The sequence below is a fragment of the Lolium perenne genome, chromosome 5, assembly GCF_019359855.2.
Source record: "Lolium perenne isolate Kyuss_39 chromosome 5, Kyuss_2.0, whole genome shotgun sequence".
Taxonomy (NCBI): domain Eukaryota; kingdom Viridiplantae; phylum Streptophyta; class Magnoliopsida; order Poales; family Poaceae; genus Lolium; species Lolium perenne.
In genome coordinates, this window is record NC_067248.2 from 147633847 (window position 1) to 147705935 (window position 72089).

General features: G+C 42.0%; 3 protein-coding genes across 3 annotated transcripts; 2 read left to right on the forward strand and 1 right to left on the reverse strand.

Annotated features, from left to right (window-relative positions):
• Window positions 1-20945: 20945 nt before the first annotated feature.
• Window positions 20946-26247, forward strand: LOC127300194 (phosphoinositide phospholipase C 2). Its single transcript, XM_051330280.2, has 9 exons — window positions 20946-21569; window positions 22256-22452; window positions 23251-23386; window positions 23461-23697; window positions 23795-24018; window positions 24586-24703; window positions 25225-25377; window positions 25453-25539; window positions 25659-26247. Exons 1-9 carry the CDS (start codon window positions 21252-21254, stop codon window positions 25950-25952), a joined length of 1764 nt encoding a protein of 587 aa, XP_051186240.1. The 5' UTR covers window positions 20946-21251; the 3' UTR covers window positions 25953-26247.
• An 886-nt stretch (window positions 26248-27133) lies between these two features.
• On the forward strand, window positions 27134-32243 carry LOC127300192 (uncharacterized). The gene is made up of 7 exons (XM_051330278.2): window positions 27134-28202; window positions 28929-29346; window positions 29496-29640; window positions 30103-30218; window positions 30288-30366; window positions 30714-30947; window positions 31571-32243. The coding sequence occupies exons 1-7, from the start codon at window positions 27389-27391 to the stop codon at window positions 31925-31927; spliced, it is 2163 nt and encodes a 720-aa protein (XP_051186238.1). The 5' UTR covers window positions 27134-27388; the 3' UTR covers window positions 31928-32243.
• A 506-nt stretch (window positions 32244-32749) lies between these two features.
• LOC127300193 (E3 ubiquitin-protein ligase RSL1) lies at window positions 32750-36086 on the reverse strand. Its single transcript, XM_051330279.1, has 3 exons — window positions 35247-36086; window positions 33451-34232; window positions 32750-33307 (listed from the first exon to the last, which is right to left on the reverse strand). The coding sequence occupies exons 1-3, from the start codon at window positions 35988-35990 to the stop codon at window positions 32899-32901; spliced, it is 1935 nt and encodes a 644-aa protein (XP_051186239.1). The 5' UTR covers window positions 35991-36086; the 3' UTR covers window positions 32750-32898.
• Window positions 36087-72089: the final 36003 nt, after the last annotated feature.

Sequence of the window (72089 nt, forward strand, 5' to 3'; positions counted from 1 at the left end):
ATCTCTTGTAGATTATGAAGTTAACTATTGCTATGATGGTATTGATGTGATCTATGCCTCCTTTCGTAGCGTGAAGGTGACAGTGTGCATGCTATGTTAGTACTTGGTTTAGTTGCGTTGATCTGTCATGCACTCTAAGGTTATTTAAACATGAATATCGAATATTGTGGAGCTTGTTAACTCCGGCATTGAGGGTTCGTGTAATCCTACACAGTTAGTGGTGTTCATCATCCAACAAGAGAATGTAGAGTCTAGCATCTATCTATTTATTCTGTTATGTGATCAATGTTGAGAGTGTCCACTAGTGAAAGTATAATCCCTAGGCCTTGTTCCTAAATACTGCTATCGCAGCTTGTTTACTGTTCTACTGCATCTGTACTGTCCGCAATATTACCACCATCAACCACATGCCAGTCCTGGACAACAAAGCACTTTTCTGGCGCTGTTGCTACTGCTCATACTTATTCATACCACCTGTATTTCACTATCTCTTCGTCGAACTAGTGCACCTATTAGGTGTGTTGGGGACACAAGAGACTTCTTGCTTTGTGGTTGCAGGGTTGCATGAGAGGGATATCTTTGACCTCTTCCTCCCTGAGATCGATAAACCTTGGGTGATCCACTTAAGGGAAACTTGCTGTTGTTCTACAAACCTCTGCTCTTGGAGGCCCAACACTGTCTACAAGAATAGAAGCTCCCGTAGACATCATCCACAAATCAATTATTTGATCACAAAGTAAACCATACCTACAAGGTTCAATATGTACTTCGATCTTCATGGCTAAAACACTTTGTAGTCATGGGAGCCATGATCGTCGTAGTCGCTTCCGGAACCAATTCCGATGCTGCGCTACTCTGATCATTATGCTCAGGTTCATAAACCTTATCAAGTTCTATTGTCCTCCCAGTCAAATACTTCGCTAGAAACAATTTCTCGGAAATAAGAAACATTGACAAACACTTTTGTCTTTGTCTCGTGGGAAGAATTCCCAATCAAATCTCTGGGATAACCAACAAAGACATTCATCCGATTTTGGTTGTAAACTTATTTACTTATGCTATGCATACCAAAATTTAAGAAAAGACTATCAGGTTTCATACCCATGCCATAACTTATATGGTGTCATTTCAACGGACCATGATGATGCTCTATTCAGTGTAAAAGCGGTAGTCTCTAAAGCATAATCTACAAAAATATAATGGCATCAATATTTTATCATTGACCCAACAAGGTTTGGATACATCTCTTGGATACTTCATCATCACTATGATACTCCAAGAAACGTGAGTTGTAGAACAATTTCATAACTCTCTTAGATGTTCGCTAAAACTCGTAATTCAAATATTTCTACCATGATCCAATCATAGATATTTGACTTTTCTATTACGATGATTTCCACTTCATGCTAAAATTTATTTGAATCCATTCAAATGTTTCAAACTTCTTCCTTATCGAATATATCCACATATACTCAATTCATTGTTGGAAGTTTTCATGAAGTAGAAGAATCTCCCGCACACAACTAGGCCCAGTGAACCACATATATCATCATGTATGTTTTCACTAAGTTAGTTGCCCGTTCAACTCTTGGCCTATGAACGGTATTTTAGTGATTTTCTTTAGAAAAAGATTTGCAAGCGCCAAACGATTCAAAAATCAAATGACTCCAAAAATCCATTTGCATGGAATTCCTTCATGCGTTCTTTTCTAACATGACCTAAATGGCGGTTCCACAAATAAGTGGAATTCAAATCATTTGCCTTATGGCATTTTAGCGTCATTATTATGTGTGTGTGTTTCACCATTAAGATTTATAATAACTTATCCATCATACATGGAGTAATGTCATAATTTGAACAACTCATTGTTTTCATTTGACCAGAGCAAAATAACAATTATTAAGTTCTTTATTATAAATTCTAAGGGCTAGATAGAATTCCAACGATGAACATAATAACACTTTATTTTTGTTCCAGACGTGCATTCCTATCATATTCCTTGTCAGTCACTTAGGCCATTGTATTCTTGTATTGCGTTGTTTTGTATGACACTTCATACCAACCAATATAGTACTAATACCCAAGAATTGCATAGTGTGACTTAACTAGGAATACAACCATAACATGTATATCATTTATATACACCTGAGCTAGACTTTCTAGTCTTTTCTTTCTTTCTGCCAATAATCTTTTGTAGTTTCTCTTTTAGCTTTCCTCATTATTCAGAAAAACACTTCAACATCAATAACTTCTAGGTTTGTTGGTCAAATACCAATAACCTTGAGGTTCTTTACTTTGAAGTTTGATCATCATATGACAAGTGTTCCGGATTTCACTATTAGTAACCTTGTAATATGATGAACAGTTTCACTCATAATTTTATCCATTGTATCATGATGACTTTCCGAGACCATGTCTGTACATGCTAGGCTCGTAAAGTTTTAACCTCGGTATTCGTATGTGCAAATCTGGCTTGCACCCGTTGTATGCACACGTAGAATCTATAACACCCGATCATCACGTGATGCTTCGAAACGACGAGTCTTAGCAACGGTGCATACTAAGGACGATTACTTCATGGACATGCGAATATCGTTAGTGCACCAATAGTTGGAGGATTGGGACGCCTTGCGTCTTCAACCTTCGTACATTCCCATAAAACTTATGAGTTTATGTAGTCTCACTAGATTATATTCTATCATCTTGCAATAAGGTCTTAGATATCACATATATCTCATACCTTGATTATTTCTGAAAACTAAATTTCCAGCTCCTTACTTTTCAAACATATTTGAACTTCAAGTTTCACGGAGACAAGATAACTTTAGGTACTAATTGAAACCATAGCTCTTTGAATCAACAATGTGAGGTTTACTAAAAGTTTGCAATAGGACTTAATCAATTCTTGATTCTTTAACAATACGGTACCAATCCGTAAAGTTTCTTGTCAGATTTTAACAGTATTTCTATTTCAATTACAAGACTAGCGCATGGTAGAAAACGGATGCCAATACTACAAAATTAATTCAAAATACTACTCAGACTATGTTTATGATAATTAGTTCATGTTTTAATCTAATTACTAATGAACTCCCACTTAATACAACATCCCTCATAGTTGTTAAGTGGTACACGATCCAAATCCACTACACCAAAACCGATCATCACGTGAGATGATGTAGCTTCAATGGTGAACATCAACATGGTTATCATATCATCCATATGACTCGTGTTCAACCTTTCAGTTTCCGTTGTCCCGAGGCCATGTCTGTACATGCTAGGCTCGTCAAGCAAACCCAAGTATTCCGCGTGTGCAACATGGCTTACACCCGTTGTATATGAACGTTGAATCTATCACATCCGATCGTCACGAGATGCTTTGAAACGACGAACTTTGGCAACGGTGCATACGAGGGGAGAACACTTTATTATCTTGATATTAATGTGAGGGATCATCTTATAATGCTACCGCCGCGTTCTAAGCAAAATAAGATGCATAAAGGATTAACATCACATGCAATTCATATGTGATATGATATGGCCCTTTTGTCTTTGCGCCTTCGATCTTCATCTCCAAAGCACGGACATGATCTCCATCATCAACGGGCATGATCTCCATCATCGTCGGCTTAGCGTCAAGGTCCATGGCGCCGTCTTCATTGTTGTTCACCTCATGTAGCAACTATTACAACTACTTTGAAATACTACTCAACATGAAATTTAAAGACAACCATAAGGCTCCTGCCGGTTGCCACAATACAATAATGATCATCTCATACATATTTATTATCACATTATGGCCATATCACATCACCAAACCCTGCAAAAACAAGTTAGACGTCTCTAATTTGGTTTGCATATTTTACGTGGTTTAGGGTTTTCGAGTAAGATCTAATCTACCTACGAACATGAACCACAACGGTGATACTAGTGTTGTCAATAGAAGAGTAAATTGAATCTTCACTATAGTAGGAGAGACAGACACCCGCAAAGCCTCTTATGCAATACAAGTTGCATGTCGAACGAGGAACAAGTCTCATGAACGTGGTCATGTAAAGTTAGTCCGAGCCGCTTCATCCCACTATGCCACAAAGATGCAAAGTACTCAAACTAAACACAACAAGAGCATCAACGCCCACAAAACCATTGTGTTCTACTCGTGCAACCATCTATGCATAGACACGGCTCTGATACCACTGTAGGGATTCGTTGCATAGAAAACAAAAAATTTCCTACCGCGAGAACGCAATCCAAGCCAAGATGCAATCTAGAAGACGGGAGCAACGAGGAGATGATCAAGACTCACCCTTGAAGATTTCCAAAGATTACAAGATGAGGCTCTTGTTGCTGCGGTAGACGATCACTTGCCGCTTGCAAAAGCGCGTAGAAGATCTTGATCACGATGCCACAATAGGGCAGCACCTCCGTACTCGGTCACACGTTCGGTGTTGATGAAGTCGACGTCCACCTCCCCGTTCCAGCGGGCAGCGAAAGTAGAAGTCTCCTCTTGAATCCGGCAGCACGACGGCGTGGTGGCGGTGGTGGTGGAGAACTCCGGCGGAGCTTCGCTAAGCGTGCGGGAGTGTTGGAGGAGAGAGGGTCGGCTAGGGTTTGGGAGGGGGTGGCCGGCCACTAAGGGGTGCGGCCAGGTTGTGGTCTTGGGGTGGCCGGCCCCCTCCCCTTGGCCCCTCATTATATAGGTGGAAGCCCCAAGTGTTGGACTACAAGTCTTTGAATAAGACCCGAACCCAAAACCTTCCATGTGATAGGGAAACCTACCCAAGGTGGGAATCCCACTTGGGGTGGGATTCCCCCCTTCCATGTGGGGGGTTGGCCGGCCACCTTGGTGGAGCCCAAGGTGGACTCCCCCCTCCTAGGGTTGGCCGGCCATGGGAGGTGGAGTCCCTCCGGGACTCCTCCTTCCTTAGTGATTTCTTCCGGACTTTTCTAGAACCTTCTAGAACCTTCCGTAGAAACTACCGGATCATTTTAAATCTTATAAAATGACTTCCTATATATGAATCTTATTCTCCAGACCATTCCAGAACTCCTCGTGATGTCCGGGATCTCATCCGGGACTTCGAACAAATCTTCGAACTCCATTCCATATTCAAGTTCTACCATTTCAACATCAAACCTTAAGTGTGTCACCCTACGGTTCGTGAACTATGCGGACATGGTTGAGTACTCTCTCCGACCAATAACCAATAGCGGGATCTGGAGATCCATAATGGCTCCCACATATTCAACGATGACTTTAGTGATCGAATGAACCATTCACATACGATACCAATTCCCTTTGTCACGCGATATTTTACTTGTCCGAGGTTTGATCATCGGTATCACTCTATACCTTGTTCAACCTCGTCTCCTGACAAGTACTCTTTACTCGTACCGTGGTATGTGGTCTCTTATGAACTTATTCATATGCTTGCAAGACATTAGACGACATTCCACCGAGAGGGCCCAGAGTATATCTACCCGTCATCGGGATGGACAAATCCCACTGTTGATCCATATGCCTCAACTCATACTTTCCGGATACTTAATCCCACCTTTATAACCACCCATTTACGCAGTGGCGTTTGATGTAATCAAAATACCTTTCCGGTATAAGTGATTTACATGATCTCATGGTCATAAGGACTAGGTAACTATGTATCGAAAGCTTATAGCAAATAACTTAATGACGTGATCTTATGCTATGCTTAATTGGGTGTGTCCATTATATAATGATATAACCTTGTTATTAATAACACCCAATGTTCATGATTATGAAACTAATCATCCATTAATCAACAAGCTAGTTAAGAGGCATACTAGGGACTCTTTGTTGTTTACATATCACACATGTACCAATGTTTCGGTTAATACAATTATAGCATGGTATATAAACATTTATCATAAACATAAAGATATATAATAACCACTTTTATTATTGCCTCTTGGGCATATCTCCAACACCTCCAAGAGCAGAGGTTTGTAGAACAGCAACAAGTTTCCCTTAAGTGGATCACCCAAGGTTTATCGAACTCAGGGAGGAAGAGGTCAAAGATATCCCTCTCATGCAACCCTGCAACCACAGAGCAAGAAGTCTCTTGTGTCCCCAACACACCTAATAGGTGCACTAGTTCGGCGAAGAGATAGTGAAATACAGGTGGTATGAATAAGTATGAGCAGTAGTAACGGCGCCAGAAAAGTGCTTTGCTGTCCAGGACTGGCGTGTGGTTGATGGTGGTAATATTGCGGACAGTACAAATGCAGTAAAACAGTAAACAAGCAGCGATGATTGCAGTATTTAGGAACAAGGACTAGGGATCATACTTTCACTAGTGGACACTCTCAACATTGATCACATAACAGAATAAATAGATAAATGCTCTACTCTACACTCTCTTGTTGGATTATGAACACCACTAATTGCGTAGGATTACACGAACCCTCAATGCCGGAGTTAACAAGCTCCACAATATTCGATATTCATGTTTAAATAACCTTAGAGTGCATGATAGATCAACACAACTAAACCAAGTACTAACATAGCATGCACACAGTCACCTTCACGCTACGAAAGGAGGAATAAATCACATCAATACTATCATAGCAATAGTTAACTTCATAATCTACAAGAGATCACAATCATAACCTACGCCAAGTACTACACGATGCACACACTGTCACCATTACACCGTGCAGGAGGAATAGACTACTTTAATAACATCACTAGAGTAGCACACAGATAAATTGTGATACAAAACACATTGCAATCATAAAGAGATATAAATAAGCACTTCACTATGCCATTCATAACAGTGAATAAGTATTTTGTGAAATATAGCCTAAGAGACCCACACGGTGCACACACTGTCACCTTTACACACGTGGGACAAGGAGTCTCCGGAGATCACATAAGTAAAATCCACTTGACTAGCATAATGACATCTAGATTACAAGCATCATCATATGAATCTCAATCATGTAAGGCAGCTCATGAGATTATTGTATTGAAGTACATAGGGAGAGAGATTAACCACATAGCTACCGGTACAGCCCTTAGCCTCGATGGAGAACTACTCCCTCCTCATGGGAGACAACAGCGTTGATGAAGATGGCGGTGGAGATGGCAGCGGTGTCGATGGAGAAGCCTTCCGGGGGCACTTCCCCGTCCCGGCGGCGTGCCGGAACAGAGACTCCTGTCCCCCAGATCTTGGCTTCGCGATGGCGGTGGCTCTGGAAGGTTTCTTGTACCGTGGATTTTCCGTATCGAAGACTTAGGTCAGGGGCTTCTTATAGGCGAAGAGGCGGCGTCAGATGGGGTCTGGGGCCACCAGACACTAGGGCGGCGCGCCCCCCCTGGGCCGCGCCAGCCACATGTGTGGGCCCCCTGTGGCCCCTCTCTGGCGACTCTCGGGTGTTCTGGAAGCTTCATGCAATCCTAAGACTCCGGGCGTTGATTTCGTCCAATTCCGAGAATATTTCCTTACTAGAATTTCTGAAACCAAAAACAGCAGAAAATAGGAACTGGCACTTCGGCATCTTGTCAATAGGTTAGTTCCGGAAATGCATAAATATGACATAAAGTTTGCATAAAACATGTAGATATCATCAATAATGTGGCATGGAACATAAGAAATTATCGATACGTCGGAGACGTATCAACGTCTAACTTGTTTTTGCAGGGGTTTGGTGATGTGATATGGCCATGATGTGATGATGAATATGTATGAGATGATCATTATTGTATTGTGCCAACCGGCAGGAGCCTTATGGTTGTCTTTAAATTTCATGTTGAGTAGTATTTCAAAGTAGTTGTAATAGTTGCTACATGAGGTGAACAACCATGAAGACGGCGCCATGGACCTTGACGCTACGCCGACGATGATGGAGATCATGCCCGTTGATGATGGAGATCATGTTCGTGCTTTGGAGATGAAGATCGAAGGCGCAAAGACTAAAGGGCCATATCATATCACATATGAATTGCATGTGATGTTAATACTTTATGCATCTTATTTTGCTTAGATCGCGACGGTAGCATTATAAGATGATCCCCCACATTAATATCAAGATAATAAAGTGTTCTCCCCTCGTATGCACCGTTGCACAGTTCGTCGTTTCGAAGCATCTCGTGATGATCGGATGTGATAGACTCAACGTTCACATACAACGGGTGTAAGCCATGTTGCACACGCGGAATACTTGGGTTTGCTTGACGAGCCTAGCATGTACAGACATGGCCTCGGGACAACGGAAACCGAAAGGTTGAACACGAGTCATATGGATGATATGATCAACATGTTGATGTTCACCATTGAAGCTACATTATCTCACGTGATGATCGGTTTTGGTGTAGTGGATTTCGATCGTGTACCACTTAACAACTATGAGGGATGTTGTATTAAGTGGGAGTTCATTAGTAATTAGATTAAAACATGAACTAATTATCATGAACATAGTCTGAGTAGTATTTTGAATTAATTTGTAGAATTGGCATCCGTTTTCTACCATGCGCTAGTCTTGTAATTGAGATAGAAATACTGTTAAAATCTGACAAGTAACTTTACGGACTGATACCGTATTGTTAAAGAATCAAGAAATGATTAAGTCCTATTGCAAACTTTTAGTAAACCTCACATTGTTGATTCAAAGAGCTATGGTTTCAATTAGTACCTAAAGTCATCTTGTCTCCATGAAACTTGAAGTTCAAATCTGTTTGAAAAGCAAGGAGCTGAAAATTTAGTTTTTAAGAATAATCAAGGTATGAGATATATGTGATATCTGAGACCTTATTGCAAGATGATAGAATATAATTTGGTGAGACTACATAAACTCATAAGTTTTATGGGAATGTACGAAGGTTGAAGATGCCAGGCGTCCCAATCCTCCAACTATTTGGACACTAACGATATTCGCATATCCATGAAGTAATCATCCTTAGTATGCACCATTGCTAAGACTCGTAGTTTCATAGAATCACGTAATGATCGGGTGTTATAGATTCTACGTGTGCATACAACGGGTGCAAGCCAGTTTCGCACATATGAATACTAAGGTTAAACTTTACGAGCCTAGCATGTACAGACATGGTCTCGAAAAGTCGTCAAGATGGATAAAATTATGAGTGAAATTGTTCCTCATATTACTAATAGTGAAATCTAAAACACTTGTCATATGATGATCAACTTCAAAGAAAGAACCTCAAGGTTATTGGTATTTGACCAACAAACCTAGAAGTTATTAAAGGTGAAGTGTTTTTCTGAGAATGAGGAAAGCTAAAAGAGAAACTACAAAAGATATTTTGGCAGAAAGAAAGAAAAGACTAGAAAGTCTAGCTCAGGTGTATATAAATGATATACATATTATGGATGTATTCCTCATTTGGTCACACAATGAAATTCTTGGGTATTTGTACCATATTGGTTGGTATGAAGTGTCATACAAAACAACACAATACAAGAATACAATGGCCTAAGTGACTGACAATGAATATGATAGGAATGCACGTCTGGAACAAAGATAAAGTGTTATTATGTTCATCGTTGGCATTCTATCTAGCCCTTAGAATTTATAATAAAGAACTTAATAATTGTTATTTTGCTCTGGTCAAATGAAGACAATGAGTTGTTCAAATTATGACATTACTCCATGTACGATGGATAAGTTATTATAAATCTTAATGGTGAAACACACACACATAATACTGACGCTAAAATGCCATAAGACAAATGATTTGAATTCCACTTATTTGTGGAACCGCCATTTAGGTCATGTTAGAAAGGAACACATGAAGGAACTCCATGCAAATGGATTTTTGGAGTCATTTGATTGTTGAATCGTTTGTCGCTTGCAAATCTTTTCTAAAGAGAATGACTAAAATACCGTTCATAGGCCAAGAGTTGAACGGGCAACTAACTTAGTGAAAACATACATAATGATATATGTGGTTCACTGGGCATAGTTGTGTGCGGGAGATACTTCTACTTCATGAAAACTTCCAACAATGAATTGAGTATATATATGTGGATATATTCGATAAGGAAGAAGTTTGAAACATTTGAATGGATTCAAATAAATTTCAGCATGAAGTGGAAATCATCGTAATAGAAAAGTCAAATATCTATGATTGGATCATTGGGAAAATATTTGAATTACGAGTTTTAGCAAACATCTAAGAGAGTTATGAAATTGTTCTACAACTCACATTTCTTGGAGTATCATAGTGATGATATAGTATCCAAGAGATGTATCCAAACCTTGTTGGGTTAATGATGAGATAAAATGATGCCATTATATTTTTGTGGATTATGCTTTAGAGACTACCGCTTTTACACTGAATAGAGTATCATCATGATCCGTTAAAATGACATCATACGAGTTATGGCATGGGTATAAACCCTAATAGTCTTTTCTTTAAATTTTGGTCTAAGAGTTTACAACCAAAATGAATGTCTTTGTTGGTTATCCCAAAGTGTTGATTGGGAATTCTTTCCACTATGGATACAAAGACAAAAGTGTTTGTCGATGTTTCTTATTTATTTCCAAGAAATTGTTTCTAGCGAAGTATTAGAGTGGGAGAACAATAGAATTTGATAAGGTTTATGAACCTGAGCATAATGATCAAAGTAGCGCAGCATCAGAATTGGTTCCAGAAGCGGCCACGACGATCATGGCTCCCATGACTACAAAGTGTTTTAGCCATGGAGATCGAAGTACATATTGAACCTTGTAGGTATGGTTAATTTGTGATCAAATAAATGATTTGTGGACAAAGGATTGATTTTGAACAATGATAAACCAACTACAAACAAAGAAGTTATGATGGGCCCTGACTCCGTTAAAATGGCTATATGCCATGAAATCCAAGATAGATGAATACTTATTGAAAGTAAATGGATCTATAAAATTGATGAAGCTTGACTTGTCGAAAAGTTGTTTACGACAAAGTTCAAAGAGTTGACTACGATAAGATTAGATCTCCCGTAGCAATGCTTATAGTCTATGTGGATTATTCTAGTAATCACTACATATTTCTTTTATGAGATATGCTAGTAGGATGGCAAAATACATTACTTATCAGAAGTGTGTATTAAAGGTGTATACAAGATACAACCAAGAGTTTTGCTGGTCCGTGGAATACTAGATAGGTATACAAACTTCAATTGGATGAAGTGAGTATCGCGAAGTTGGAATCTTCACCGGATGAAATAGTCAAAGAGTTTTTGATTTCATCAGAAACGATGAAGATGCTTGCATTTGCAAGAAATTAAGTGGGAGCGCTGAGACATATTTATAATACTTATGTAGATGACATATAGTTGGTTATAAATGATGTAATTATATACTTGATTAAAAGGTTTCATTGAGAAATTAACTTCAATGAAAGAATATGGACTTAAACATATTTAGTGTCAAGATCTATGAAGATAGATTGGAATACATAATAAGTTTAAGTCAAAGTACATAGAATGGATATTGAAGTAGTTCAATATAGAAATATTAAGAAGGTGTCCTTTTCATGTGAAGGTTTAAACAAGACTTGAGTGTATTTGACACTCGATGAGTAAAAACACATGAGTGATTTTAGATCACGAAGGATATGTACAAAATCAGATGTCATGTGCTCTAAAGAGTTAGGAGCATATACCAGAATGATTCATGTGATGATTACTTGACAAACAGTAGGAATATCCTTGAGTACTTTAGAAGAACCAAAGATATATATATAATTTTGTATGGTGTAATGACAAACAAATCGATGTAATGTGTTGCACCGATATTAGTTTGGTCGCATATAAAAATAAATTTCAATCTCAATTAGGCTAAGTGTTGTTTAAAAGGTAGCACAATGAGCTAGAATAAGTCTATGCTAGATTTAGATGTGTTCTAAATATTGTGACGGATTCTACAGAAGAAGGCAGAGTATGTCATTGTTTTGACAATGATTAAGGATGTTAAGTCGAGAAGTTCTTTGAGAACTTGGTGTAGTTCCGATAGTGTCAGAACTTTGAAGCTATATTGTGTGTGACAATATTAGTGACATATTTCAGACCGCGGGATTAAGGTTCCACCAGAAGACCAAACATATTTAATGCCTACTCATTTGGAAAATGAGTGATGCGTTGAGACGCAAATGAATTGCAAAATACATAAGTTTCTGAGCATGTCAGATCCGTTGACTAAAACCTCTCCCGTCAGCAAAACATGATAAAGCACCAGAAGGCCAAGGTGTTATATCTTTACAAATGTAAACTAGATTATTGACTCTAGTGCAAGTGGGAGACTGTTGGAGATATGCCCAAGAGGCAATAATAAAATGGTTATTATAATATATCTTTGAGTTTGTGATAATGTTTATATACCATGCTATAATTGTATTGACCCAAATATTGATACATGTGTGTTATGTAAACAACAAGGAGTCCCTAGTAAGCCTCTTGTATAACTAGCTTGTTGATTAATAGATGATCATAGTTTCATGATCATGAACATTGGATGTTATTAATAACAAGGTTATGTCATTATGTGAATGATGTAATGGACACACCCATTTAAGCGTAGCATAAGATCACATCATTAAGTTATTTGCTATAAGCTTTCGATACATAGTTACCTAGTCCTTCGATCATGAGATCATGTAAATCACTTATACCGGAAGGGTACTTTGATTACATCAAACGCCACTGCGTAAATGGGTGGTTATAAAGGTGGGATTAAGTATCTGGAAAGTATGAGTTGAGGCATATGGATCAACAGTGAGATTTGTCCATCCCGATGACGGATAGATATACTCTGGGCCCTCTCGGTGGAATGTCGTCTAATTAGCTTGCAAGCATATGAATAGTTCATAAGAGACCACATACCACGGTATGAGTAAAGAGTACTTGTCAGGAGACGAGGTTGAACAAGGTATAGAGATACCGATGATCAAACCTCGGACAAGTAAAATATCGCGTGACAAAGGGAATCGGTATTGTATGTGAATGGTTCATTCGATCACTAAGTCATCGCTGAATATGTGGGAGCCATTATGGATCTCTAGATCCCGCTATTGGTTATTGGTCGGAGAGAAGTCTCAACCATGTCTGCATAGTTCACGAACCGTAGGATGACACACTTAAGGTTTGATATCGTTTAAGTAGATATGGAAATCTGGAATGGAGTTCGAAGTTTTGTTCGGAGTCTCGGATGGGATCCAGGACATCACGAGGAGTTCCGGAATGGTCTGGAGAATAAGATTCATATATAGGAAGTCATATTCCAAGTTTGGAAATGATCCGGTGCATTTATGGCAGGTTCTATAAGGTTCTAGAAAAGTCCGGAAGAAAGGCACTATGAAAGGTGGAGTCCCGGAGGGACTCCACAAGCTTGGCCGGCCAAACCCTAAGGGAGGAGTCCCAGGTGGGCTCCACCTGAGGTGGCCGGCCACCCTCCCTCAAGGAAAGGTGGGAATCCCACCTAGAGTGGGACTCCCATCCTGAGTAGGTTTCCCACCAAAGGTAGGTTTTGGTGTTGGGGTCTTATTCGAACACTTGGGATACAACTCTTGGGGCTTCCACCTATATAATGTGGGGCATAGGGGAGGGGCCGGCCACACCAAGCCCTCCTAGGCCGCAGCCCCTAAGTGGCCGGCGCCCTAGACCCCCTCTCCCAAACCCTAGCGCTCCTCCTCCACCACATCTCCCGCATACGCTTAGCGAAGCTCCGCCGGAGATCTCCATCGACACCGCCACCACGCCGTCGTGCTGCCGGGATTCCGAGGAGGATCTACTACTTCCGCTGCCCGCTGGAACGGGGAGAAGGACGTCGTCTTCATCAACACCGAACGTGTGACCGAGTACGGAGGTGCTGCCCGATTGTGGCACCGTCAAGATCTTCTACGCGCTTTTGAAAGCGGCAAGTGATCGTCTACCGCAGCAACGAGAGCCTCCTCTTGTAGGCTTTGGAAATCTTCAAGGGTTAGTCTCGTTCATCCCCTCGTTGCTCCCATCTTCTAGATTGCATCTTGGCTTGGATTGCGTTCTCGCGGTAGGAATTTTTTTGTTTTCTATGCTACGAATCCCATCAAATTTATCAACCCCTCTATTCGTTATTTAGCAATGGCAAATGTGAAGAGTTATCAACCCGAAAAACTAATTTTATTTAGAATATTTTAGAAACATTTTAGCTCACAATTTATCAACCCCTCTGCCCATTATTTATCAACGCTAAATGTGAAAAATTTTCTACCCCAAAATTTAATTTAATTGAAAGTGATATTTATTTGAGTTGCAAGTGTACTTATTTGAGTTGCAAGTGGTAGCTCATTTGAGTTGCAAGTAGTTCTCCCACCCGTTATTTTTTCCCTCTTAAAAACCACTAGCCCAAAAAAGAGAATTAAAAAATAGTCCAATTAACATGATTTTGTATACAAAAGTAACAACAATATGGGAAAAAATGATACCAAATTTCTAAAAGGGAATTGTACAAAGGGAATTTACAAAAAATTGCATAGCTAGGTTAAATTTGGAATATATTTACGCAATTAAAAAAATGATACAAATGAACTTATCACAAAAGAGAATTCACGAAAAAAATTCTACTTTCACGTTTATGACATGTACATTCGATTGTACAAAAGAAAACTGTCTCTGTTTCTTACAAGAATGGCAAGTGGGTCATCTGGTTAGCTCATTTCGCGCGCGTGGTGCAAGAGGTTGGTGGTTCGAATCTTGCGGAGCGTGCGGTTGACCGTAAGAAAGGGAATTCGAATGATATATCCTATAATGGTGTAAAATCTCAAGAAAAACTGCTTTATATTCTAGGCTACACAAAAATTATAAATTTTGACAAATTTTATAATGAATAGTGCATATTTCAAGACTACAAAATTTGTGAGATTTTGTCATACAAATCAGTTTGCATTGAGATTTTATACCATTGCAGCATACATCGTTGGCTACCTCCCGAATTTTCTTTTTGATTTTTTTTTGAAATTTCAAAAATACAAATTTTGAGTTTTTTTTTAAAAAAGCTACATGTAGCTCAGCCTCGAAAACGGCACACTCGTTTGATATGTCCCTGTAAGTTCTTTTAGATAAAAGGGTTATATGTCCCTAACAAGTGCTACAGTTCTGAGCAGTATGTCCAGTAAGCTGTCATGTCACCATAACAAGTTGATAACTCTTTTCGAATAGAGTACACGGTGTCAAAAATGTCACAACTAGATGAGAAAATATGGCAATATTTTCTTCAGTTGTGAGAGAAGTATTCCGTTTAGAAATTTATGTTTGATATGTCCCTGACAAGCTGTCATGACAATCACCATGTCCATCTTATTACTGTAATAATTCAGACAATGACCTGAAGTCCCTTGTTTGTCCGAATCACGGGGAAGCCGTGGCGTTATTGCGGTCCAAGTAGAAGAAAAAAAAATAGTAGCGTTGTTACGCAAATAAAATTGGTGACGTGAGCAACAAAGATGACGCTAGTGTGAACAACCTAGACTTGGTCAACTGAAACATTAAAAATTCGTTCAGATCGACCACCAACTGCATGCGTGCATGTCACGTGCATGTGTAATTACAGTCCCGAGTCAAGGTCGTTCACATTCTGCCACCCTAGTGGGTCTGCGTATCCGAATCGATTCCATCAGATTGGATTGGTTTGGTTGAAGACGATCTTACATAATTACCGCGCTAATTACTGAGTCTCCGTCTGTGATGATCGAAGAATAAAAATGCATGCCAAGTCTGCTTTAGTTTGGTCTTGCGTGTTGTCTTGCTGGAGGGCACGTTCATAGAATTTGTTTCGTCTTGACTAAGAGTGGTTGCATTTTTGTATATCTTCTCCATTTTTTAAGAATCATAACGAGAGTAGGTTTCTAGGGCTAGGAGGGGTGGCTGTGTGGTGTTGCCTGGACAGATATTCGCACCCTCATTACTGTTCTTGTATATTTATTGCTTCTCTTCTATAAAGTTATGGCATGTTTTTCGCGTCCTCGCGAAAAAAGTCAATTAGGCTGGTCTTGAGACTTGAGTACTCCCTCCGTTAGCTATTATAATATGATTTAGTTATTTTAATATGAACTAGATATGGACCAAAATAACTGAACGCATACACACAAAAATGTGTCTAGATAAATGCATTTTTGAAAGAAAAACATAACATGTCTTGTACTACCTTCGGACATATCTAATCGACGCACCCACACGCCTAATAACATGTATGGCATGCCTCCCTCCGCGTCGATTAAATCCGAATGGAAGGAGTAGTACTGAAAGGGGGGGGGGGGGGGGGGGTAAAAAGTTTCACGGTACAAAGTAGACACCAAAGTAACTAGCTGCAAGGCATTTGTACAAAGTGTACAAACGAAAGTCATAGCTGCAAGGCATCCCAGTATCCTATCTTTTCATGACCTTCAACCATCCACCATCCGGAAAGGTGTGATGTGGGCTTAGAGCATGTCTAACAGACTCCTTAAAAGGGCCAAACCCGTATAATAACCGCCAAAATAAGGGGTTGGGCGCTACCCGGCCGTCTAGCAGACCCCGTAAAACAGGCCCCCGCGTCGATTTTTTACAGTTTTGGCTACGGGGCGGCTCTTCGCCCCTTACTTGTACGGGGCGGGAGGCTGAATACAAGGCCAACCCCTCATCCCATTTCACTAGGGCGCGCAGACATTTCAGAATTTCCAACCGTTTTCCCCGCGCCGCCGCCATAGCCACCCGCGCGCCGCCGCTGAAAACAGAATATTCCGTAGGTTTCTGTTTTACAGGGTGGGGATACGGGGTCTGCTAGCTCGGACGAGTTTTCAGCCAGCGAAAAGTGAATACAGGGCCCTCTACTCGTGTTTTAAGGGGTAGAAAAATAAGGGGTCTGTTAGACATGCTCTTATAGGGTAGTTAAGATGGGATATAAGTGACATGATGGAAATGACATATCCATAAAATTTTGGGAGGATATTTGGTTTGAAAATTCCCATTTAGCTACTCAATATTGGGATATTATTTATTTTGTTCTAACCAACAAACTCAAAACTAGCTGAGTTGTGGGATGGGAATGAGATTATAGGTAACTTTAGGGGAACTGGACTTACCCAGTGGCAAGAAATCCTTGAAATAGCTAGAACTATTAGCTTTTCTGATGAAAATGATTAGTTGATTTGTGAATACAATTCTTGTGGGGTTTATTCTTCTAGCTCTTTATGTTGTCATTAACTTTCGAGGGATCAAACCAATTTACTTTCCATCTATTTGGGAACTCAAAATTCCACCTAGAATTCAAGTTTATTTATGTTTTTTTCTCAAAATAAAATAATGAATAGGGATAATCTCAGGCTAGAGGGTATTCCTAAACCAATGGAGTGTGAAATGTGTAGTGAATTTGAAACAATTAGGCATCTTTTGTTTGAATGCATTGTTGCTAGAGCCCTCTCGGATGAGGCTGATACTATATTTGATAAATTTTGAATCAGTTGCTACTAGATGGCTTTGCAATAAAAGATTTGCACATTTCAATATAGTTTCTTCTGATGTCCTTTGGGGTTTATGGATAAATAGAAATAATCTTATCTTTAACAAGTTTACTTGGATTAATATCAAACACTGGAGCCTGGTTTACTCCCTTCTTCGTGATTGGAAGAAGCCTTTGAGAGAATTGGAAGGAGGCAAGATCAGCCAATTCATGGACCATCTCCTTGTCAAGCTAAACGATCCAGCTGTTTAAAAACTTTGTTTGGATCGAAATCTGTAGTTTCTTCTTTCCTTTTCAGATACAAGAATTCTGTAAGGCTTCTCTTCTTATGAAATGGAGTTGGGAAGAGATCCCTTTTCATCTAAAATAATAGGTGCAAGGCATTTGCACGTTCGTCATGTAGAATAGTATCTTGGTGATGAATTGCCTTGTTGATTGGTGGTGGAAGATGCCTTGAGTGGCCGAGAGCAGCTGCTCTACAAATAGATGCTCCACTGTTTGAGTGGGTTTTTACCTTCTTCTTTCGAGACAATGTGGAAGAGTACTTGCATTAAAGGTAGAATATTGTCTGGTTTTCGGTTTTCTAAAGGAATCATCTATATTAAGGAAATAACTTGTTTGGGAAGGATTAATACTTACCATTTGTTTACTGTCAATTACTCTGTTTCGAAATGACGCGTGGCATTTTACAAGGCGTCAGGTTCTAGCTCTAACTTTTTTTTATGTATGATTTAAAATATATTGTTAGGATGAAATTTGTATCACTAGATTTGTGTGACGTTTTAGATGACTTCATTTTGGCCACTAAACCATGTTGTTTGTTGTGGGACCGGCATCCTTTTATAAACAGAGGGAGTAATAATATTTCGATGGGTCTGTCTGTACTACGTTTCAAATAGTAAAACTTTACGGACCTAAACCTCACTGAAAGATTTGTCTTTTTTTTTTAATGTTGTAGTCAAATGAATATGTTACATATTTGATGTTGTAGGATTCGACGGAAGCTAACATCGAGTGAGTGCGAGAGAGAATATATCTTTGCGGTAATGAACATGAGCTCAATACCAATATGTTCGTTGGACAGAAAAGACAGACGGACAGCCTTTGAACAGCATGCATGCCAGCCGGGCCGCAACTTTGTGGAGCAGCAATCAGCAATGTACGGGACGGTACGCTTCTTTTCCTTCCCTTCAGGCATCCATGGACCATTGTACTCTTCAAACAAAAATAGAGGAGCAAACGCTTTTAGCTGTATGTATCAGTGTATGGTTGCAAGTATGCAACCAGTCGTCAGACAAGATATATATGCCAGCCTACACACGCTTCTGAATTGATTCTTAGTGGAGTACAACTGCACGACGGTTCACGGTTCAGAAGCAACCCAAGTTTCAGAGTTCGCCGCTGACCTAATTGATAATGGAATTTGGACTTCTTCTCTTGTAAAAAAGAATACAGTATATTTTGATTTAACAAAAGCGCAAGTACTGGGTAAATTAAACAGGATCGCCGGGGTTGGTGTATCCGATCTGCTGATTGAAGTACTAGACAGGTGACCACATGTTCATATTAAAGTATCACGTGTTATACATCTCATTCGCAGCTCGAGTCAAGAAATCATACATTGTATGCGTTCCCTCTCTCCAACTAACTCCTTGGTTGTTTCTATCAAACCAAAGAAAAAGAAATGCAAAAAAGTCTTTGCTTTTGCCTTGCTTGCTTCAAGGCGATGGTTTATGCTAGTAACGTCAAATAACATTAATGTTTTGTTTATTTTACATGACTTGGCTTCGATCGCGTCTTCTTCTCTAATAATACTCCAGTCCACTCGTTGGCTTGGAGCTGGAGTACCTGCCTGGGAGAGGAGTCCCCTCCTCCCCCTTCCCCACTTGTTTGTCTAATCGTGATGCTAAGTCTTGGTCAATTCGACTATCTGCTTATATAATCTCGTTTTGCAAAACACCCTCCCATTTGCCAAAATTTACAACCACTTGTTTGTCTATTCATGCAAGTCTTGGTCAATTCGAGTATATATTTTTGTCATTCGCAAAACAAAAAAAAATAGTACATATTTTTGTCTGTCCAAGATTACAAGGTCAAACCCGTACACACACCCAACAGATACGCACGTCTGTTACTGGAAATTGTTGATCCTATAACTTTTTTAGATGAATGCTTGATATTGTAATTTGGTATCTTGCTAGAGCAAGCTAGGAACTTGCATATGATGTGTCCTCAAGGAAGCCTGAGGAGACAACACACGTTTCATCTTAATAAATAGCCATACTAATATGACCGATGTGTCATAAAGGGCAGAGAGAGTTGCGTCTTGCGCAGCGGGAGGAAAGCTTAAAACTGCAAAGATACTTACCAACCATGCAAAGAGACCTAATTAAACCCATACCTGGTGGCGCACTAACACAAAATCCGCAAGGCATTTGTCATGTGGAATAAGTAAGCAACTGAACTAAAGCAGCAAGCGCAGCAAGCTAGCTATAGCTATAGCTTAGCTTGTTGAGGTGCGAATATTGAATATAAGTTCATGTATAAAATAATGAAGCTTTACTTTTGATATATGGATAAATATGACTAAGTGAAAAGATAAAGATATTCATCAATATCTAGTTTTCAAAGAAAGTACCAATCGTCTTTTCTTCGTTCTCTTTCAATCATAGTCTAGAAAGAACAATGTACGAGTTTTTTTTTTGCGAAATTGGGAATTTCAAAAAAAAAAAAATCGTACAAAGACCATTTCTTCTCATCGCTGAGCGAACTCTTAAAGCAAAAAAATAGATCATGCACTTTAAGAGAACACAAAATCTCACAGATTCTCATAGTTCTTCTTTCGCGGGAGGATTTTTTGAGCCCTCCATAATTCTTACTGATATATCCTCCGGTCCAAAGAGGGACCTCACTTTCCATCGATGATTTCGACACTGTGTTCTGTATGGGCTAATTATAGGATAACCAATGGATAAGGGGGGGGGGGGGGGTGCTTACACCCGCACCACGGTTCAAACTCCAAATTTAACACCACCAATATCTTATTAGAGCAGATAATCCTTCCGATGAAAGGCGACATTCTCACCATAGCTATCACCAATGGTGCCTTGTCAATTTTGAAACTCCATAGCTCAGGTTTGCGATGGTGTTACGTCTACAGTTTTTCCAGTGCTTCTCACGAAGAAATATCAACTAGTACCTCGCAATATCTGGAAGAATAAGTGGTTGACTATATATATTTATGAAAAATAAGTACTTCGTCCGTCTCATCAAGATTGTCATAGATTTGTTTAGATGTATGTAGATACTATCTGGTATGTGCATACATCCAAATTTAGACTAAATCTACGAGATCTTGATGGAAGGGATGGAGTAGAAAGGGTAGATAAATAGGCAGAGGATAAATATTTGGAAAAGGAGGGCTGTACGCAAAAAAACATCACCCCCACTAACTTTTGAAACTCCGTCGCGTCGCATGGCATCTTGCCATCTTCTTCCCCACTTCTTCCATCTCGGCCGTGACTCACCATCAAGACTCACTCAGTCGCCTCCTCTCCTCTCCCCTCGTCGTAAAAACAAAGCCTTTGTCTTCTCCTCTCCCCCACGCGAACAAACGCAGACGCGGAAGCGGAGCTCACGCGGAGAAGACGAGCGAGGAATGGCGGCAGTTCCCACGCGCCACTAATACAGTTGCCGAGAGCAGAGCAGAGGCATCTCATTCTCCTCAGCTCCCCGAATCCCACCTAGTCCCGGGAGGAGGAGAAGATTCGGAGCTTTCTTCCTCGACCTCGACCAAGAAAATGGGCAGCTACGCCTACAGGTACTGCATGTGCTTCACCCGCAAGTTCCGGTCCCCGGACGCGCACCCGCCGCCCGACGTCCGCGCCGCCCACGCCGCCGCGGCCCAAGGCGACGACGGCCTCCGCCGCTTCCTCGACGACGTGCAGCGGGAGCGCCCCTCCGACGCCGACCGCATCCTCGCCGTGCTCTCCGGCGGCGGCGCCGCCGGCGGGATCGCCCGCTTCGTCGGCAGGTCCCCCGCCCACGCCGTGCCCTCGCTCGACGACTTCTTCGGCTTCCTCTTCTCCCCGGACCTCAACCCGCCCATCGACAACAAGGTTCGCTACTCCCTTTGCTTCATCCATTGCTACGGCCTACTTGATGTCAAATTGATTGCTCCCCGATCTAGTTGGATTGAACTGCTGCCGATTCCGCTCGGCTTCGATGACCTTCATCGGCTCTGTCTCGCCGTGCAATGCTAGCGGTCAACGGGCTTGATTCAGCTCGTCCCTCTTTTGCGATGGGAAATGGATGAAAACCGGGCGATGTTGACTTAACATCCCGCAGTGGGTTGACCATCGCTTTCACATTACAATCCACCACAAAACACATGAAAAGGGGGGCTATTTTTAGGTGCTACAAAACTACGTACCTCTACCTCTTCTCACCAGAGAAAGCTTTGATTTTGTTTCCTCCCCAGCAACATACCAACTAGCAGGTTGCTCTTTCAGGACAGTCATCGCAGCCATCTGTTACTTCTTGTGAAAAATCATTTTGCATTTCATATGATCCTTTTGCCTTACTGATCCTCATCTGCCAGTTAGACCTGAAGTTTTATGTAATTTTTTTTATCTAAAAGTTAGACCTGAAGGCTCACAAAAGTAGGGCAGTGTTCCACTTATATGTAATAATCTAGGCTGCTGCACAAAATGTGCACCTGTTGTTTCCTATTTCTGCCGGCTTCTATTTTTTGGTTGCTCTATCTCACATTATGTCACATTCTTATTCCAATTTATCTTCTCAGGTTCACCAGGACATGTCAGCCCCAATTTCTCATTATTATGTCTTCACCGGGCATAATTCCTACTTAACTGGGAACCAGCTCAATAGTGACTCCAGTGACATTCCAATCATAGAAGCATTGGACAGAGGCGTGAGAGTGATTGAACTCGACATGTGGCCAAACTCTGCAAAGAACCGTGTTGAGATTCTGCATGGAGGGTACGAATTCTGCTTCCTCAACAAACAATTTTGCTTTTATGAAATATATTTTCTGTATTCATATTCCAGCACAACATTCAGCATGGTTGCATGTAATTTTGGTCACAAAATAAATATCATTTACCATTGATACCCCTCTTTAAAATGCCAATCTGACTTTAGCTCTTTCCCTTGGGTAGATAAGTTGACACTAGTGACTTCTCTACCGAGAAAGGTTAACTACTACATGGTCCTTTTCAGAGGCATCATAGTATATGGTTCTGCTGTACTGCACAGTACTGATACATTTTCACCTAGAGCCTGTGAGTGTATTGACTGCCCTTAGTGTTAAATAGTGTATGCATTCATGCTTTCAGGATATTGAGAATTGAAAGTATTGCTACGTGATAAAGGGAACTATGCCAGTGAAAAAAGAATATTGCTTTATGGATAATGTAGACTATAAGATTACAGGGTAGATAGTTTCTCTCAGTAGAAAAAAAAGATGATGATGTGCTTAGTATTGAACATTGTACATGCTTCAGGGTTTGGAACTTGTAGAGTCAATTAGGTAGAGTTATGGGATAATAGAAATTTTTACTTGTAAAATAATGACGGGGAAGTAACTTTCTCCCTAAACATGTCTCTATACAGGATTTGTCAAATCAAATTTCACCTGACCTGACCTTACCTTTTTCTTTATTAGCTTCTCAATTCAATTTTTGTTTTTTCTGTTGGCCAAGTCATAATCTGTTTCTCAAATCTGCAACCATCCTAATTTTGTGTTTCCTAACTCTTACTTTTTGTGCCATTTGAAAGGACATTGACTGCACCTGTAGATATCATGAGATGTTTAAAGTCCATTAAAGAACACGCCTTCACCGCTTCGACGTATCCTCTTGTAATTACTCTTGAAGATCACCTCACAGCAGATCTCCAAGCCAAAGTAGCTGAGGTAAAATTTAGCTCTATATCTTCCTCTGTACGTGTTATGTGTAGATCCTCAATTCTGACTTCAAATTATTTTAGATGATCAGGGAAACATTTGGGGACCTCCTTTACGTCCCTAGTTCAGACACACTAAATGAGTTTCCTTCTCCAGAAGCTCTAATGAAAAGGATTATCATCTCAACTAAGCCACCAGAAGAATTCAAAGAATTTCTTAAAGCTCAGGGTAATCAGAATGAAAGTGAGAAGGCAGCTAAACTGGCTGAGGAAGTAAGCTTGAAAAGAGCAGATTCAAATGCTGACGATTCTGATGGCAAGGTCTGCAATACTTGTTCCATTTGGAAGCATGCACTCATTAGCAAAAGTAAAAAGGTCATCAAGTAAAGAAATTATATATTTTTATTGTCATGAACAGGATGAGCTGGATGAAGAAGATGACGACATTTCGGAGGAAGAGGATCCCAAATTTCAGCCGGATACTGCATGTGAGTATAGGAAACTCATAACCATCCACGCTGGCAAACCAAAAGGCCATTTGAGGGATGCGCTTAAGGTCGACCCCAACAAATGCAGACGCCTTTCTTTAAGCGAGACGCAGTTGTCTAAAGCAACAATTTCTCATGGTGCTGATATCATTAGGTAATTTAAATACACCAGTAGTTGATTATGTTGGATATTCAGTGCACATGAAACAATGGAAGTTTTTGCGCTTGGGTTTATGACCGTAGGCACATCCATTTATTCCATTATGTTGAAGTTATGCTTTATAGTTTTTAATGCGAGAATAAACTGTTGGCAACAAAAATGTAATGCTAGACCAGTCATGCTCCTACCCTTACATGATGTCATGAATTAAATGTTCCTAAAACACTGCGGCTACTTATGGAAAATAGCAATTGTTAAATTCTCACAGTTTCAATTGGTCACACCATACTAATCTCAAGTGAATTTGATGTCAGATACCCTGGTTGAATATTTGAAAATTGTTTATGTTCCTATTTGTGGCATTCCGATACAAATTTTCTGGGTGTGAACATTACTTTCATCAATTTATTGTCTGCTTTTTGTCAGTCAATATTCTTACCAAAAGGGAAGCTGATGCTGGACCTTGGACAGTTAAAGATCTAATTTAGCTTGCAACTAAAAGTTTGCATTGCTCCTTAAACTTGTGATAAATGTTTATCTGACTGCATTACTCTGATTTAGGTTCACTGAGAAAAATATACTGAGGATTTATCCCAAGGGTACAAGGATTAATTCTTCTAACTATGATCCAATAAATGCCTGGAGTCATGGTGCTCAGATGGTTGCATTCAACATGCAGGTTGGTTTACGATTCTTAACTGCCATGATTCATGAATCATGGTTTCCCTGTTTTTGCTTGTTTTAATCCTCACATAGATCAAGTTTGAGCATCACATGTATTAAACTTAGTATTTTGGAGATAACATTTGGTGCCCAGTCAAAAAATAATAATCAGGATCGACAATGACTTGAGAGGATTTATATGGAGTTTCGACAAACTGTCCTAATACAGTTATACAACGTCTCTACCAAACGTCACCTACTCAGTCGGAAACAAGTTTCCCATTTTATTCGCATAGCTAGGCAGCAGAACAATTTATAAGTTGGAAACTGATATACACCACCACCCAGATCTACCCTGAAAGTGGTATGTCACACCCGAAGTATATTATATAAATCATCAGCCTAGATTTCTAGGTGGAAGTTACATGTTCTGAGAGATCATGAATCTGAGTTGCATATCTGGTTGTCTTTAACTTACAATAGTTGACAACACATAATCATTAGACTTTGCTAATTTTGATTGGACTTCATTTTCAGGGGCATGACAAATCACTAAGATTAATGCAAGGATTTTTTAGAGCCAATGGGGGCTGCGGATATGTTAAGAAGCCAGACTTCTTGCTAAAGGCAGACCAAAAAGGTGAAGTATTTGACCCTAAAGCAATAATGCCGGTGAAGAAAACTCTGAAGGTTCGTACTATATATTTTGAAACTGAAAGACGGTACCGCAGGCTGCAGCCTAACCAAAGACACATGCTTAAGCAGGTCAAAGTATATATGGGAGACGGGTGGCGCATGGACTTCAGTAAAACTCATTTCGACGCCTTTTCTCCACCTGATTTCTACGCTAGGGTAAGTATAGTCTGGTTTGAATCTCTGGTACACCAAAATCATCCATGTAGTGGCTGATGAACAAGCTTCCATTGTGCAAAGCTGACGGTAACGTTGAATGTTCAATGGCAATTAAACAGGTAGGGATAGCAGGAGTGCCTGCGGACTGCGCGATGAAGAAGACCCGGACGGTTGAGGACCAGTGGGTGCCGGTGTGGGACGAGGAGTTCTCGTTCCCGCTGACGGTCCCTGAGCTGGCCCTGCTGCGTGTGGAGGTCCATGAGTACGACATGTCGGAGAAGCACGACTTTGGCGGGCAGACGTGCTTGCCGGTGATGGAGCTGAAGCAGGGGATCCGCGCCGTGCCCCTCCATGACCGCAAGGGGAACAAGTACAAGTCGGTGCGGCTCCTGATGCGTTTCGAGCTCGTGTGAGGCTCTGCGATCCGTCCTGTCTGTGGTGGCAATTCATTTTAGCTTGTAACTATGAGAAGGAAATGAATGGGATTGCATTGTGGGTTGTGCTTCAGTCTGGCTGGTGTTATATGTAGGAGTAGTGAATATTATCAGAATAATAAGGGTAATACTAGCAATGGAAGCAGCAAACAGCGTTGTTTTGTTTTTCTTGTTCTTGTTCTTGTGTAGACAGGGAGTTTCTGTTGATGTCTGTCATAGACTCATAGTACAGTGGTGAGGAGAATTGCAATATATGTTAGAGCAGTGAGTGAAATTTTGTGCTGGAACTTTTTTTTGGCTTGTTTGACATGAATAAATGGCTTTCATTTTGCAACTGATAAAAATGAGGTTTTTTCTGGGATAGTTTGGGACACCTTGGTTGCTTGGTTGGGGTGGCAGATCTCAGATGTGACACGTCAGAGGCTGTTGTTGTTATTCCTCTCCTTTTTCTTATCATCAGTCTTATCCATTTTGCTGATACACCATTGGCGGGCCCAGCGTAACAGAAGGATCAGTTGGATTGGTGGTCACCCCTTTCCATTCCTTGCATGCGAAATGAGATATCTGCTGCTGCCAAATTCTCTCCCGTAAATTGAACTCTTCCGACAAAACTTCACGAGATCTATAAGACTAGTCATAGTGGGAAGTAACATAGAGTAGTAACATGCACATGTTACTACTCTATGTTACTACCTTCATAGCGGTTAGTAACATCAAAGTAGTATCACATATGTCTTCATTAATTAGCTTATAGACTTATTGTATCTTGGGAAGTGTGATGTTACACTAACTAGCTATGTTACTCCATTCTCCTCTCTCCTCATTAACTCACTGCCACATAAAGAATTCTTGAGTTGAATGACTTACATTCTTAGTGAAGTTACTCCCACTATGAGTAGTCTAACAAGATCACTGCTAGAACAGTGATAGTATGCGGCGCGCAGTAGTTACTGCAGCACGTCAAAAAAACATGAGATGTGCAGTGAATGTTCGGCGATTTTGCACGAGGATTCAGAGGGAGCCAGTGGCCACACGAGCAGCAGCGTCAGACGAGTGAATCTGGGCGGAAAAAACAGGGCCATCGCATTTCATTCCCAAGGAAAGATTGGATTTTTTGTTCCATTAAAAATTAAAAATGATTTCTTTTTTCTCTGTCGTTTTGGGTTCTTGCTCGCGGCTCGCCGCTTCTCCACCTCCCGTCTCCCCTCCTCCTCCCGGCCACCTCTCCCTCCTCTCTCGCCTCATCGAAACAAACGGCACAGGCTCATCCTCCGCCGCCGCCGCCTCTCGCCGGAAGGTATGGACCACCACCATTCGTGAGAGAGAGGCCCGCCGCCGGTTAACCGATATGCGGCCGCTCGCCGGGATCCACCGCGCCACCTAGCGTCCCCGCCGCAGCCGCTTGCCTCGTCGCGATGGCGTCCGACCAGCACCCCCTCGACTCCTTCCTCGCCGCCGCCCGCGGCGCCCTCGCGAACCTCCACCTCCCCATCCACATCCCCGGATCCGACCCCACCAAGCAGAGGCAGCAGCAGCAGCAGCCTGACTGCCTCCTCCACCTCCACGTCGTCCTCACCAACTTCCTCCACAAGCCCCTCAGGTCATTCTCGAGATGCTTCGGCAACGACGACAAGCCCAAGCGGGGCCGGAGCAAGCAGTTCCCGCTCGTGGACACGGGAAAAAAGCACCACCACCAGCAGCAGCTGGAGCTGCTGCTCTGCATTGCGTTCGACGCCTTGGCGCATAACCTGCAGGTGCTGGAGGGCGCCTGCAAGCAAAAGGGCGAGGAATTCGGCAGCGCCGCGCTGCAGATGGATCAGTTTCAGGTTGTCAGGAAGGTTATCGTCGGTAAGAAGGCTGATTTCGATGGGTTCATTTCCAACCTGGGGTTTGCCAGGGTCGGGGCGCCACCGGCAAGCTTTGTCGATGACTCGCCGGCCTCATCGCCGCCCCAGGAAGGGCCTGCAAGTGTAACTGGGGAGAGGGAAGGGGTTGACAGTGCTGGTTATTCTGCACCACAGCCACCACAAAAGTTTGCTGGTCGGTTGCTCAACATCCCGTTGTCGAATGTGGAGCGGCTGCGGTCAACCCTGTCCACGGTTTCGCTCACTGAGCTGATTGAGTTAGTTCCGCAGTTGGTTGGCAGATTGTCGACTTCTGGGGATAGCCATCCAGACAAGAAGAAGCTTTTCTCCGTGCAGGACTTCTTCCGGTACACTGAATTTGAAGGTATAGTAGTAGCGCACCGTTTTGGTGTTTTCCAATGGGAGGTGCTCATCATATGATACTTTACTTTTTTGTCATATAGGCTGATGATTTTGCAGTAGTTTGAAACTTACCATTTGTAAAGTAGCATCATCTATTATGGCCGCAAACAGACGACTCCCAAATGAAACAACTATAGGATAAATGTTGAAATGTGCAAGTATTTTGATTCCTAATATGTAGATCAATCTTACCTAAATAGTTGCCTTGATCAAATAGATGACCTTCCAATATGCAGATTTAGGATATGTGATAATCGTGTAACTATGTTCATCTGATGTGATATTCTTCTAGTCTGCTTACCCTGAACATGTATATTAGGCTTGTGATCTCTACTTGTGCATCAGCAATCAGCCCCATTAAACACTGGAGAACCTGGTAGTACTGCCATCCTATTCTCAGGTTTAACAAATCTAATTGGACTACTGTAATCCACGAGACACTTCTCTAATAGTAATCTAATGGTTGTGAGGGTATCAGATTATCTACAGTCAATACATCTAGAACTCCAGAGTTCAGAGATTTGCTTGATGTGGTTATTCCGAAATAAATATTGCTAACATCTTGTAAAAAATTATATTGCTGAAATCTTACTAGTGAAAAGCTTGCTTTCTTATTCTATTCAAAATGAATAGCATTACCTCTTGTCATGTTACACCTAAGCTTTATTGCGTACGTGTGTTGCTGCAGGAAAGCGATTTTTTGAGGAATTGGACAGAGATGGTGATGGCCAAGTCACCCTGGAAGATCTTGAAGTTGCAATGAGAAAGAGGCGATTGCCGAGGAGGTATGCTCGGGATCTGTTACGGCGTACCAGAAGTAACTTCTTTTCAAAATCGATTGGGTGGAAACAATTTCTATCCTTGATGGAGCAGAAGGAGGCAACAATACTACGGGCATACACCACATTATGTTTGAGCAAGTCCGGGACACTTCAGAAAAATCAAATCCTTGAATCGTTAAAAGGTGCAGGCCTTCCAGCCAATGAAGATCATGCGTCTGCCATGTTGCGCTATCTAAATGCAGATTCGGAGGGATCAATCTCATACAGCCATTTTCGCAGCTTCATGCTCCTACTTCCTTCAGAGCGCCTTGAAGATGATCCTCGGTATGTCTGGTGTATCATCTTGTTCTATTAAATATTACACCTGAGTTAATTTTAGTGAACGGCCAACTAGACATGGCGATACTCTTTTCTAGCAGTGTCCATACTAAGATTGCCATTGACTTGTCTCTTCAACTTACAAATGCATTCAGGAACATTTGGTTTGAAGCTGCAACTTTGGTTGCTATTCCCCCACCTGTAGAAATATCCACCGGAAATGTGTTGAAGTCAGCTTTGGCTGGAGGCCTTGCTAGTGCACTTTCTACCTCTATGTTGCATCCTATTGATACAATGAAGGTATAGCATGCTTCAGTTTACTTTTCAGTTCTAACAAATTTGATCTCCAAGCATTTGTTTTATCAATACCGTTGACAATTTGACATTCACCTCTACTAGAAAAGGATATCTTAATGACCTGAGTGGCTGAAACGAAATAGATAATATTATGTTCCACTTTATTACATATAAAGTGGAGCATCTGTGTCTTGCAGGACCATTGTCAGAACATTACAGTACAGCCTTAAAGTTGAACTCTTATGACACTTGAACATATGCAAATAAATAAAAGCTGACACAGATAGCATAGGTAGATCGGTCTCAATCTTTCATTGTGTAGTTTACTTGACAAGGCATATTGTGCTTCGAGGTTGGTTATCCTCTGTTTTAGTCTAGGCCAGTTCAAGTTTAATAATCTTGTTGGGAGATTTTGCAGTCCCATGGAGATTTCTCATACAAGTTCATGTCTTCTCGTATTCTCAGACACGTGTTCAAGCATCTACGCTCTCATTTCCAGAGCTCATTTCAAAGCTTCCACAAATTGGGATTCAAGGACTGTATCGAGGTTCTATCCCTGCAATTCTAGGACAGTTTTCAAGGTTTGTTCTTTTTCACGGTTTTACAAGCATTTGTCAGGAGGCTGCATATTCACATCATGCCATTTGCAGCCATGGTTTGAGGACAGGAATCTTTGAAGCAAGTAAGCTCATATTAGTAAGAGTGGCTCCAACACTTCCTGAGATTCAGGTACGCTTTATAAATTTCTACCAACACCAAACTTACCTTAGCTATATGGTGTTGAAATTTTGTATAATCCACTCTGTATCTCACTGGCATTGGGTCTGCACCTGCCTTGTTAGCTTCACAACAGAAATTTTGAAAGTTTGTAACCATAGCATGAACTCTTACCTCCCAACCTAATCAGAAACTTGATCTGCCTAAAGCCATTAAGTACACAACCATTTTTTTTCCTTGTCAGCATTCTGATAGTTAATAGGAAGTTTTTCTGCATGCCGTACATCAGAACAAGGATATTTGGCCAAAATAAAGTGTACTCTAATATCGCTTTGCCTCATGAGCTGCTCCTTTTGCAGGTGCAATCATTGGCTTCCTTCTGCAGCACAATCCTGGGAACCGTCGTCCGTATTCCTTGTGAGGTTCTTAAGCAACGTTTACAGGCTGGAATCTTTGACAATGTAGGGGAGGCCATTGTTGGTACCATGCAAAAAGATGGCATAAGGGGCTTCTTCCGTGGCACTGGAGCCACTCTTTGTCGTGAGGTTCCTTTCTATGTCGCTGGAATGTGCCTTTATGGTGAAGCTAAAAAGGTATCCCTAATTCTAGCTATTCTATATGTTTTTCCACCATGCCTTGAAATTGGCATTTGGCGATCTGTTTTATGTGAACTTATGGGCCTACCTTGAGCTTCCTTCAGTTCAATATATATGGAGCTTATTATCGGCTCTGTACTGTAGATTGGAGAACTTTCATACTCCCTGCGTCCTAACTTGTCATGGATTGTCAAAATTTGGATGTATGCACCCACTAGATAATGTCTGGATACATCCAAATTTTGACAAATCTAAGACAACTTTCATGGGACGGAGAGAGTACATCTGAAAGTGGTTCTGAAATGGCAACTCGATGGAAATATGTTCCATGCATCAATGAATAAATGGCTGGCCTAGACTATTTTGTGTCTTTTATGTTTTTCAAAGATGTCAGTAGTAAGGTTGATTCCAACTAGGCCATAGTTTAAGGGCTAGAACCAGTAACTTTCTTAGTCAATTCACTGTTAGTTGTCCAAAGTTGAAATGTTATTTACATCAGCTTTAAAGTTTTTTTTGCTTACTGCTCTGTAATTTAGACATATCTTGTTTCATTTGCAATCTCTTATTAGTTTTCCAAAAGTAAATGTATCTGACTAATGATCATGCCCTTGGTTTTGCAGGCGGCACAGCATGTCTTGAGCAGAGACTTGGAACCATGGGAAACCATAGCAGTTGGAGCACTGTCTGGAGGTCTTGCAGCAGTTGTCACCACCCCCTTCGACGTGATGAAGACCCGGATGATGACTGCCCCTCCAGGCACGCCAGTCTCCATGCAGTTGATAGTCCTCTCCATCCTACGGAACGAGGGCCCTCTCGGGCTCTTCAAGGGCGCGATCCCGCGCTTCTTCTGGATTGCTCCTCTCGGAGCAATGAACTTTGCAGGGTATGAGCTCGCCAAGAAGGCGATGATCGAAGCCGAGAGCGAGCCCACTGACTCCCTACATGAGAAGAAAACCATGGTGGGTGCAAGAGGATGACTGGTCCATCCACCCGGCTTGGCTGGTTACGTCTATGGTGTAAACAGAGAACTAGAACCATGCAACAGAAGTTTTTGTGCCCTTGTTGCAAAAGAAACAGGACATTTTTTTTCACAATCCTTCTTACCAAATGTTAGGTTCTTGGGTCCTTTCCCATTTGAGGATATCTTTTTCTATCTATATATAGGCCTTTTGCTCCCTTTACACCCCTGTATGTATAATAGATGACTGGAACTACAAGAGTTGGCATGCCACTCTTTCTTCCTGCGGAGCTTACTTTCACTTGTTATATTACTTACATAGCCTTTTCTTCTGATATGAGCTTTTGTAGGATTATTTCTTCTTTCTTTCTCCCTTTCATGATTAATCGGCTGAGATTATGATGTGTTTCTTGTTTGAGAAATGGGATGAAGTCACAAGGTAAAAACACAGAAATTTATCAGAGACAGAAAGCATGCGCTGAGCCTAAATGCAAGCATTTCTCCTATCTATTCTCTTCACAAGAGTATCCTTGCCGCCAGAGGTGCTCCCAATCAAAAGGATTGCCTCACTGTCCAGTCAGGCTCCATGGAAGGCCTATGAGCGTGCACTCGTTCACTTCGGTGGATGATTGGCGGCTCCATGGAAGGAGAGTATTCAACCTCGTCGCTTTTAGTCTTGCTTCCAAGGACATAAACTGTCAGAGGGGCGGGGACGCGTGGATTATTTCTCCATTTTCTAATAGAAAAGGCAGCGCTACTGCCAGGTTCCTAAAAAAAGAAAACTGGAGCAAAGTCTACCATGAGAAGCAGATGTGGTGTAAGCTTACCCTAGAGCACATCATAATGCAAATATCAATCACTGCTAATATCATATCAAGAACATAGAATATAAACTAAAAACACATTCATCCATCGTACTTCGCCTTCCCTAATTTCATATGGCAGTTACATACGAAAACCAAATAGTATGTCGTGCTTACGGACCAAGGACTAGTTGTTGTAGTTGTAGAAAACCCGAGCCCCTCCACCACCACCCTGATGACGACCGGGATTGTTGTTGCCGTAAATTTGGGCTCCTCCACCACCCTGATGATGACCAGGATTGTTGTTGCGATAAATTTGGGCCCCTCCACCACCTTGATGACGAGCGGGATTGTTGTTGCCATAGAAATTTTGGGCTCCTGCACCATGATGATGAACATTAGCCCGGCCGTAGTAATGGCCTTGTCCAGCATAGTACTCATCATCATCATCCTCAGAATCGTAGTCATCGTCGTCGTCCTCCTCCTCATCCATGTCATCACGGATAATATTATGTTCATCCCACAGTGCGCAGGTGCAGGTCGCTTTCTTGTCCTTCCATTCTTTCCCACAAGTGTAGCAGAATTCATAGCCGCACCTGAAAGAATTAAGCAAGAATAAGATGCATCAAAAGGTTAAACAGGAAAAGAATTGGAGGCTTTGAGCATTAGGTAAATCCTTAACATCGGTAAAGATAGATATGAAAATGGCACAGCCAGAAATAGATACTTAGTTACTTACACGCAAGTCATATGGTAGCAGCCCTCTGCGAGTTCAATCATGTGCTTGCATTTGATGCACTGGCGCCACAGCTGCTGCCGTGCAAGGTTCTGTAACTTCGCATCCTCTGGACGAGCTTGGGGGTACCTTATCTTGTAGTCGTAGCAAGTCATCCTATCATGCCACGGGACCTTGCAGTTGATGCAGAATGAGCGATAGCACTTGCCACACTTTCTCAATGTAGCAGCATCAGCAACGGTGTGCCTTGAGGAAGATTCTTGCATTGGCTGTTTCATTTCACTTAAGGACATTAAGAATGAGCACTTGGGGTACGGGCAATAAATCTTTTGGGTAGGATGGATCTGTCCTTCCCTGATGTGCTGCACCATGATATCTAATAGTCTAGGCGATAGGAATATCTTTGAACCCTCCAAGGTCAGCTTTGTAGTGCAACCTTCTTGTGGACAAGCTGGGAGTGTTCCATCGAGTAGCTTAACTTTCACATGCTCCTTCATGCAGCAGAAGCAAAAGCGATGTGCGCAACCTTCAACTGCGTGAATCTTAGAAACATCAGTGTCTTCCAAGCAGATGGCGCAGGTCTCTCTTTTCTCCTTGCTAGCAGTGACAGCAACAGCTTTTGCAATCTGAGAGATTAGCGAATCTCTTGCTAATTGCATCACATAATCAATTGTGCCTCGTTCCACAAGTGAGATTTCACATTGCTTGAATTTCTTCTGTATTGACTCAACTTGATCTATCATGTCTACGAGCTTCTTCTGTTGCGGGCGCCAAATTCCAAGCATCTGCAATCCCAAAGATTAGGAAGTAAGCATAAGAGGGTATCATGCATATTTTGTCAAGCCTGTGTAGGACATCATAATAAGACCACTGATAAAGAATTCAATCACGTGCCCGCTGCAAGCACATCCTATTTTAGTCCTGACCCTGAACTGCAATGTTTTTTAGAACTGAATACTGCCACAGCACACTGACATCTACTAAGCAGTCAAACATATAATCGGATTCGTGTCTAAATATGACATCTGAAAACTCAGTACAGTCCTGTGAGAGCAACTACATTCGTCTGGACGGAACCTTTAACTTAACGAGTTCAAGGACGTTTTTTTTGTATCAAGCATGAACACAAGGGTACTAATATTTTTAAGTTGAAACTGATACCATTATAATTAATAGAGAAACTCCTCTTGTGCTTTTCTCAACGTATAATAAGAAAATGCAGCATATAATGAAACCCAAATCTGTAAAACAAATAATATGGAACATCCAATCCAAACAGCGCTACAAATTTAGGTTTACATTTAGCTAAAGAAAGGGATCTTCTTTCGGTGTAGAGGTCAAACTGTATAGCCTAATAGCCATGCAATAAGAACACTACATATCGGTCTGCTATGATATAATGGAAATGGATTACGACCCCAGTTCTTAAAAATTAGCTAAAGATGGGATTATCCAGTTATGAGATGATAGAATCATTAGATTATGGATTGTGGTTCCTCCAGACTATTCTTCTGAACATTGTATGTAACCTCCGAAACCTCAATCCATTAGTAAAACAATACAGTTAAACAGCCACTGAAAACTGTCCATTATCCTAAACAACGTCAGCAAAATATATACTACAATGAGATCGATTTTTCAATGTGACAAGAACATCCTGCGTTAACCAGCAAACACAAATCTGAGCCCTTCAAGTAACTACTAAGGAATAGTGAAACAGACGACACATGTAAAGATTTAGAGGTGGGTTAGTAGCTGTAGTAAAAGAGATGATAAATGCAAAGATTCAGAGGGCATACATGGTTGTGCAGCGCCCTATAATCGGTGACGATAGTGAGGCTTTGGATCCCCAACCCGACCGCCGCCTGGAGGCCCTCCGTGAGCGCCATGAGCTCGAGCATCATGCGTCCACCGCCGGCGAACCCTTCCACGGGCTTCTGTATCCTGAGCACCACCTCCCCCCGCGAGTCGCAGAGCGCCACGGCGAGCACCGCGAGGCCGGGGTCCCGGTCGCGCGGCTTCACCACCTCCTTGCTGGTCATGCCCTTGAAGAGGACGCGGAAGAGGGGCTTGGCCGCGCCGAGGTCGAGGGGCCGCTCGATGTTGTCGCCGTCGTGGGCCCACCGGTCCTCCGGGACCCGGGCGAGCTCCCGCGCGAAGGCGGCGTCGTGGGCTGCGACGCAGGCGGAGGCCGCGGCCCGGGCGTGGTAGACGCGACAGGCGGAGGCGAGGCGGTGGTCCTCCTCGGCCCGCGCGAGGTCGGCGGCGTGGACCGCCAGGGCGATCGAGGCGTCCGAGGGCTGCGGCGGCGCAGGGGCGGGGCCGGGCTGAGACGAGGAGGAGGATGCGGAGGAGGCCATGGGGGCTTTGCCTTTGGAGGAGGAGGGGTTGCTGGAGCCGGCATCGAGGAGGAGGGATGCTTGGATGGCCTCGGCGAGCTGGAGCTGGTACGCGAAGTCGAGGTCGGAGACGGAGGCGGCGGCGGCGGAGGCGAGGGCGGTCTGCTCGCGGAGGGCGGCGAGGTCGTCGTTGCCGGCCATCATCGGAAGCCGGTCGGCGGCGGTGCGACACGGGCAAGGTGGGGGAGTGGAGTTTGGAAACAGAAAACGAGAGTATTTTACGCCGATATTGTAGACAGCTTCCAACGGAAGACACCTCTGCCATGATTTTGAATTAAACCACAGACCTTACCTTACTATGTTTAAAAATTATACTACAGTACCTCTGTCCATAAATAGATGTCTTAGAGCATCTCCACTCGCGTCCCCCAAAGGGATTTGGGGCGCGCCGGACATAAAATACGTTTCAGCCGCGTCCCCCAAAGCCCATTTTTGTCCGGCGCGCCCCCATTCGGTGTTCGGCGCCCCGAGCCCGTCCCCGTCTCACAGGGGACGCACCGGGCACGTGATGGCGTGTATTTCACACGTTCGTTGGGCAACCCCAAGAGGAAGGTATGATGCGCACAGCAGCAAGTTTTCCCTCAGAAAGAAACCAAGGTTTATCGAACCAGGAGGAGCCAAGAAGCACGTTGAAGGTTGATGGCGGCGAGATGTAGTGCGGCGCAACACCAGGGATTCCGGCGCCAACGTGGAACCTGCACAACACAACCAAAGTACTTTGCCCCAACGAAACAGTGAGGTTGTCAATCTCACCGGCTTGCTGTAACAAAGAGTTAACCGTATTGTGTGGAAGATGATTGTTTGCAGAAACAAGAGAACAAGTATTGCGATAGATTGTATTTCAGTAAAGAGAATTGGACCGGGGTCCACGATTCACTAGAGGTGTCTCTCCCATAAGGCAACAAAGATGTTGGGTGAACAAATTACAGTTGGGCAATTGACAAATAAAGAGAGCATGACAATGCACATACATATCATGATGAGTATAGTGAGATTTAATTGGGCATTACGACAAAGTACATAGACCGCCATCCAACTGCATCTATGCCTAAAAAGTCCACCTTCAGGTTATCATCCGAACCCCCTCCAGTATTAAGTTGCAAGCAACAGACAATTGCATTAAGTATGGTGCGTAATGTAATCAACAACTACATCCTTAGACATAGCATCAATGTTTTATCCCTAGTGGCAACAAAGACAACACAACCTTAGAACTTTCACTTTGTCCTGTGTGTCAATGCGAGCATGAACCCACTATCGAGCATAAGTACTCCCTCTTGGAGTTACAAGCATCTACTTGGCCAGAGCATCTACTAGTAACGGAGAGCATGCAAGATCATAAACAACACATAAGCATAACTTTGATAATCAACATAACAAGTATTCTCTATTCATCGGATCCCAACAAACGCAACATATAGAATTACAGATAGATGATCGTGATCATGTTAGGCAGCTCACAAGATCCGACAATGATAGCACAATGGGGAGAAGACAACCATCTAGCTACTGCTATGGACCCATAGTCCAGGGGTAGACTACTCACACATCACACCGGAGGCGACCATGGCGGCGTAGAGTCCTCCGGGAGATGATTCCCCTCTCCGGCGAGGTGCCGGAGGCGATCTCTGGATCCCCGAGATGGGATCGGAGGTGGCGGCGTCTCCGGAAGGTTTTCCGTATCGTGGTTCTCGATGCGGGGTTTTCGTCACGGAGGCTATTTGTAGGCGGAAGGGCGAGTCGGGGGCAGACGAGGGGGCCACACCATAGGGCGGCGCGGGCCCCACGGGCCGCGCCGCCACGTGGTGTCGCCACCTCGTGGCCCCACTTCGTGTGTTCTTCGGTCTTACGGAAGCTCCGTGGAAAAATAGGCCCCCGGGCTTTGATTTCGTCCAATTCCGAGAATATTTCCTTACTAGGATTTCTGAAACCAAAAACAGCAGAAAACAAAGAATCGGCACTTCGGCATCTTGTTAATAGGTTAGTTCCGAACATGCACGACTCTGACATAAAGTGGGCATAAAACTTGTAGAGAACAGCAATAATGTGGCATGGAACATAAGAAATTATCGATACGTCGAGACGTATCAGCATCCCCAAGCTTAGTTCTGCTCGTCCGAGCAGGTAAAACGATAACACGAGATAATTTACGGAGTGACATGCCATCATAATCTTGATCATACTATTTGTAAAGCATATGTAGTGAATGCAGCGATCAAAACAATGTGTATGACATGAGTAAACAAGTGAATCATATAGCAAAGACTTTTCATGAATAGCACTTCAAGACAAGCATCAATAAGTCTTGCATAAGAGTTAACTCATAAAGCAATAATTCAAAGTAAAGGCATTGAAGCAACACAAAAGAAGATTAAGTTTCAGCGGTTGCTTTCAACTTGTAACATGTATATCTCATGGATATTGTCAACATAGAGTAATATAATAAGTGCAATAAGCAAGTATGTAGGAATCAATGCAGTTCACACAAGTGTTTGCTTCTTGAGGTGGAGAGAAATAGGTGAACTGACTCAACATTGAAAGTAAAAGAATGGTCCTCATAGAGGAAAAGCATCGATTGCTATATTTGTGCTAGAGCTTTGATTTTGAAAACATGAAACAATTTTGTCAACGGTAGTAATAAAGCATATGCATCATGTAAATTATATCTTATAAGTTGCAAGCCTCATGCATAGTGTACTAATAGTGCCCGCACCTTGTCCTAATTAGCTTGGACTACCTGGATTATCACCGCAATACATATGCTTTAACCAAGTATCACAAAGGGGTACCTCTATGCCACTTTGTACAAAGGTCTAAGGAGAAAGCTCGCATTGGATTTCTCGCTTTTGATTATTCTCAACTTAGACATCCATACCGGGACAACATAGACAACAGATAATGGACTCCTCTTTTAATGCTTTAAGCATTCAACAACAATTAATTCTTTTCTCATTAGAGATTTGAGGATGTTTGTCCAAAACTGAAACTTCCACCATGGAACATGGCTTCGGTTAGCGGCCCAATGTTCTTCTCTCACAATATGCATGCTCAAACCATTCAACTCAGAGTAGATCGCCCTTACTTCAGACAAGACGAACATGCATAGCAACTCACATGAAATTCAACAATGAGTTGATGGCGTTCCCCAGTAAACATGGTTATCGCACAACAAGCAACTTAATAAGAGATAAAGTGCATAATTACATATTCAATACCACAATAGTTTTTAAGCTATTTGTCCCATGAGCTATATATTGCAAAGGTGAATGATGGAATTTTAAAGGTAGCACTCAAGCAATTTACTTTGGAATGGCGGAAAATACCATGTAGCATAGGTAGGTATGGTGGACACAAATGGCATAGTGGTTGGCTCAAGTATTTTGGATGCATGAGAAGTATTCCCTCTCGATACAAGGTTTAGGCTAGCAAGGCTTATTTGAAACAAACACAAGGATGAACCGGTGCAGCAAAACTCACATAAAAGACATATTGAAAACATTATAAGACTCTACACCGTCTTCCTTGTTGTTCAAACTCAATACTAGAAATTATCTAGACCTTAGAGAAACCAAATATGCAAACCAAATTTTAGCATGCTCTATGTATTTCTTCATTAATGGGTGCAAAGCATATGATGCAAGAGCTTAAACATGAGCACAACAATTGCCAAGTATCACATTACCCAAGACATTTATAGCAATTACTACATGTATCATTTTCCAATTCCAACCATATAACAATTTAACGAAGGAGAAACTTCGCCATGAATACTATGAGTAGAAACCAAGGACATACTTGTCCATATGCTACAGCGGAGCGTGTATCTCTCCCATAAAGTGAATGCTAGGATCCATTTTATTCAAACAAAACAAAAACAAAAACAAACCGACGCTCCAAGAAAAAGCACATAAGATGTGATGGAATAAAAATATAGTTTCAGGGGAGGAACCTGATAATGTTGTCGATGAAGAAGGGGATGCCTTGGGCATCCCCAAGCTTAGACGCTTGAGTCTTCTTGATATATGCAGGGGTGAACCACCGGGTGCATCCCCAAGCTTAGAGCTTTCACTCTCCTTGATCATGTTGCATCATACTCCTCTCTTGATCCTTGAAAACTTCCTCCACACCAAACTCGAAACAACTCATTAGAGGGTTAGTGCACAATATAAATTGACATATTCAGAGGTGACACAATCATTCTTAACACTTCTGGACATTGCATAATGCTACTGGACATTAATGGATCAAAGAAATTCATCCAACATAGCGAAAGAGGCAATGCGAAATAAAAGGCAGAATCTGTCAAAACAGAACAGTTCGTATTGACGAATTTTAAAATGGCACCAGACTTGCTCAAATGAAAATGCTCAAATTGAATGAAAGTTGCATACATATCTGAGGATCATGCACGTAAATTGGCTTAATTTTCTGAGCTACCTACAGGGAGGTGGACCCAGATTCGTGACAGCAAAGAAATCTGGAACTGTGCAGTAATCCAAATCTAGTACTTACTTTTCCATCAACGGCTTAACTTGGCACAACAAAACACAAAACTAAGATAAGGAGAGGTTGCTACAGTAGTAAACAACTTCCAAGACACAAAATAAAAACAAAGTACTGTAGGTAAAAACATGGGTTGTCTCCCATAAGCGCTTTTCTTTAACGCCTTTCAGCTAGGCGCAGAAAGTGTGTATCAAGTATTATCAAGAGATGAAGTGTCAACATCATAATTTGTTCTCATAATAGAGTCAAAAGGTACCTTCATTCTCTTTCTAGGGAAGTGTTCCATACCTTTCTTGAGAGGAAATTGATATTTTATATTACCTTCCTTCATATCAATGGTAGCACCAACAGTTCGAAGAAAAGGTCTTCCCAATATAATGGGACAAGATGCATTGCATTCAATATCCAAGACAACAAAATCAACGGGAACAAGGTTATTGTTAACGGTAATGCGAACATTATCAACTTTACCCAAAGGTTTCTTTGTAGAATGATCAGCAAGATTAACATCCAAATAACAATTTTTCGGCGGTGGCAAGTCAAGCATATTATAAATTTTCTTAGGCATAACAGAAATACTTGCACCAAGATCACATAAAGCATTACAATCAAAATCTTTAACCTTCATCTTAATGATGGGTTCCCAACCATCCTCTAGCTTTTTAGGAATAGAGGCTTCACGCTCTAGTTTCTCTTCTCTAGCTTTTATGAGGGCATTTGTAATATGATGCGTGAAAGCCAAATTTATAGCACTAGCATTAGGACTTTTAGCAAGTTTTTGCAAGAACTTTATAACTTCAGAGATGTGGCAATCATCAAAATTCAAACCATTATAATCTAAAGCAATGGGATCATCATCCCCAATGTTGGAAAAAATTTCAGCAGCTTTATCACAAAGCAGTTTCAGCTTTTAGCAGTTTCAGTGAGTTTTTAGCGCTTTGCATTAGAAGTGGAAACATTGCTAACACCAATTCTTTTATTAGTATGAGTAGGAGGTGCAGCAACATGTGTAGCATTAGCATTACTAGTGGTGGTAATAGTCCAAACTTTAGCTATATTCTTCTCTTTAGCTAGTTTTTCATTTTCTTCTCTATCCCACCTAGCACGCAGTTCAGCCATTAATCTTATATTCTCATTAATTCTAACTTGAATGGCATTTGCTGTAGTAACAATTTTATTATGATGATTCTCATTAGGCAAAACTTTTGATTTCAAAAGATCAACATCAGCAACAAGACTATCGACTTTAGAAGCAAGTATATCAATTTTCCCAAGCTTTTCTTCAACAGATTTGTTAAAAGCAGTTTGTGTACTAATAAATTCTTTAAGCATGGCTTCAAGTCCAGGGGTGAACTCCTATTATTGTTGTAAGAATTTCCATAAGAATTACCATAGCCGTTGCCATTATTATAAGGATATGGCCTATAGTTGTTTCTAGAATTGTTCGGTAAGCATTGTTGTTGAAATTATTATTTTTAATGAAGTTTACATCAACATGTTCTTCTTGTGCAACCAATGAAGCTAATGGAACATTATTAGGATCAATATTAGTCCTATCATTCACAAGCATAGACATAATAGCATCAATCTTATCACTCAAGGAAGAGGTTTCTTCGACAGAATTTACCTTCTTACCTTGTGGAGCTCTCTCCGTGTGCCATTCAGAGTAGTTGATCATCATATTATCAAGAAGCTTTGTTGCTTCACCAAGAGTGATGGACATAAAGGTACCTCCAGCAGCTGAATCCAATAAATTCCGTGAAGAAAAATTTAGTCCTGCATAGAAGGTTTGGATGATCATCCAAGTAGTCAGTCCATGGGTTGGGCAATTTTTAACTTGAGAGATTTCATTCTTTCCCAAGCTTGAGCAACATGTTCAGTATCTAATTGTTTAAAATTCATTATGCTACTCCTCAAAGATATAATTTTAGCAGGGGGATAATATCTACCAATAAAAGCATCCTTGCATTTAGTCCATGAATCAATACTATTCTTAGGCAGAGATAGCAACCAATCTTTAGCTCTTCCTCTTAATGAGAAAGGGAACAATTTTAGTTTAATAATATCACCATCTACATCTTTATATTTTTGCATTTCACATAGTTCAACAAAATTATTAAGATGGGCAGCAGCATCATCAGAACTAACACCAGAAAATTGATTGTTCATAACAAGATTAAGTAAAGCAGGTTTAATTTCAAAGAATTCTGCTGTAGTAGCAGGTGGAGCAATAGGTGTGCATAAGAAATCATTATTATTTGTGGTTGTGAAGTCACACAACTTAGTATTTTCAGCGTTGGCCATTTTAGCAACAGTAGAATAAAGCAAACTAGATAAAGTAAATGCAAGTAACTAATTTTTTTGTGTTTTCGATATAGCAAACAAGATAGCAAATAAAGTAAAACTAGCAACTAATTTTTTTGTATTTTGATTTAGTGCAGCAAACAAAGTAGTAAATAAAATAAAGCAAGACAAAAACAAAGTAAAGAGATTGAGAAGTGGAGACTCCCCTTGCAGCGTGTCTTGATCTCCCCGGCAACGGCGCCAGAAAAAGAGCTTGATGGCGTGTATTTCACACGTTCGTTGGGCAACCCCAAGAGGAAGGTATGATGCGCACAGCAGCAAGTTTTCCCTCAGAAAGAAACCAAGGTTTATCGAACCAGGAGGAGCCAAGAAGCACGTTGAAGGTTGATGGCGGCGAGATGTAGTGCGGCGCAACACCAGGGATTCCGGCGCCAACGTGGAACCTGCACAACACAACCAAAGTACTTTGCCCCAACTTACGGTGAGGTTGTCAATCTCACCGGCTTGCTGTAACAATGAGTTAACCGTATTGTGTGGAAGATGATTGTTTGCAGAAAACAGTAGAACAAGTATTGCAAAGTAGATTGTATTTCAAGAAAGAGAATTGGACCGGGGTCCACAGTTCACTAGAGGTGTCTCTCCCATAAGACGAACAGCATGTTGGGTGAACAAATTACAGTTGGGCAATTGACAAATAAAGAGAGCATGACAATGCACATACATATCATGATGAGTATAGTGAGATTTAATTGGGCATTACGACAAAGTACATAGACCGCCATCCAACTGCATCTATGCCTAAAAAGTCCACCTTCAGGTTATCATCCGAACCCCCTCCAGTATTAAGTTGCAAGCAACCGACAATTGCATTAAGTATGGTGCGTAATGTAATCAACAACTACATCCTTAGACATAGCATCAATGTTTTATCCCTAGTGGCAACAGCACAACACAACCTTAGAACTTTACATCCTTTGTCCCAGGTGTCAATGCAGGCATGAACCCACTATCGAGCATAAGTACTCCCTCTTGGAGTTACAAGCATCTACTTGGCCAGAGCATCTACTAGTAACGGAGAGCATGCAAGATCATAAACAACACATAAGCATAACTTTGATAATCAACATAACAAGTATTCTCTATTCATCGGATCCCAACAAACGCAACATATAGAATTACAGATAGATGATCTTGATCATGTTAGGCAGCTCACAAGATCCGACAATGATAGCACAATGGGGAGAAGACAACCATCTAGCTACTGCTATGGACCCATAGTCCAGGGGTAGACTACTCACACATCACACCGGAGGCGACCATGGCGGCGTAGAGTCCTCCGGGAGATGATTCCCCTCTCCGGCAGGGTGCCGGAGGCGATCTCCTGGATCCCCCGAGATGGGATCGGCGGCGGCGGCGTCTCTGGAAGGTTTTCCGTATCGTGGTTCTCGGTACTGGGGTTTTCGTCACGGAGGCTATTTGTAGGCGGAAGGGCAGAGTCGGGGGCCAGACGAGGGGGCCACACCATAGGGCGGCGGGAGTCGATCGAGCGCCGGCGGCGGGAGTCGATCGAGCGCCAGCATCAGCTGGCGGTGGAGGAGCGTCATCAGCGGGAGGCGGCGCTGAGGGCGATCTGGGGGAGGCGGGCGGACCAGTTGGCGGCGGAGGACGCCGTGTTGGCGGCGGCGATGATGGAGGCGCCAACAGATGTGGAGGAGGAGGCGCCAATGGAGGAGGAGGAGGCCGAGGCGGAGGAGACCGAGGTGGAGGACGACGACGACGACGAGTTCGAGTGGTCCGATGATACGTCTCTGACGTATCGATAATTTCTTATGTTCCATGCCACATTATTGATGATATCTACATGTTTTATGCACACTTTATGTCATATTCGTGCATTTTCTGGAACTAACCTATTAACAAGATGCCGAAGTGCCGATTCTTTTTCTGCTGTTTTTGGTTTCAGAAATCCTAGTAAGGAAATATTCTCGGAATTGGACGAAATCAACGCCCAGGGTCCTATTTTGCCACGAAGCTTCCAGAAGACCGAAGAGGAGACGAAGTGGGGCCACGAGGTGGCCACACCCTAGGGCGGCGCGGCCCAAGCCTTGGCCGCGCCGACCTGTAGTGTGGGCCCCTCGTGTGGCCCCCTGACCTGCCCTTCCGCCTACTTAAAGCCTCCGTCGCGAAACCCCCGGTGCATCGAGAGCCACGATACGGAAAACCTTCCAGAGACGCCGCCGCCGCCAATCCCATCTCGGGGGATTCAGGAGATCGCCTCCGGCACCCTGCCGGAGAGGGGATTCATCTCCCGGAGGAATCTACGCCGCCATGGTCGCCTCCGGAGTGATGAGTGAGTAGTTTACCCCTGGACTATGGGTCCATAGCAGTAGCTAGATGGTTGTCTTCTCCCCATTGTGCTTAATTGTCGGGTCTTGTGAGCTGCCGAACATGATCAAGATCATCTATCTGTAATTCTATATGTTGCGTTTGTTGGGATCCGATGAATAGAGAATACTATGTTATGTTGATTATCAATTCATGTCTATGTGTTGTTGATGGCGTGTAACTCACACGTTCGTTGGGAACCCCAAGAGGAAGGTATGATGCGCACAGCAGCAAGTTTTCCCTCAGAAAGAAACCAAGGTTTATCGAACCAGGAGGAGCCAAGAAGCACGTTGAAGGTTGATGGCGGCGGGATGTAGTGCGGCGCAACACCAGAGATTCCGGCGCCAACGTGGAACCTGCACAACACAACCAAAGTACTTTGCCCCAACGAAACAGTGAGGTTGTCAATCTCACCGGCTTGCTGTAACAAAGGATTAACCGTATTGTGTGGAAGATGATTGTTTGCGTAAAAACAGAGAACAAGATGTGCAAGAGATTGAATTTCAGTAAAGAGAATTGGACCAGGGTCCACAGTTCACTAGAGGTGTCTCTCCCATAAGACAAACAACATGTTGGGTGAACAAATTACAGTTGGGCAATTGACAAATAAAGAGGGCATGACCATGCACATACATATCATGATGAGTATAGTGAGATTTAATTGGGCATTACGACAAAGTACATAGACCGCCATCCAACTGCATCTATGCCTAAAAAGTCCACCTTCAGGTTATCATCCGAACCCCTTCCAGTATTAAGTTGCAAAGCAACAGACAATTGCATTAAGTATGGTGCGTAATGTAATCAACAACTACATCCTTAGACATAGCATCAATGTTTTATCCCTAGTGGCAACAGCACAACACAACCTTAGAACTTTCATCACTTTGTCCCGGTGTCAATGCAGGCATGAACCCACTATCGAGCATAAATACTCCCTCTTGGAGTTACAAGCATCTACTTGGCCAGAGCATCTACTAGTAACGGAGAGCATGCAAGATCATAAACAACACATAGATATAACTTTGATAATCAACATAACAAGTATTCTCTATTCATCGGATCCCAACAAACGCAACATATAGAATTATAGATAGATGATCTTGATCATGTTAGGCAGCTCACAAGATCCGACAATGATAGCACAATGGGGAGAAGACAACCATCTAGCTACTGCTATGGACCCATAGTCCAGGGGTAGACTACTCACACATCACACCGGAGGCGACCATGGCGGCGTAGAGTCCTCCGGGAGATGATTCCCCTCTCCGGCAGGGTGCCGGAGGCGATCTCTGGATCCCCCGAGATGGGATCGGCGTTGGCGGCGTCTCGGAAGGTTTTCCGTATCGTGGCTCTCGATGCTGGGGGTTTCGTCACGGAGGCTTTAAGTAGGCGGAAGGGCAAGTCGGGGAGGGGCACAGGGGCCCCACACCATAGGCCGGCGCGGCCAAGGGGGCCGCGCCGCCCTAGGGTTTGGGCACCCTGTGGCCCCACTTCGTTTCGTCTTCGGACTTACGGAAGCTTCGTGGCAAAATAGGCCCCCGGGCGTTGATTTCGTCCAATTCCGAGAATATTTCCTTACTAGGATTTCTGAAACCAAAAACAGCAGTAAAACAAAGAATCGGCACTTCGGCATCTTGTTAATAGGTTAGTTCCAGAAAATGCACGAATATGACATAAAGTGTGCATAAAACATGTAGATAACATCAATAATGTGGCATGGAACATAAGAAATTATCGATACGTCGGAGACGTATCAGCATCCCCAAGCTTAGTTCTGCTCGTCCCGAGCGGTAAAACGATAACACGAGATAATTTCTGGAGTGACATGCCATCATAATCTTGATCATACTATTTGTAAAGCATATGTAGTGAATGCAGCGATCAAAACAATGTATATGACATGAGTAAACAAGTGAATCATATAGCAAAGACTTTTCATGAATAGCACTTCAAGACAAGCATCAATTAAGTCTTGCATAAGAGTTAACTCATAAAGCAATAATTCAAAGTAAAAGCATTGAAGCAACACAAAAAGAAGATTAAGTTTCAGCGGTTGCTTTCAACTTGTAACATGTATATCTCATTGATATTGTCAACATAGAGTAATATAATAAGTGCAATAAGCAAATATGTAGGAATCAATGCACAGTTCACACAAGTGTTTGCTTCTTGAGGTGGAGAGAAATAGGTGAACTGACTCAACATTGAAAGTAAAAGAATTGTCCTCCATAGAGGAAAAGCATCGATTGCTATATTTGTGCTAGAGCTTTGATTTTGAAAACATGAAACAATTTTGTCAACGGTAGTAATAAAGCATATGTATCATGTAAATTATATCTTACAAGTTGCAAGCCTCATGCATAGTGTACTAATAGTGCCCGCACCTTGTCCTAATTAGCTTGGACTACCGGATCATCACAATGCACATGTTTTTACCAAGTGTCACAAAGGGGTACCTCTATGCCGCCTGTACAAAGGTCTAAGGAGAAAGCTCGCATTTGGATTTCTCGCTATTGATTATTCTCAACTTAGACATCCATACCGGGACAACATAGACAACAGATAATGGACTCCTCTTTTATGCATAAGCATGTAACAACAATTAATAATTTTCTCATTTGAGATTGAGGATATATGTCCAAAACTGAAACTTCCACCATGGATCATGGCTTTAGTTAGCGGCCCAATGCTCTTCTCTAACAATATGCATGCTTAACCATAAGGTGGTAGATCTCTCTTACTTCAGACAAGACGGACATGCATAGCAACTCACATGAAATTCAACAATGAATAGTTGATGGCGTCCCCAGTGAACATGGTTATCGCACAACAAGCAACTTAATAAGAGATAAAGTGCATAATTACATATTCAATACCACAATAGTTTTTAAGCTATTTGTCCCATGAGCTATATATTGCAAAGGTGAATGATGGAATTTTAAAGGTAGCACTCAAGCAATTTATTTTGGAATGGCGGAAAATACCATGTAGTAGGTAGGTATGGTGGACACAAATGGCATAGTGGTTGGCTCAAGTATTTTGGATGCATGAGAAGTAATCCCTCTCGATACAAGGTTTAGGCTAGCAAGGCTTATTTGAAACAAACACAAGGATGAACCGGTGCAGCAAAACTCACATAAAAGACATATTGAAAACATTATAAGACTCTACACCGTCTTCCTTGTTGTTCAAACTCAATACTAGAAATTATCTAGACCTTAGAGAAACCAAATATGCAAACCAAATTTTAGCATGCTCTATGTATTTCTTCATTAATAGGTGCAAAGCATATGATGCAAGAGCTTAATCATGAACACAACAATTGCCAAGTATCACATTACCCAAGACATTTATAGCAATTACTACATGTATCATTTTCCAATTCCAACCATATAACAATTTAACGAAGGAGAAACTTCGCCATGAATACTATGAGTAGAAACCAAGGACATACTTGTCCATATGCAACAGCGGAGCGTGTCTCTCTCCCATAAAGTGAATGCTAGGATCCATTTTATTCAAACAAAACAAAAAAACAAAAACAAACCGACGCTCCAAGCAAAGCACATAAGATGTGATGGAATAAAAATATAGTTTCAGGGGAGGAACCTGATAATGTTGTCGATGAAGAAGGGGATGCCTTGGGCATCCCCAAGCTTAGACGCTTGAGTCTTCTTAGAATATGCAGGGGTGAACCACCGGGGCATCCCCAAGCTTAGAGCTTTCACTCTCCTTGATCATGTTGCATCATACTCCTCTCTTGATCCTTGAAAACTTCCTCCACACCAAACTCGAAACAACTCATTAGAGGGTTAGTGCACAATAAAAATTAACATATTCAGAGGTGACACAATTATTCTTAACACTTCTGGACATTGCATAATGCTACTGGACATTAGTGGATCAAAGAAATTCATCCAACATAGCAAAAGAGGCAATGCGAAATAAAAGGCAGAATCTGTCAAAACAGAACAGTTCGTATTGACGAATTTTAAAATGGCACCAGACTTGCTCAAATGAAAATGCTCAAATTGAATGAAAGTTGCGTACATATCTGAGGATCATGCACGTAAATTGGATTAATTTTCTGAGCTACCTACAGGGAGGTAGACCCAGATTCGTGACAGCAAAGAAATCTGGAACTGCGCAGTAATCCAAATCTAGTACTTACTTTTCTATCAACGGCTTAACTTGGCACAACAAAACACAAAACTAAGATAAGGAGAGGTTGCTACAGTAGTAAACAACTTCCAAGACACAAAATAAAAACAAAGTACTGTAGGTAAAAACATGGGTTGTCTCCCATAAGCGCTTTTCTTTAACGCCTTTCAGCTAGGCGCAGAAAGTGTGTATCAAGTATTATCAAGAGACGAAGTGTCAACCTTACCTTGGGCTTTACCCTTACCTTTCTTATTGTTTTTCTTTCCCTTTGATTTAGGAAATATATGATTTCCCCCTGGTATAGAGGTGAATTTCAGAGTGCCTTCTCCAACATCAATGACTGCTCCCAATAGTTTCAGCAGGGATCTTCCGAGTATGAGTTTTCCTGTTTCAACAACAAGATAATCAATGGATATTGTTCTTCCAAGAATGGTTGTGTGCACACCTGCGGCTATTCCTTTAGGAATTATAGTAGAGTTATCAATGAGAGTTATTTCTTCTCCTCCTTCATCGACTCCCCAAAGTTTCAAAGATTTATAAATACTTTCAGGCATAAGGCAAAATTCATACATAATATCACAGTAGGCATGAAGAGTTCGATCACCGATAACAATTTTAACAGTAGGATCCCACAATGAAAGTTTAGAGTTCACTAAAACTTGTTCAAGACGATTACGAACGTGGCAATAGTTATCATCCAAGCGAGATGTACTTATCTCGAGATTGTTTAATCTACTATATATGCTAGTGAGGGCTGAATCAAAGTTATTAGCTGAATCATGTGATGCAACCAACTTCTTTATGGCATTAAAAGCTTGATCCCCATTGCAATGAAGGAAATCTCCTCCCACTAAAGTATCCAAAGCATATCTATAGCGAACCATAAGACCAAAATAAAAATTACTAAGGAGCAAACTTAGAGTCATTTGAGGTTCAGTTTTACGATAAGAAGTAAAAATTCTAGACCAAGCATCCTTAAAACTCTCCTCATCCCCTTGTTTAAAAGTGAAGACTAATTCTTCAGGCGAAGAAGTAACAGGTTCAGAGCTAGACATGGTAACAAAAGTAACTAATTTTTTTTTGTATTTTTAATATAGAGTGCAAGACAGTAAATAAAGCAAACTAGATAAAGTAAATGCAAGTAAACTAATTTTTTTGTGTTTTAGATATAGCAAACTAGATAGCAAATAAAGTAAAACTAGCAACTAATTTTTTTGTATTTTGATTTAGTGCAGCAAACAAAGTAGTAAATAAAACTAAGCAAGACAAAAACAAAGTAAAGAGATTGAGAAGTGGAGACTCTCCTTGCAGCGTGTCTTGATCTCCCCGGCAACGGCGCCAGAAAAAGAGCTTGATGGCGTGTAACTCACACGTTCGTTGGGAACCCCAAGAGGAAGGTATGATGCGCACAGCAGCAAGTTTTCCCTCAGAAAGAAACCAAGGTTTATCGAACCAGGAGGAGCCAAGAAGCACGTTGAAGGTTGATGGCGGCGGGATATAGTGCGGCGCAACACCAGAGATTTCGGCGCCAACGTGGAACCTGCACAACACAACCAAAGTACTTTGCCCCAACGAAACAGTGAGGTTGTCAATCTCACCGGCTTGCTGTAACAAAGGATTAACCGTATTGTGTGGAAGATGATTGTTTGCAGAAAACAAGAGAACAAAGATTGCAGTAGATTGAATTTCAGTAAAGAGAATTGGACCGGGGTCCACAGTTCACTAGAGGTGTCTCTCCCATAAGACAAACAGCATGTTGGGTGAACAAATTACAGTTGGGCAATTGACAAATAAAGAGGGCATGACCATGCACATACATATCATGATGAGTATAGTGAGATTTAATTGGGCATTACGACAAAGTACATAGACCACCATCCAACTGCATCTATGCCTAAAAAGTCCACCTTCAGGTTATCATCCGAACCCCTTCCAGTATTAAGTTGCAAAGCAACAGACAATTGCATTAAGTATGGTGCGTAATGTAATCAACAACTACATCCTTAGACATAGAATCAATGTTTTATCCCTAGTGGCAACAGCACAATACAACCTTAGAACTTTCTCACTCGTCCCAGTGTCAATGCGAGGCATGAACCCACTATCGAGCATAAATACTCCCTCTTGGAGTTACAAGCATCTACTTGGCCAGAGCATCTACTAGTAACGGAGAGCATGCAAGATCATAAACAACACATAGATATAACTTTGATAATCAACATAACAAGTATTCTCTATTCATCGGATCCCAACAAACGCAACATATAGAATTACAGATAGATGATCTTGATCATGTTAGGCAGCTCACAAGATCCGACAATGATAGCACAATGGGGAGAAGACAACCATCTAGCTACTGCTATGGACCCATAGTCCAGGGGTAAACTACTCACACATCACACCGGAGGCGACCATGGCGGCGTAGAGTCCTCCGGGAGATGATTCCCCTCTCCGGCAGGGTGCCGGAGGCGATCTCCTGGATCCCCCGAGATGGGATCGGCGTTGGCGGCGTCTCTGGAAGGTTTTCCGTATCGTGGCTCTCGGTACTGGGGGTTTCGTCACGGAGGCTTTAAGTAGGCGGAAGGGCAAGTCAGGAGGGGGCACAGGGGCCCCACACCATAGGCCGGCGCGGCCAAGGGGGGGCCGCGCCGCCCTAGGGTTTGGGCACCCTGTGGCCCCACTTCGTTTCGTCTTCGGACTTCTGGAAGCTTCGTGGCAAAATAGGCCCCTGGGCGTTGATTTCGTCCAATTCCGAGAATATTTCCTTACTAGGATTTCTGAAACCAAAAACAGCAGAAAAGAATCGGCACTTCGGCATCTTGTTAATAGGTTAGTTCCAGAAAATGCACGAATATGACATAAAGTGTGCATAAAACATGTAGATAACATCAATAATGTGGCATGGAACATAAGAAATTATCGATACGTCGGAGACGTATCAGTTGTTTATGATCTTGCATGCTCTCCGTTATTAGTAGATGCTCTGGCCAAGTTGATGCTAGTAACTCCAAGAGGGAGTATTTATGCTCGATAGTGGGTTCATGTCTCCGTGAATCTGGAGGAGTGACAAGAACCTCTAAGGTTATGGATGTGCTGTTGCCACTAGGGATAAAATATTGGTGCTATGTTCGAGGATGTAGTTACTGATTACATTACGCGCAATACTTAATGCAATTGTCTGTTGTTAGCAACTTAATACTGGAGGGGGTTCGGATGATAACCTGAAGGTGGACTTTTTAGGCATAGATGCATGCTGGATAGCGGTCTATGTACTTTGTCGTAATGCCCAATTAAATCTCACTATACTCATCATAATATGTATGTGCATGGTCATGCCCTCTCTATTTGTCAATTGCCCAACTGTAATTTGTTCACCCAACATGCTGTTTATCTTATGGGAGAGACACCTCTAGTGAACTGTGGACCCCGGTCCTATTCTTTACATCGCATACAATCTACTGCAATACTTGTTTTACTGTTTTCTGCAAACAATCATCTTCCACACAATACGGTTAATCCTTTGTTACAGCAAGTCGGTGAGATTGACAACCTCACTGTTTCGTTGGGGCAAAGTACTTTGGTTGTGTTGTGCAGGTTCCACGTTGGCGCCGGAATCTCTGGTGTTGCGCCGCACTACATCCCGCCGCCATCAACCTTCAACGTGCTTCTTGACTCCTACTGGTTCGATTAAACCTTGGTTTCTTACTGAGGGAAACTTGCCGCTGTGCGCATCATACCTTCCTCTTGGGGTTCCCAACGGACGTGTCAACTACACGCATCAAGCAAATTTCTGGCGCTGTTGCCGGGGAGATCAAGACACGCTGCAAGGGGAGTCTCCACTTCCCAATCTCTTTACTTTGTTTTTGTCTTGCTTTATTTTATTTACTACTTTGTTTGCTGCATTATATCAAAACACAAAAAAATTAGTTGCTAGCTTTACTTTATTTACTATCTTGTTTGCTATATCAAAAATAAAAAAAAAAATTTAGTTACTTGCATTTACTTTACTTGATTCATCATGTTTCCTTTTAATTTTACCACGAAAGACATACCGGTAGGACGTGGGTCTATAGTTGGGAGAAATAATATAGAAGAATTTTTCAATCATGTTAGTACCGTTGAAGATTTTGAAGATAGACACTTGGAAGAACTAGCTCCTACTTATGAAATTGCTGCTGCTGCTTTAGTTCGCATGTTGGAAACTAAATTTGTTAATCTCAATCCTATAATCCAACACATGTTTCTCACACTTGGTGATATGGAAGAAGGGGAAAAGAAAGATTTTGTTTTAGAAACCCTTCTTAGAGAATTTGGTGGTATAGCAAGAGAAGCTAGAAAGGTCTTTGCTAAATATGATATGCTTGGTTCTTATACCAATTTTGTTAGTCTCCTTGAAAATATGGATATGGATAGAATAAAGTACACTAATAATATTAATGATGGTGGGGAGATCAAAGCACCAATACCATGTAAGCTCCTAGCGATGAATGATGCACTAGAAAATAATTATGCTTGGCTTGTTCCTGAAAATTTGTTTGATGAGAGTAGCAAGCCCAAGACTAATGAAAAGGGGGACGCTAAAACTTATGTATCTAATATACTATGCCTGGTTGAGAAAACTCCGCATCCCGCTGTAGATGCACCATCTCTTGATAATACTTGATACACACTTTCTGCGCCTAGCTGAAAGGCGTTAAAGAAAAGCGCTTATGGGAGACAACCCATGTTTTTACTACAGTATCTTTGTTTTTATTTTGTGTCTTGGAAGTTGTTTACTACTGTAGCAACCTCTCCTTATCTTAGTTTTGTGTTTTGTTGTGCCAAGTAAAGTCTTTGATAGTAAAGTTCATACTAGATTTGGATTACTGCGCAGAAACAGATTTCTTTGCTGTCACGAATCTGGGCAAAATTCTCTGTAGGTAACTCAGAAAATTATGCCAATTTATGTGAGTGATCCTCAGATATGTACGCAATTTTCATTCAATTTGAGAATTTTCATTTGAGCAAGTCTGGTGCCCCAATAAAATTCGTCAATACGAACTGTTCTGTTTTTGACAGATTCTGCCTTTTATTTCGCATTGCCAGTTTTGTTATGTTCGATGGATATTTCGATTCCGTTGACTTTCAGTAGCTTTGTGCAATGTCCAGAAGTGTTAAGAATGATTATGTCACCTCTGAACATGTATATTTTGATTGTGCACTAACCCTCTAATGAGTTGTTTCGAGTTTGGTGTGGAGGAAGTTTTCAAGGATCAAGAGAGGAGTATGATGCAATATGATCAAGGAGAGTGAAAGCTCTAAGCTTGGGGATGCCCCGGTGGTTCACCCCTGCATATTCTAAGAAGACTCAAGCGTCTAAGCTTGGGGATGCCCAAGGCATCCCCTTCTTCATCGACAACATTATCAGGTTCCTCCCCTGAAACTATATTTTTATTCCGTCACATCTTATGTGCTTTGTTTGGAGCGTCGGTTTGTTTTTGTTTTTTGTTTTGTTTGAATAAAATGGATCCTAGCATTCACTGTGTGGGAGAGAGACACGCTCCGCTGTTGCATATGGACAAGTATGTCCTTAGGCTTTACTTATAATATTCATGGCGAAGTTTCTTCTTCGTTAAATTGTTATATGGTTGGAATTGGAAAATGCTACATGTAGTAATTCTAAAATGTCTTGAATAATTTGATACTTGGCAATTGTTGTGCTCATGTTTAAGCTCTTGCATCATATACTTTGCACCCATTAATGAAGAAACACCTAGAGCTTGCTAATTTGGTTTGCATATTTGGTCTCTCTAAAGTCTAGATAATATCTAGTATTGAGTTTTGAACAACAAGGTAGACGGTGTAGATTCTTATAATGTTTACAATATGTCTTTTATGTGAGTTTTGCTGCACCGGTTCATCCTTGTGTTTGTTTCAAATAACCTTGCTAGCCTAAACCTTGTATCGAGAGGGAATACTTCTCATGCATCCAAAATCCTTGAGCCAACCACTATGCCATTTGTGTCCACCATACCTACCTACTACATGGTATTTCTCCACCATTCCAAAGTAAATTGCTTGAGTGCTACCTTTAAAATTCCATCATTCACCTTTGCAATATATAGCTCATGGGACAAATAGCTTAAAAACTATTGTGGTATTGAATATGTACTTATGCACTTTATCTCTTATTAAGTTGCTTGTTGTGCGATAACCATGTTTCTGGGGACGCCATCAACTATTCTTTGTTGAATATCATGTGAGTTGCTATGCATGTCCGTCTTGTCTGAAGTAAGAGAGATCTACCACCTTAATGGTTGGAGCATACATATTGTTAGAGAAGAACATTGGGCCGCTAACTAAAGCCATGATTCATGGTGGAAGTTTCAGTTTTGGACATATATCCTCAATCTCATATGAGAATAATAATTGTTGCCACATGCTTATGCATTAAAGAGGAGTCCATTATCTGTTGTCCATGTTGTCCCGGTATGGATGTCTAAGTTGAGAATAATCAAAAGCGAGAAATCCAAAATGTGAGCTTTCTCCTTAGACCTTTGTACTTGGTTAAAACATATGTATTGCGATGATCCGGTAGTCCAAGCTAATTAGGACAAGGTGCGGGCACTATTAGTATACTATGCATGAGGCTTGCAACTTGTAAGATATAATTTACATAACTCATATGCTTTATTACTACCGTTGACAAAATTGTTTCTTGTTTTCAAAATCAAAGCTCTAGCACAAATATAGCAATCGATGTTTTTCCTATATGGAGGACCATTCTTTTACTTGCATTGTTGAGTCAGTTCACCTATTTCTCTCCACCTCAAGAAGCAAACACTTGTGTGAACTGTGCATTGATTCCTACATACTCGCATATTGCACTTATTATATTACTCTATGTTGACAATATCCATGAGATATACATGTTATAAGTTGAAAGCAACCGCTGAAACTTAATCTTCCTTTGTGTTGCTTCAATGCTTTTACTTTGAATTATTGCTTTATGAGTTAACTCTTATGCAAGACTTATTGATGCTTGTCTTGAAGTACTATTCATGAAAAGTCTTTGCTATATGATTCACTTGTTTACTCATGTCATATACATTGTTTTGATCGCTGCATTCATTACATATGTTTACAAATAGTATGATCAAGGTTATGATGGCATGTCACTCCAGAAATTATCTTTGTTATCGTTTTACCTGCTCGGGACGAGCAGAACTAAGCTTGGGGATGCTGATACGTCTCTGACGTATCGATAATTTCTTATGTTCCATGCCACATTATTGATGATATCTACATGTTTTATGCACACTTTATGTCATATTCGTGCATTTTCTGGAACTAACCTATTAACAAGATGCCGAAGTGCCGATTCTTTGTTTCTGCTGTTTTTGGTTTCAGAAATCCTAGTAAGGAAATATTCTCGGAATTGGACAAAATCAACGCCCAGGGTCCTATTTTGCCACGAAGCTTCCAGAAGACCGAAGAGGAGACGAAGTGGGGCCACGAGGTGGCCACACCCTAGGGCGGCGCGGCCCAAGCCTTGGCCGCGCCGACCTGTAGTGTGGGCCCCTCGTGTGGCCCCCTGACCTGCCCTTCCGCCTACTTAAAGCCTCCGTCGCGAAACCCCCAGTACCGAGAGCCACGATACGGAAAACCTTCCAGAGACGCCGCCGCCGCCAATCCCATCTCGGGGGATTCAGGAGATCGCCTCCGGCACCCTGCCGGAGAGGGGATTCATCTCCCGGAGGACTCTACGCCGCCATGGTCGCCTCCGGAGTGATGAGTGAGTAGTTTACCCCTGGACTATGGGTCCATAGCAGTAGCTAGATGGTTGTCTTCTCCCCATTGTGCTTAATTGTCGGGTCTTGTGAGCTGCCGAACATGATCAAGATCATCTATCTGTAATTCTATATGTTGCGTTTGTTGGGATCCGATGAATAGAGAATACTATGTTATGTTGATTATCAATTCATGTCTATGTGTTGTTTATGATCTTGCATGCTCTCCGTTATTAGTAGATGCTCTGGCCAAGTTGATGCTAGTAACTCCAAGAGGGAGTATTTATGCTCGATAGTGGGTTCATGTCTCCGTGAATCTGGAGGAGTGACAAGAACCTCTAAGGTTATGGATGTACTGTTGCCACTAGGGATAAAACATTGGTGCTATGTTCGAGGATGTAGTTACTGATTACATTACGCGCAATACTTAATGCAATTGTCTGTTGTTAGCAACTTAATACTGGAGGGGGTTCGGATGATAACCTGAAGGTGGACTTTTTAGGCATAGATGCATGCTGGATAGCGGTCTATGTACTTTGTCGTAATGCCCAATTAAATCTCACTATACTCATCATAATATGTATGTGCATGGTCATGCCCTCTCTATTTGTCAATTGCCCAACTGTAATTTGTTCACCCAACATGCTGTTTATCTTATGGGAGAGACACCTCTAGTGAACTGTGGACCCCGGTCCTATTCTTTACATCGCATACAATCTACTGCAATACTTGTTTTACTGTTTTCTGCAAACAATCATCTTCCACACAATACGGTTAATCCTTTGTTACAGCAAGTCGGTGAGATTGACAACCTCACTGTTTCGTTGGGGCAAAGTACTTTGGTTGTGTTGTGCAGGTTCCACGTTGGCGCCGGAATCTCTGGTGTTGCGCCGCACTACATCCCGCCGCCATCAACCTTCAACGTGCTTCTTGACTCCTACTGGTTCGATTAAACCTTGGTTTCTTACTGAGGGAAACTTTCCGCTGTGCGCATCACACCTTCCTCTTGGGGTTCCCAACGGACGTGTCAACTACACGCATCATCCGACGACGACGGGCCACAACCGGACGAGACGGCCGATCAGCAACGCGCGCTCGTCGAGTCCTTCGAGTCGGAGAAGAAGCTCTAGGACGACGCCCGTGCCCGCGAAGAGGCGCAGATTCGTCGCGCCGTCGAGCTCTCCCTCCAGGCGGCCCAGCAGGGGAGGGCGGAGGAGGACGCGCGGTGGGAGCGGCACCGTCTGGCCACCGCCGAACGCAAGGAGAGGAGGCGCGCGCAGGAGGAGCTGCGGCGTAGGGGAGGCGTGATACGTCCAATTTGCATCACTATTTTATATCATAATTTGCTGTTATTCATTGATATATTTCATATTTGGGGATAATACTTATGTTATTTCATCTATTTTGCATGTTTCATGATTATTGGAGGATCGAGCACCGGAGCCAGGATTCTGCTGGAAAAAGCGCCGTCAGAATGCAATATTTCGGAAGATCAACAGTTGACGGAAATTATACGAAAAACCTTATTTTTCCAGAGGATGAAGTGAGCCAGAAGGGGGAGCCGAGGGGACCCGAGGTGGGCCCACCCCATAGGCCGGCGCGGCCCAAGGCCTGGCCGCGCCGCCCTGTGAGGAGGGGGCCCACAGCCCCCTCTCGCCTCCTTTTCTTCGCGTATGCCTTCGTCCCGAAAACCTAAGCTCCAGAGGGTACCTCGCGAAGAGTTACAGCCGCCTCTGCGGGGCGGAGAACACTAGAGAGAAAAGGGCTCTCCGGCAGGCTGAGATCCGCTGGGGAAATTCCCTCCCGGAGGGGGAAATCGACGCCATCGTCACCGCCATCAAGTTGGACATCATCTCCATCACCATCATCATCATCTTCATCATCATCACCGCCATCTCCACCGCTGCACATCGTCACCGCTGTAGCAATTTGGGTTTGATCTTGATTGTTTGATAGGGGAAACTCTCCCGGTGTTGATTTCTACTTGTTATTGATGCTATTGAGTGAAATCGTTGAACCAAGGTTTATGTTCAGATTGTTATTCATCATCATATCACCTCTGATCATGTTCCATATGATGTCTCGTGAGTAGTTCGTTTAGTTCTTGAGGACATGGGTGAAGTCTAAATGTTAGTAGTGAAGTATGGTTGAGTAATATTCAATGTTATGATATTTAAGTTGTGGTGTTATTCTTCTAGTGGTGTCGTGTGAACGTCGACTACACGACACTTCACCTTTATGGGCCTAGGGGAATGCATCGTGTACTCGTTTGCCAATTGCGGGGTTGCCGGAGTGACAGAAACCTAAACCCCCGTTGGTATATCGATGCAGGAGGGATAGCAGGATCTCAGAGTTTAAGGCTGTGGTTAGATTTATCTTAATTACTTTCTTGTAGTTGCGGATGCTTGCCAGGGGTATAATCACAAGTATGTATTAGTCCTAGGAAGGGCGGTACATTAGCACAGGTTCACCCACACAACACTTATCAAAACAATGAAGATTAATTAGCCGTATGTAGCGAAAGCACTAGACTAAAATCCCGTGTGTCCTCGAGAACGTTTGGTCATTATAAGTAAACAAACCGGCTTGTCCTTTGTGCTAAAAAGGATTGGGCCACTCGCTGCAATTGTTACTCTCGCACTTTACTTACTCGTACTTTATTCATCTGCTACATCAAAACCCCCTGAATACTTGTCTGTGAGCATTACAGTGAATCCTCCATCGAAACTGCTTGTCAACACCTTCTGCTCCTCGTTGGGATCGACATTCTTACTTATCAAAGATACTACGATACACCCCCTATACTTGTGGGTCATCAAGACTACTTTCTGGCGCCGTTGCCGGGGAGTGAAGCGCTATTGGTAAGTGGAATTGGTAAGGGAAATTTCTACTGTTTGTGCTGATTTTATTTCTGCCTGCTGCCATAATTCATTATGGAGAGATCTTCTCTTGTGTTTTTATTTGGAAAATCTACTACTACTACAAAGGTAGTGGATGAGGCGCCAGGTGAGGAAGAGATACCATACAAAATACCTATGAAAATTATTGAACGTGTAGTGGATAACCGTTATACAGGGGATGGAACTGTCCACCCTGGAGATCATTTACTGTTCTTACATGAATTATGCGGTTTATTCAAGTGTGCAGGTATTGCTATGGATGAAGTGAGGAAGAAACTATTCTCTATATCGCTATCTGGTAAAGCGGCGCATTGGTATAAATTACTGGATAATGGGGATTCTCTTGAATGGAATGATATTGTGCCCCGGTTTTATTCTAAGTTCTATCCTCCAAGTGAAATTCACAAGGATCGGAACCGCATATATAATTTTTGGCCTCATGATGGAGAGAGTATTGCCCAAGCGTGGGGGAGATTGAAGTCTTTAATGCTCAAATGCCCCATTCATGAGCTTCCTGGTAATGTTATTATTGATAATTTCTATGCAAGACTTTCTTTTGAAGACAAGACCTTGTTGGATACTTCTTGTTCTGGATCATTTACGCGCAACAAAGAAGAGTTTAAAAGGGACCTTCTTAATCGGATCCAGGAAACATGCGAAGGATGGGAGAACGACAAAGATAGAGAATCAGGTATAAATTATGATTATAAATGCATTGAAGCTTTTATGGATACTGATAAATTTCGTAATATGAGTGCTACTTATGGTCTTGATTCTCAAGTTGCTGCAAATCTTTATAAAGCTTTTGCCTCTCATTATGAATTGCCTAAGAAGAACTTTGATAAGTATCATGAACCGTATAAAGATAAAATTGATTCATCTATTAATAAATGTGTTGTAGTTGAAACTGTTGATCATGTTATTCCTGAAGCTTATATTGAAAAAACTTCCTTCCCTACTAAAATGAAGGAGTACTCTGTTATAAATAGTGCGGTTCATAAAAGTGAAAAGAAACATATAGAACCTGAAGAACAAATAAAAGTTGAACCTGCTGTTGCAATAGTTAAAGATCTTGTGACTGAAAATGTGGAGGATGGTCATATTATTTTCTGTGAAGATGCTTCTAATATTGTTTCACATCCTAATAAGTCTAAGAAAGCTAGTGTTCCTATGCTATCTGTTAGAATTGGAGATCATGGTTATTATGGTTTATTTGATATTGGTGCAAGTATTAGTGCTATTCCTTATGAGCTTTACACGGAGATTATGCACGAAATTGGTTCTTGTGAACTTGAAGATATTCACGTGGTTATTCGGCTGGCTAATAGAGAAACTATTTCTCCAATTGGTATTGTTCGAGATGTGGAAGTTCTATGCGGTAAGATTAAATATCCTGCTAACTTTTTGGTACTTGGTTCTGCTGCTAGTAAATATTGTCCTATCATTTTTGGTAGACCTTTTCTAAATACTTGTGGAGCTATTATAGATTGCAAGAAAGAGAAAATTTTGACTAAATTTGCTGGTGAATCTTATGAGTTTAACTTCTCTAAATTTACCAAAACTCCTTATAAAGCTGATTTGCCTAATAATGATTTTAAAGTTGAACAGTGTGCATCTATTGTTCTTGCTCCTAATAATCCCTTGCTGCAACATTTATAGAATAGTGAGAGTGAAGTTTTTAGGGAAGAAAGAGATGAGCTTGATGAAATTTTCCTTCGTCAACCTATTCATAAGCATGATTTAACGGTGGAAGATCTGGGTACAACACCACCACCAAAGGAAGATCCTGTCTTTGATTTAAAACCATTGCCTGATAATCTTAAATATGCTCATATTGATGATAAGAAAATATATCCTGTTATTATTAGTTCTAAGCTTTCAGAGTTTGAAGAAGAAAGGTTATTGGAAATATTGAAGAAACACCGAGGTGCTATTGGCTACACTCTTGATGACTTGAAGGGGATTTCTCCCTCTATTTGCCAACACACCATTAATATGGAAGATGATGCGAAGCCTGTTGTTGAACCTCAGCGTCGTCTAATTCCTAAGATGAAGGATGTGGTAAGAAATGAGGTATTAAAACTTCTTGAAGCTGGTATTATATATCCTATTGCTGATAGTAGATGGGCTAGTCCTGTGCATTGTGTTCCTAAGAAAGGAGGAATGACTGTTGTGCCTAATGATAATGATGAGCTCATACCTCAAAGAGTAGTTGTAGGGTATAGAATGTGCATTGATTATCGAAAAGTTAATAAGGTTACTAAAAAAGATCATTACCCTTTGCCTTTTATTGATCAAATGTTAGAAAGGTTATCTAAAAATACTCATTTTTGCTTTCTTGATTGTTATTCTGGGTTTTCACAAATTGCTGTTAGAACTAAGGATCAAGAGAAAACCACTTTCACTTGTCCCTATGGAACTTATGCTTATAGACGTATGCCTTTTGGTTTATGTAATGTGTGGGGCCCCGGACTAGCTGTCCGAAACACCCGTTATGCATACACATTCACGATCCCATGATCAGTGTGTCGTGAAGGCATAACCGAACTGGTACCAAATACAACATCCATTACAGTACCGAATGAAAAGATTACAATGGTCACATGACCAGATAGTTACATAAGAGCCATAATGGCAGGATATCATCAACCACACAGCGGAAATACTTCAGACAAAAGCGTTCGCATGGCCCAAGTCATGCCATAACCCTACAGGCAACTGACTGGGAAGACATTCCTAGCTCGCATAGACGCCGTCAACTCCTTCTTCATCTGTCGGATTCCACCAAGTCTGGCCAAGTAAATAGCCAGGGACAAAGCCATGAGTACATTATGAATTGTACTCGCAAACCACCTTAGAGAGAAGTAAAGGATATGCAATTTGGCAGTAGCAAGGAACAGGCACTATACTAGGGCGACAAGGAGCGAGAGGTGGTTCCTCTCGAGAGTATGACATCTCTATATCTTTGTTGAAAACCTTTTTGTAAACCATTTTGTTTGCAGACTAATAGGTAAGGGTGACCCGATTTCTTTTCCAGCCATCTCATATGGCCAACACAAAACATTTCAGCTCTCCACCGTACCTTCCAGGTACACTTTCCACCAGTCCCACTAGCATCACTTTCCCAAAACAATATTTGAGAAAACACTTTTGTAAAACAAAAACTCTTCAGGCTAAGCAATAGCCTTCCCGACCGTCCATAACCGCGGACACGGCTATTCGAATAGTTTTCACTCTGCAGAGGTTGTACACTTTCCCCACAAGATTCGAATACTCATCGTGTGGGCATCATCCCTGCATAATGACATATGCCACGACAAATACCCGATCATAGTTTTTCGCCTGCTCGCCTTAGCCTTAGACATGCCGCCTAGAGTTGTACCTCCCAACACTAGAGTCCGAGGGGTCGTTTACCCAGGAGTAGCAAATTCCCCGACCAGCTCGACCCTCCGGAATGCCGCGACCAACTGCGGGGCATTATTCAATGGGAGCTCATAGGTTGTACCCCTGCCATCTGAAAAGAAGGAAAGGCGTCCCCAGTACGTCGGGAAGGCCCGGTCGATAGGTGTCCATGCTCAGACTACCCCTTACATTTGCAGGACCCAAACTAAGGCGAGACAAACTACTACGCTACGCCCCGTGCCCACTTTGGGGTAATGTGGTTGCACTGTCTTTCAGTCCGGGTGAGTACTTAGGCGCTAAAGTTTTCGAAAATATTTTCTTTCCTCCACTTGCCTCCAGCAAATCTTCTTTTTAGAAACTTTTGCCTTTTGATAAACCACACTTGGGCAGGGCTATCCCATTCCAAGGTTTTTCGAAAAACTCATTTTCAGGAAAACATTTTCATAACCATTTTTCCAGGGCTCCCAACCTATAGTCCAATTCTTCTTAAAAAAATGGCGACAAGGATGACAAGGTGATAAGCACCATATCACTAATAGAGGTGTGATCAGTAGGTACCAATGAGGGCTGCACCCTAAGGATGGATTAATAAAACTCCGGGTGGCGTTAACCACCGACATAATAAATAAAAGATATGCACTTTATAAAACCTGCAATAATGCAAGAGCAAGATATATAGGATCAGAGATGCATCAAGAGGTGGCTTGCCTTGGTTGACTATTTGTCGCTGAACTCCATCTTCACGAATCATCTGCTCTTTCTTCCTCTTCGAGATCCTCTCCTTCTCCGGTAGCGTTCGCATTCTAACGTCGCAAAATAAAAGGCGAACAATCAACCACATACACTCACTCTAGTAGTAAACCACTCAATCAGAGGCACTAAACAAATCAATTAAATAGCATCTAAGGCAAGATGGTCATCTTATTTATAAAGGGGCTGATTTTACCGCTACTCAAAAAGGCCTTCACATAATAGCTATCAGCTAAAAGGTCTCTAGCTCACACCAAGATATAATCCGTACAAGTACTGGTGGTAATGAATCTTGGAAACCACCAGAAGGGTTTGGTGCCAAAATTCATTATCAAACATTTTAAACAAAAACAACTCAATTGCCCTATGGGTAAATTAAGCTCCAGCATCAATTTAACCAGACACTCCAGAATAATGCACACAAATTTTTGGTAAAATCGTAGAGAGTAAAGCTTGACTTTATAAATCTACAGAAATTGAATTCACTAAATTTGGGTTTTTAAAACAATAGATATGATTTTTATAAAATCAGAAATGGCTTAGGAACTAAATAAATTACCTAAATCTTTCTGTTGCTCACAAAAATACATGCAGCATATCTACTGGAAGCTATTAACATATGGAACTCACATGCACTGGAAGTTTTCAAAAATAAGCTTTTTAAATATTTTTAAATATTTTGACAAGGCAGAAACTAGAGCCAACCATTTTCAAGGCATACAATCATCAGAGCATATCCAACCAGTAACAAACATATCACTAGATAGGTACTGAAAATTTTGATCTACCAAAGTTGGTTTGGTATTTTTCTGACTTATAAAATAATTTACACAATTTTTATACTAAAAGGTACCCTGTTTTGGTTATAAAATTCCCAGAAATTAAATATAACTCAAAATAATATTTCCCTGGACTCAAATGCACTCTAACATGGTAGCTACCAGAAGCACTTGGATTTGCTACAAAATCCATTGTAGTTTGCAATTTAAAAATCACTGAAGAGCTCTCTGGACCAAATTTAATTTGCTAACCAGACAAAATCCAAAAAGCTTCCGCGAGTGGGACCAGTTCCAAAAGATGTGAAATTATATCTACAACACATCAAAATTGACCTCATGCAGATAGGATCATTACAACTCTCACACCAAATTAAATACTTATACTGCAACATTCTAGAACATTATTTTTCTACACAGATATACAACCAAACAGCACATGCATGCAATTGTTTGTGGTTTAGATTTAGTTCACGAGCATCTATAAATTTGAATCACCCAATTTGGTTCATCTAGGAATAAATGGAATTAGAAAAACTACTGATCTATTTACTGGAGGCAATTTCGGATTTAAACAGAAAAGAGTATTGGGCCGAAACCCTAACTGGCGATGGATTCCGCCAGATCCTGGCCATGCGTGGCCATGCAGGCCGCATGCGGCCGCAGGATGTGGATCCAGCGGCGCTGGGCTTTTTGAGCTGGCGCGCAAGGAGGGTTTGGTCGGCGGCGTTCTACGCGGAGGGAAGGCGCACGACGCCAGTGAGAGAGAGAGGCGGGGCTCACCGTGGGACTGCCGGAGAAGACGGGGAGATGATGGCGACGACGGGGAGGCGTAGCCTCGGCCCGGTGATGGCGGAGATCATCGTGGACATGCGGCGAGGCCGACGGTAGTGCTCACGGGCGAGGTCGTTGGCGACAGCCGCGGTGCACACGCGACGCTACAGAGACGATGCGATGGCGCGCGACGTCGACGACGCTCCCATGGAATGGCCTTGAAGGGGTACACGGAGGGCGCCACGCTGAAGATGCTCAATCGGGCGTCACTGTTGCCCTGGCGGTGTCCCGTCCGACGGCATGGATGTGGCGAGAGCGCCGGGCGGACGGACTTGACGACGGCGGTCGTCCCGGAGGGTTCTGGCAGGAGGAAAGGATGGATATGAGGTAGTCGAAGAGGAAGGCACACGCAGATGGAGTAGAGAGGAGGGCGGAGAGAGGTGCTGGTGGCGACGTGCTCGGCGACATGCACACGGCGAGGGCGGCTCGGACTTGAGCGTGGCCGAGAATGTAGATGAGGCAGGCGCCGTCTCTTCTGCTTTGAATGACGCGGGGAGGGGATGAATGAGATGCTGAGGAGCGGTCTCGTGGCCGGGTCAAGATTATAAACTGGGGAGTGGAACGGAAACGTGTTGCCCGTCCGGGTGACGTGGTCACCGCGGACAGGTGGTGCTGGGCGGCGAGCGTGGCTATGGAGGAAGGGACAAGAAGTGGAGCAAGGCTGCGCCGGGGAGTGATGGGGAGCATGACAGGGCCAGGGGCGAGGGGATGGGTCGGGAGAGGCTTGGTCCGCTCGGAGAGATGGTGCCAGTATTGCGCACGCCAGCTGCTCGACAGAGGGTCGGCATCCAAGACGACGTCAACAACGGCCAGCAGAAAGAGGACAAGGGGTCACTCGTGCGTGGATACGACTAGTCAGGGTGTGGAGAGGCTATTGGCGTGGTGGCTCGACCCGAAAAGCTCGTTTTAGAAATTGGACACGCCACCGACGCCCAAGTTAATGAGAGAGAGAGAGAGGGAAGAGGTTAGGGCTAGCTGGGGTTGTGTCCAGGGGAGGAGTAGGACGTGTGGGGGTGCTGGACACGCGCAGGTGATGGCTGGGCGCAAAGAGTGGGGTAGACTGGCAAGCAAGATTTCTTCAAGATTTGCCCGGCCGAGTGCAAGCATGTGTTCTTTCTCTCTCTTTTCTTGTCTCCAATTGCTATCAAACAAGGATGGTGCAGTGCTACAGGGGGACGACCAGAGGGTGGTCAGGATGGTGGAGACATGTGAGGGAGTAGTGTTGACAGAGTAGAAATAAGGAGAGAGAGGGAGAGGGGAATTAGGAGTGGCATGGCCGGCTCACTTGATGCCATAAGGGTCAAGCAAGAGGTGGGGACTTGAGTGGAGCAAGACAATAGAGAAGGAGGGGACAGGGCACACATGCATGTATGCATGCATGCCAAAGCATGGTATGGCCGGCCCTCCTCAAGAGAATGCCCCAAAAGAGTAAGGACATTGCTTAATAAACATGGTAGATCGAAAAGATGGGGAGAGAGATAGAGGGAGAATTGGGTCACATGCAACCATGCCATTTCATGGCCGGCTCTCATGCATGCCCATATAAGCCAAGGTTTAGTCAAAAGGTCAAAGTATAGAGCTAGATGATGGAGTGGATGAGGATAAGTCATAAGTTTTGATTGGAGAGTTGTTTACAAGATTAATAAAGAAATAGAGATGGAAATGGACATTAAATCTAAACATGAACAAATGACCCACAAGAGGATCATGACCATGTAAATGAGGTGGTGTTGAATAGATCAAAGAGGTATATACATGGTGCACAAGGGTTGTTATTTTAAAAGGGCTTATGTGATAAATAATTTGGATCACTACCTATGGCTACGGAGATTTTGAATGAGATTTATTTGAAAAGTATTTTGAAAATATTGAGAGTATCTAGGTAGTAGAAGAATTTTCAAAATGCTCTACTTGCATTACTAGGCAAGGTAGTTTTTCTTTAAATTTTTAAAATAAGCAAGAAATGGTGCAAGTACCATAACATGCATTTTGTCCAAAAAGATAATAGAACCCAGAAGATAATTATATAGAAATTATTTTTCGGTGGAAAATAAGGTGATATGAAATACCACACACATTTCCTATTTCAATTGAGAAAATAATTTGAAAATCTTTGATAAAACTAGAAGTAATTTTGTGGTCAAAGTAGAGGAGAAGTAAAGTAGGGTTTCGAAAATTTGGGAATAAAATAACTTGATTTGAGAGAATAATAATTTTGGGAAAATAATTTCTCAAGGGTAGATGATTACTACAACATGTAGCTATCATTTACACACTTGGTTTTATAGAGATTAAACTTGGATTAAAGAAGGAAAAAGTGGAAAAAGTGGAAAAAGTGATCTTAAGTTTAAATATTGGATAATGTACAAGATCAAGCGGAAAATATAGGTTGCAAGGATAGCAGGAGACATGCAAGACGTGGAAGTTGTAGAGAGAGTTGAATAGATGGGATCCATGCCCTGGGTTCACCAATAACAGCTAGGGGTGCTTAGAGAGCAACTGCCAAAGTTTGAACTTTTTAACACTGCCAAAACAGATTTCTGACTTGGCCTCATAACCACCAAGGAATAGTGGGTAGATGAGTGATCTGGTCCAAGGAATGATATGGTTTGGAAGTGCTCAAGACAAGGTAGGTCCAGGACCAAGTGCATTGCCTTAGATGGCAAGGGGTAGCTTAATCCAGAGGCTCCAAAATGGAACTTGATAATAGTTTTAGGACTTAGCCAAATTTGTGAGGTCTTGGAGTTTTTGTCTAGGGTATAAGAGAGGGGTGTATTAAGGAGTAGATGATCCCAAGCTTTGAATCAGGGACAAGGTGAGTTAGAATACATCACAAGGAAGATCCCAAGGTAGGTGCATTGACAATGCCACAGGTGGAGGTATATAAGTCAGAGGTGTAAAGGTTGGACTGCATCACAACTTAGGATCAGCCAAGAATTGGTTGAGAAGAAGTGATATTGATGTGTTGAGGAGTTCAAGAAAACCTAAACTAGTAAATCATGGAAAATCATCTACAAGCAAACCAAAGCAAATCATGTTAACAAGCACATCAAGGCAATTCATCTGCAAGCAGATCAAGGCAATTCATCTTAATTAGTCGTTAGAAAAAGTTTTTGTTCCCCCTGATTTTTGGCACTCTGGACACTTAACAAGGTTGCAAAAGTTGGGGTGTTACATAATGCCCCTGCTACTTTTCAAAGATGCATGTCTGCTATTTTTCATGGCTTTTGCGAGAGTATTGTAGAGGTATTCATGGATGATTTTTCTGTCTATGGGAATTCTTTTGATAATTGCTTGCGAAACCTTGATAAAGTTTTGCAGAGATGTGAAGAAACTAACCTTGTTCTTAATTGGGAGAAATGCCACTTTATGGTTAATGAAGGAATTGTATTGGGACATAAAATTTCCGAGAGAGGTATTGAAGTTGATAGAGCTAAAGTTGAAGCAATTGAGAAGATGCCCTACCCTAGGGATGTTAAAGGTATTCGTAGTGTTCTTGGTCATGCTGGGTTTTATAGGAGGTTTATTAAAGACTTCTCCAAGATTTCAAAGCCTCTTACTAATCTTCTTCAAAAAGATGTACCTTTTGTTTTTGATGATGATTGTAAGGAAGCTTTTGAAACTCTAAAGAAAGCCTTAACAACTGCTCCTATAGTTGAACCTCCTGATTGGAACTTACCATTTGAAATTATGTGTGATGCTAGTGATTTTGCTGTAGGCGCTGTTCTTGGACAACTAGTAAATAAAAAATTGAATGTTATTCATTATGCTAGTAAAACCCTTGATGCTGCTCAAAGAAATTATGCTACTACTGAAAAGGAATTGTTAGCTGTAGTATTTGCTTGTGATAAGTTTAGATCTTATATTATTGATTCAAAAGTTACTATTCATACTGATCATGCTGCAATCAGATACCTTATGCAAAAGAAAGATGCTAAGCCAAGGCTTATTAGATGGGTGCTTCTGTTGCAAGAATTTGATTTACATATTGTAGATAGGAAAGGTGCTGATAATCCTGTTGCTGATAATTTGTCTAGATTGGAAAATATTGCTTATGATCCTGTTCCTGTTAATGATAGTTTTCCAAATGAACAATTGGCTGTAATAAAGGTGAGCTCGCGAGACAGTCCTTGGTATGCTGATTATGCTAACTTTATTGTTTCCAAGTACTTGCCTCCAACCTTTTCAGCTCAGCAAAGGAGGAAATTCTTTTATGACTTGAGGCATTATTTCTAGGATGACCCACACTTATATAAAGAAGGAGTGGATGGTATTCTGCGAAGATGTGTTCCCGAATATGAACAACAAGAGATATTGAGTAAATATCATGGTAGTGCTTATGGAGGACATCACGCCGGAGATAGAACCGCGCAAAAGGTTCTACAATCAGGTTTTTATTGGCCAACTCTCTTCAAAGATGCAAGGAAGTTTATTTTATCTTGTGATGAATGTCAAAGGGTTGGTAATATCTCTAGACGCAATGAAATGCCTATGAATTATACTCTTGTTATTGAACCGTTCGATTGTTGGGGATTTGACTTCATGGGACCTTTTCCCTCTTCAGAAGGTAACACTCATATACTTGTTGCTGTTGATTATGTTACTAAATGGGTGGAAGCCATACCTACAAAAAGTGCTGATGGTGAGACCTCTTTAAGAATGCTTTTAGATATTATTTTTCCTAGATTTGGAGTTCCTAGATATATTATGACTGATGGAGGTTCTCATTTTATTCATGGTGGCTTTAGAAAAACTCTTGCTAAATATGGTATTAATCATAGAATTGCTTCCGCTTATCATCCTCAAACTAGTGGGCAAGTAGAATTATCAAATAGAGAGATTAAATCTATCTTGGAAAAGACTGTTAATAAAACTAGAAAGAATTGGGCTAGTAAATTGAAGGATGCACTATGGGCTTACAGAATTGCTTATAAAAATCCCATGGAAATGTCACCTTATAAAATGGTTTATGGTAAAGCTTGTCATTTACCTTTAGAACTAGAGCACAAAGCTTATTGGGCTGTTAGAGAATTAAATAAAGATCCTAAACTTGCCGGTAATAAGAGGTTGCTGCAATTGAGTTCTCTAGATGAATGGAGAAGTGAAGCTTATGAAAATGCTAAACTCTTTAAAGAGAAAGTTAAAAAATGGCATGATAGAAGGATTATCAAAAGAGAATTTAATATTGGGGATAAAGTCCTATTGTATCGGTCTCGTCTCAGATTCTTTGCAGGGAAATTACTCTCGAAATAGGAAGGACCATATGTTGTTGAGGAGGTGTATCGTTCAGGAGCAATTAAAATTAGCTCTCTCCAAGGCAATGCCACGCAAGTGGTGAATGGACAAAGACTCAAGCATTATATCTTAGGTGATTCTTACAATGTAGATGTTGATGTTATTCGAGTGGAAACACCGGAGGCCTTCATCAAAGGACAAATTGACACTCCGCCAGAACTCGACTTTGAATAGGTAACAGTACTGGTAATGAAAAGTTCGCGATTTACTTTCCGAACAATATTTTTGCTGTTTTTGGAAAATATGAAAAATTACGAGATCGAAACGGAGTGGAGGAGACGCACGAGGGCGTGCCCCCATAGGCCGACGCGGCCAGGCCTTGGCCCGCGCCGCCCTATGAGCTGGCCGCCTCGACGCCTCTTTCCGACTCTGGTTCGACCTGGTACTTTCCTTATTACATACAAATTCCTGCTATATAATCCCCCGGACCCCTGGAGGTCCGTATATCGTTTTCTCGACGTGTTTTGTTTCGAGCTGTTTCTGCCAGGATTTGCTTCGGATCTAGAGCCATCATGTCCTCGTCGGAAACTCCGAAGGACAACTCCTGCAAGGACGTTGACAACTTGTACATGGAGGAGCTGAGGATGCACCCCAAGGAGTTGCTGCTCGTTGAGGGAGAACTGCAGATCAAGGATGTCCAGGGTCCTAAAGGAGAAGGAAGCTTGGAAGACAGGATGGAGAAGCTAGAACAGGAGGTCTTCAAATACAAGAAGATGGCTGAGCGTGAGGTGGATATCTTCCACAAGATTGTGTCTGAACTCATTGCTGAACACGAGAAGGAAACTGCAAAGCTATGGGGCGACATCCTCTCACTTCACGACACCACCAACAAACTCCAAGCTCAACTCTATGACATTCAGAATCAGAACTGTGAGTATGAAAACAGGTTTAAACACATAAGCCATGCTGCTAGTTTCAGGATTCCCGAGACCAAGATGTCGTTTGTTGATGGAGAGCCTCTTCCTTGGAAGTCTGATGACGGGAATTCATCACCAACATCGCCGAAGGAGTAATTCATCATCGGTATTGGCATCCCCTTGGTTTGTTCCAAGCTTGGGGGAGTGCCGCGGTATCACATCATCACTACCTTTTACTTTTTTACTGTCAATTAGTGTCATATCATGAGTATGGAAGTTATCATATAAGATGGGTTGCAGTGTG

Bases quoted from the DNA above. Each gene is read 5' to 3' on its own strand.
- LOC127300194 (XM_051330280.2), top strand. From the start codon at position 21,252: ATGGGCAGCTACGCCTACAGGTACTGCATGTGCTTCACCCGCAAGTTC. The intron at 21,570-22,255 runs GTTCGCTACTCC...TTATCTTCTCAG, and splicing joins ACCCGCCCATCGACAACAAG to GTTCACCAGGACATGTCAGC. The intron at 24,704-25,224 runs GTTGGTTTACGA...CTTCATTTTCAG, and splicing joins TGGTTGCATTCAACATGCAG to GGGCATGACAAATCACTAAG.
- LOC127300192 (XM_051330278.2), top strand. From the start codon at position 27,389: ATGGCGTCCGACCAGCACCCCCTCGACTCCTTCCTCGCCGCCGCCCGC. The intron at 29,641-30,102 runs GTATAGCATGCT...TCGTATTCTCAG, and splicing joins ATCCTATTGATACAATGAAG to ACACGTGTTCAAGCATCTAC. The intron at 30,367-30,713 runs GTACGCTTTATA...CTCCTTTTGCAG, and splicing joins CAACACTTCCTGAGATTCAG to GTGCAATCATTGGCTTCCTT.
- LOC127300193 (XM_051330279.1), bottom strand. From the start codon at position 35,990: ATGATGGCCGGCAACGACGACCTCGCCGCCCTCCGCGAGCAGACCGCC. The intron at 34,233-35,246 runs GTATGCCCTCTG...TTGGGATTGCAG, and splicing joins ATAGGGCGCTGCACAACCAT to ATGCTTGGAATTTGGCGCCC. The intron at 33,308-33,450 runs GTAAGTAACTAA...TAATTCTTTCAG, and splicing joins TGCTACCATATGACTTGCGT to GTGCGGCTATGAATTCTGCT.